The 72,089-nt window shown below is 32.2% G+C and overlaps 1 protein-coding gene and 1 long non-coding RNA gene across 2 annotated transcripts in view; both read right to left on the bottom strand.

Annotated features, from left to right (window-relative positions):
* Positions 1 to 5,530: 5,530 nt before the first annotated feature.
* Positions 5,531 to 35,559, bottom strand: LOC127710495 (uncharacterized). Its single transcript, XM_052216380.1, has 5 exons — positions 35,122 to 35,559; positions 27,425 to 27,625; positions 23,307 to 23,448; positions 16,527 to 16,883; positions 5,531 to 7,268 (listed from the first exon to the last, which is right to left on the bottom strand). The coding sequence occupies exons 1-5, from the start codon at positions 35,487 to 35,489 to the stop codon at positions 7,065 to 7,067; spliced, it is 1,272 nt and encodes a 423-aa protein (XP_052072340.1). The 5' UTR covers positions 35,490 to 35,559; the 3' UTR covers positions 5,531 to 7,064.
* Positions 35,560 to 62,315: 26,756 nt separating this feature from the next.
* LOC127711605 (uncharacterized) overlaps positions 62,316 to 72,089 on the bottom strand; it is a 13,394-nt gene continuing 3,620 nt past the window's right edge. The window contains exons 3-4 of the long non-coding RNA XR_007986806.1: positions 66,563 to 66,627; positions 62,316 to 63,477 (exon numbers count right to left, since the gene is read on the bottom strand). This is a non-coding gene — a long non-coding RNA (uncharacterized LOC127711605). The remainder of the gene's footprint in view (positions 63,478 to 66,562; positions 66,628 to 72,089) is intronic.

A 72,089-nucleotide genomic window follows, 5' to 3' on the forward strand; every position in this document is an offset into this window, starting at 1 on the left:
CAGTGGCTGTCAGGTGTTAATTAGTTTTATTATTGGTTACATAATAAAATAGATAATAATATAAGAGTGTATAGAATATGGCAAAGTGCTCTCGACCAATGAAATTGTAGGATTTGATGCCTCTTAATTGTGAAGAAAGAATGTAAATCATGTTCTTAGTAAGGGATTGTCCTATTATTTGGGTCTATTTACAGTTCAAAACAAAAAGTTTCTATAAATGAGTTACAACTGCCCCGAAGCACATTTATCAGATTGATTGAAACTGACTAAACGTTGAATTGTGAAACAAATAAAAAACTCAAAATAAGTTGAAGTTTATTGGTGCAGTAAAATTGGTACCGTGAATGTTATTATGAAAATATTAATAACTTCAAATTACTAAAAAAAAATAAACAATATCAAAGCAATGAAAAAAAAGGAAAACAAAGTTTTAAAATAAAAAATAACCAAAATCTTTAGCTTTCCAAAACTTTGATTACTGGATCAGCGGTTGGGAAGAATAGTTATTTCCAATATTCCGATAAAATAAAAAAAACAGGAATTTTATTTAGGTTTTGAACATATTTAAAACTTTTAAAGGCATTTTATTTGAACATTTCCCTGACATAATGAAATAGTATTTGATGTAAAAAGCCTGACCAAAATATTGGCTGTGAAATAAAATAAAGTTGTAACTCAAATGTAATAATTGATTTAAACTGTAAATAAAAAAAGGATAATTCCTCACTAAATTATTACATGATTTACATTCATACTCACAATCAGGAAACATATACAACTCCTACCATTTCTTTGTACTGTTGTGTCACCTAATATCTATAACGCATTTTTTTTTAAATATTTCCCAAATGATAAGAAAGTCCTTACTAAAACTAATCCATAAATGACATGCCGAAAAAGGAAGTCATGCATTAATTATAAACATTGTATTGACAATGAAACTAATTCTTGAATACAACCAATCAAGACATCATTTGAGCCTTTATCATTTTAGAATATTCTAAGTTTGTAAGAGAATGATAATCCCTTACTTCATGATAAGTACGAGCGTTAGGATTTGTTGTATCCTTTATCTCAAATTCGATGGGATAGATTCGTTCAACAGTCACCAAATTTTGAATTATTTAGTGAGTGAACATCATCTATATAGCGGAAAGTGAAGTTAGAGGATACTGCTTACTTTTTTCTTTCTTCCCAAGAAGTTCCTGTATGAAGTCAGCCTCATATGAATAAAAGAAAAGTCATCAAGAAGAGGAGCACAGTTGGTTCCCATTGGAATGCCAATTGTTTGTTGAAAATCACGTCCTCCAAACGTAACAAATATGTTGTCATTCAAGAAATCAAGCATCTTGATGATGTCAGTTTCAGATAATTTTTTGTTATAATCAGAGTTATTTTTTTAAAAAGTACGATTTATCCCTCCCTAACATGCCTAGGATAAGATACTTTATCTACGTTGGATATTTTGTTATGAAACAAAGCAGGACCAACTCTTTCACTTTGTCTTTTAGTTTGGAATGTGATATACTAGTGTAAAGTGTAGAAAAGTCAAATGTTTTAATACTATTGCAAGATGAAAGAGTCATGTATTGTATGTACCCTAAAAGATCTTTGGAATTTTTAAGTATCCACATCTGATTCACCCCACCTCTACAATAGGTAGTTTCACAATAACTTTGGTTGTAAGGAACCTTATGTAGTTTAGGTATCCAATACAGTGAAGGAAGATCCAGTTCATCTTTGGTTGAAATTCCAAAGGAACATAGAACGAACAGACCTGTGATCATTAAGGATTTCCTCCTTGGTAAGTGTCGTGGGGGTATATGTTGAGTTTCCAAGCGAATTGTCAATACATAATTCATTCATTAAGCAGTTTATGTAATGTGATTTACAAACAAAAACGATGTAGTTTGGGGCTTTATCTGCGAAGACAACAACATATTTGTCATGGAGGTAGGACAGGTGTTTTGCAACATTTTGGTCTTTAAAGATTTTTTTCATTTTCACATTTGCCTGTTTATACATAAACTTATCATATTCTTAGTGACATGGCATGATATCTTCAAAATCACCTCTGTTCCAGCTATTACGAGGATTTATTCGACAAATGACATATACATGATATACGAGATGGAAAGGCCATCGAATTGGGATAAGAATGTCAAGAATATATTGATAATGTGGCGATGTGACAGCTAAAGCGGATATTTACATAATAGTGCCATTAATTCCATGTGGACGTTTGTGGCCATGGCTTGGACAACAATTGACTGCAGAAATGTATGTAAAGCAAATTGAATATGGATTACTATAAATTTCCGGTTTAATTTTTATATCTTCTTTGGAAATATAATAAACTAGCTGACGCATATCATAAATCTCTATTATTCATGCGGTGTATTCAAACGTTCCGAGAGTTTTCCTTATTTTCTTTGGTGCTCTTTTGTATATTACCAAATAAATCCTATACATCGAAAAGTATATTTCTGGACAAACAAAATCATTGCAAAATAAGTTACAATCTATTTCAAATAAGTATTCAAGATATGTCGATTGTCTGGAACCTGCTTTTATCAAAAGTAATTCTTTTGATAAAAGTATTTGGGAAGCTGAAATCATCACTTCGTGAATTTGGTAAACGGACAGAAAGTCACAGGACAAAAAGTCACAGGACATAAAGTCACAAATTTGATAGGACAAAAAGTCACAGGACAAAAAGTCACAAATAATTTGTTGACAATTGTTTGAATATATAAAAGAAAGATCTTGAAATATTTTCTTTTTATTACATATATTCATTTTTAAGTTTAGGAAATTGTTCATAAGCCTTGATAAATGAAAATTTATTAAATTTTAATCATGCAAAGGATATATTTCTTGGCACAATGAAGCCATTTAAGTACCAAGCCACTTTGACATTTAGTTTTCATAACAATTATTTGATCATTATTGATATTTATTGAATAAATTTTAATTATAAAGTTGCTTCATATATAATAGTTCAAGAAAAAACAAAAATTTTATTTTTTAAATTAGTGTTTTCTTGTTTTAAGAAATATAATCTCGAAACTGAATTGTGACTTTCTGTCCTGTGACTTTTTGTCCGTGACTTTTTGTCTGTGACTTTTTGTCCTGTGACTTTCTGTCCTACATTCGTAAATTTTACAGACGCCATCACGAGTTGGTTGACCGTTATGGAATATCTGTTATATAGATGATATTAGCTATAGATATGTTCCTTATGTCGTAACTGCAATCCCGTTCCCTTTTCCCGAATGTGACCTACCGAATTAGACTTCTTACCTTTATTTGTGACATTTTTACCTATTGTGTCTGTTTGTTTTGTTCACGCATCATTTTCAATATTATTAAATTTGATGCGACTGTCGCACAGGCACTTGTTTCTATCCATGGGAAGCCCCACTACAAGCTACAAGTGCCTGTGGACTGTCGTACAAGTGAGAGGTTTAGCGCTATAAAACAAGTTCAATCCACCATTTTCTACATTTGAAAATGCCTGTACCAAGTCAGGAATATGACAGTTGTTGTCCATTCGTTTGATGTGTTTTGTCATTTGATTTTGCCATGTGATTAGGGACTTTCCGATTGAATTTTCCTCGGAGTTCAGTATTTTTGTGATTTTACTTTTTGATCAAAGTACAGATGCAGTATGATTATAGTTATTTCGACGAGATTTTGATAAGCGCTGTTAAAACCTTTTCGGAAGAGGCTATAATTATAAAGATAAGAAGATGTGGTATATGGTTGTCGTATAATAATAATAAATATGTCAACATGTAATAGACAAACAAACGATATGGGGTATCCTTTCATGACACAAAATCAGTACATGCACAGCGAAAAACACACAAAAGACAAAGGAACAGCGCTTTTATGTCTTTATCTCAAAGTCAAGGGAGGCCTTCAACACGGAGTAAAAAAACCTCTCACCTCAAGTTTAAGACGGCCCCTAGCACTGGTTTGAGCGGAAGGTTATATGTTTGATGAGCTCGCGCCTCGATAGAAATAGTGTAAAAGTATCATTAGTACTAATTGACATTTTGTTTATGAAAATTTATTCAGAAGTTTATTGTCTGATTTGTATAATATTATGCATCCAGAAAATGAAAATAGCACTCTATAAATTTCTCGCGTCCGTGGAGCGTTTCTAGATTAACCTTCATCAGGAGAGTTTAATAAATCTAAAGAGGACGCAACAGAATATATCAAAATTCATCCAAATTGAACTTTGCCCAACGGAGTTGGTTGCTGAATAATTTCTTAATTTATCAACGTACAATTTAAAAAATGTGTGCTTTATATTAGAAAGCATCATAAATTAATTATATGATTTTGGAATAATGTATTTTAACATGTTTAATGCTTTTAGAGTCATCAAATTAGATATGCATTCCTGGTTTTAGATGTTTTTAAACTAAATTTGTCATTATTTTATTATGGGGCCGGATCGACTTGGGGTCGGATCGACGTGGGCCGGATCGACTTGGGACGGATCGACTTTGGGCCGGATCGACTTGGGGCCGGATCGGTTTGGGGCCGGAACGACCTGATACCGATTATAACATACACTGTCGACGTACGCGCCCATACGTCCTCCAGAAATAGTTGAATGATTTAGATCACTGATTTTCTTTATTTTGCGTTCAACGGTTCATTGATTTACCGTAACGTTTATAATAAATTATTCTGCTATTGAAAAGAAAAATGGACTTCCCTTGTGTATATTGTAATTATTATTCTTAGTGAAATATATTATTGATTGTTATCAAGATAATATAGTTTAATTGGGAATTTTCGTATTACATGAGTATGTTTGCAATGTTATCAATTATCATTAAAATCTATTAAAATTATGCATCAAAATTGAGCTACTCTTTTTGTTTCTAGCATAGTTTTGGGGCATATTCAAAATTTGACATTACTTACGAAGGATATAAGAAGTTGAAAGTCCGTGTGAATGCTGCTTTCTCAAAAAAAATAAATAGATGAAAAGAAAGCACTGAGTATCTATTCTAAATGCATGAATGGAGGAGCTAGCTGTTTTTAGTTCAGTACTGATATGAAGACCTTAAGATTGTTTTTACTCATTATGTGACAAAAAAGAATGCAAAGAAATTATAATTTGAATTAAACAATAAATACTTAAAGGTAAAATATACCTTGTTTGTGACTGTACACTTGTTTGCCCATGTTGGGTGGTCAATGCTAAAATGTGTTAACATATGCATATAATCAGTGCTAAGAAATAACTATAATGTCATCGAGAAAAGTACAATGACTGACAAGGAAAATAGTAACTTTTTTCACAGTCCTGTGTTTTTAACTATGTAATTGTCTGTCTTTTGGTACACATCCTTATTATGGCCATTTCACTATTTCACTTTTTATATGCTTTGGTTTTAAAATCAGAAAATATCTTTTATTGTATACAAATATTATGACGAGACATTAAAACCCTGTTTTGTAAACTGCACACTTTGAAGGTGTTAGAAGTAACAATTCAATAGAATGACAATTAGGTAGTGTGTTTATTATTCTGACTGTCATTTAATATTTGTTTAATAAGAGCAAAATTGCATGAAATATCATTGACATGATAATTTTCTGTTTATGAGTATTTTCATAAAGTGTTAAAACTGTTGTAAACACTTAGGTTCGTAAACAATCAGGCATAGATTGGAACTTTTGTTTTTCACTGCTCTTCCAACTCATCATTCATTTGGCCTTCCAACCATTTCGAGCACCGCTAATGCGTATCATGTTTTAAATATTTTTAGTTCAGGAAACAAAGATAACCCATAAAGATTGGAATTCCATAATGTTCAGTTGATTGCTTAATTGGCCAAACGCAAAATATGAATTGCCATCACTTTAAATCCGAAGACAAAGTTTATTTACACAAAATGGAAATTGCATTTAACTATTCTTCCCAAAAATCGATGCAATTAAATGAAAACAAACCTTGTATCAATGTTCTTTGAAAGGCACTTACCAAGTGGTTTTACCTTTGTTCTGATGAAAAATCTGATATAGGTTCAAGGAACCAAAAAGGGATCTAATTGGTCTGAATTTGAAAAATCTTCTCTACAACAATAGAACCACAACACCCATTGAAACAAAACTATCTTAACCTGGAATCCTTGTGGATTTCACAAGCTTCACTTCAAATATAACACCAGGTCACCAGACCAATTTTGATTCATATTTCAAAAATTGATATTTATAGTTGATATAGAAAGACTATAAGCATTAAGGTATACCAAAACTAATTGATATTTGGTGCAATTAGAAACAAATACAATATTGATATCCTGTACAAATATTCTGGTGTTTTACAGTTGAGTCTAAGGCAGATAGGGATAATGTTGTCCTAAATATATTGTTCCATCGGTATAGATTTAGGTTTTGACGCCTATAAAACATATATTCAAACAAAATTTTAACAGAAATTGACCAAAGAAATGGAGGGGATATAAAATCCTAATTAATTTTGATATAAAAATTAAATTCATAAATGTACAAAATTTTCAGTTCACCATTTGTATATTTGTAAATTTTGCACACCAATAATTTGATACTCAAAATTTGTGAATTTCATAAAAAAAAAAAATTTTTGGAAAAGTAATTATTTATTTTAACCAAAACTTATAATGCATATCTTTACATGGTAATTACTGAATGTACAAAATTTCAGTTCACTCTTTATATAGTTTCGGAGATTGTATGCTCACAAAAACTGTCGACAGATGGATAAGTGACAAAAGTGAAAACAATCAGGCTACAACATCCAAGATGTGGGCTCTAATAAGTATGATATTTTAAAAAATCCATAAATCCATCTCTCTGTTGATATAATATGCTTATACCCTGAAGGCCCATTAAAGATTTCAAAATCATCAGCAGGAACATATATGCTGTTGAGGCATAAAAATAGCTGTTGACATGAAATTTCAATATTTTTTAAGGGAAGGACCATTTTTTTTTCTAGAGAAATAGGAAAGGTGAAAAGAAATTCTGGCCTACTGCCACCATCAACAGCAACATTATGTTGATTTGTCCCATTTCATAATTGACTGTATGTTATTCAGGTATACCATAGTATTGAATAAAATGAAACTATCCTCCTTGTCAAAAATACTATGAGGTGCTGAATAATATATGATAGCTCTGTCTTCACTTGTCAGCTGTTCAGCCCCAGCAAGTTTCTCATAATGCTGATAGGACATTTCTAGAAGAGTCATGTACACCTGTAAAGACATAAATAAGAAATGTGAATGTTTGCAATAAATTGTTGTCCTTTTGTGAAACTCAATAAATCAAAGCTTGACAGATATGTTGTAGATTTGACTCATATTGATACTGTCTGAATTTGGATTGTGATCAAATTTTTGACATAATATACGTTTCTGACACAAAATAAATGTGGTGAAAGATCTTAAAAATTTAAAATGGGTTAAAATATTTGTATTAATTTTCAATTGAAGATTTCTTGCTTTTGCACAATACTGTTATATTGTGCAATACTGTGCTATTGCGCAATACTGTGATATTGTGCAATAAAGTGCTACTCTCCAATACTGTGCTATTGAGCAATACTGTGCAAAAGAAGATTTCTTGCTACAGGGCAATACTGTGCTATTAAAGATTTCTTGCTATTGCGCAATACTGTGCAATAAGATATTTCTTGCTATTGCGCAATATTGTGCGATTGAAGATTTCTTGCAATTGTGCAATACTATGCAATTGAAGATTTCTTGCTATATTATGCAATATTGAGCAAATGGATATTTCTTACTATTGCATAATACTGTGCAGTTGAAGATTTCTTGCTATTGCGCAATACTGTGCAATTGAAGATTTCTTGCAATTGCGCAATACATTGCAATTGGTTATTTCTTGCTATTGCGCAATACTGTGCAATTGAATATTCCTTGCTATTGCGCAATACTGTGCTATAGCACAATTCTATGGAATTGGAACATTTCTTGCTATTGCGCAATACTGTGCTATTGCACAATACTTCATATGATAACTTACACATCCTGTTTGGTGTGCTTCTCCTGTCACATCAGTATTTTTTGCTTTAATATATATCTTATATAATTAATTGAAAAATGGAAAAAAAGTAGGCCTGGTAAGACCCCTTTTTGGCCCAAAAATAAAGCATATTTACAAATATGTTAAAATGTCAACTTTTAGCTATTTATTGGAAAGTAGAATATATCTGTTCCATAAATATAGGCTGTTTTTGACAATAAAATGCACATGCAGCAGGTAATAGCATCATAAATTCGTGCAATATTACTGAAATCTTCACAGTTTTAGCGTTAGTGCTAATTTTAAGACGGTTTTTGTCTAAAATAGAAGTGGCCGCATTTGTGTTCATTCTTAATATTTAAATATATGTTGTATTTGATAATAATACATAACATACATAAAGGTTGAGACTGAACACGAATGTGGCCACTTCCATTTAAGACAAAAAAACATCTGAAAAATGACGTTTTAAGGCATTTTTGGTAGATTTTGCATATTTAAGCGTGAATTTGAGCTTCTCTAATGACCAAATCAGTTCAAATCTTTTACACAAACTAATTGAATCGAATGAAGTAGACACTAAAGTGATTAAAAAATGTCAAAAATCTTTCATTAGATGTACTTCGAATATTAGGCCAAAACTAGCACTTACCAGACCTTCTGCTTTTAAGAAAAAAAAAATTAAAAATTATGAAAAGAAAAATCCCCCCCAAATACTTCATATGATAACTTACACATCCTGTTAGGTGTGTTTTTCCTGTCATATCAGTATTTTTTGCTTTAATATGTATCTTATATAACTAATTGAATTATAGAAAAGGAGTAGGCCTGGTAAGACCCCTTTTTGGTCCCAAAATAAAGCATATTTACAAATATGTTAAAATGTCAACTTTTAGCTATTTATTGGAAAGTAGAATATATCTGTTCCATAAATATAGGCTGTTTTTGACAATAAAATGCATATGCAGCAGGTAATAGCATCATAAATTCGTGCAATCTTACTGAAACCTTCACAGTTTTAGCGTTAGTGCTAATTTTAAGACGGTTTTTGTCTAAAATAGAAGTGGCCGCATTTGTGTTCATTCTTAATATTTAAATATATGTTGTATTTGATAATAATACATAACATACATAAAGGTTGAGACTGAACACGAATATGGCCACTTCCATTTTAGACAAAAAAAACATCTGAAAAATGACGTTTTAAGGCATTTTTGGTAGATTTTGCATATTTAAGCGTGAATTTGAGCTTCTCTAATGACCAAATCAGTTCAAATCTTTTACATAAACTAATTGAATCGAATGAAGTAGACACTAAAGTGATTAAAAAATGTCAAAAATCTTTCATTAGATGTACTTCGAATATTAGGCCAAAACTAGCAATTACCGGACCTTCTGCTTTTAAGAAAAAAAAACCAAAAAATTATGAAAAAAAAAATCCCCCCAAAATTTTTTTGACTCCCCCCTTGAAGTTATTACCCCGAAACTCAAAATGATACGCCCATCACATTTCCAAAGAATAAAGATAAATAAAATTCAATTAATTCTCAATGTCACATGAGAAATTTATGAAAATCAAATGGGAGCTTACATCAATAGATATTCTCCAAAGTTTCATGAGAATTGCTGACAGCATTTTTGAGTTATTGTCCGAAAAACTGGAAAATCCCCCCTTTTTTAATGAATAAAACCCCATAACTAAGAAATGTAAAATGTAAAATTTATAAAATTCTAAAGGGAGCTTACATCAATAGATATAAACAATTCACCAAAGTTTCATAAGAAATGCTGAAAGCATTTTTGAGTTTTTGTACGAAAACTGGAAAATCCCCCTTTTTTTAATGAATAAAACCCCATAACTCTGAAACGTAAAATCTGGTTAAAGCGTTTTTGAGTTAATGTCCGACATGTTGACGACGGACGGACAGACGGACAACGGTATACCATAATACGTCCTGTAAACGGGCGTATAAAAATGCTAGTTTTTGGCCCCCAATTCCTGAACGTTTGAGGCAATTACCTCCAACCTCATACCCAGTCTTCACATTGAGGTATGGAACCTTGTGGTACAATTTCAGAGAGATCCATACAATTACGGAAACTACAAAATTGCTTGTTTTTGGCCCCTTTTTTGGTCCTTATTCCTGAACATTTGGGGCAATTACCCCCAACCTCATACCCAGTTTTCACATTGAGATATGGAAACTTGTGGTACAATTTCAGAGAGATCCATACACTTACACTTGTTTTTGGCCCTTATTCCTGACCACTTGGGGCAATTACCCCCAAACTCATACCCAGTCTTCCCATTGTGATATGGAACCTTGTGGTACAATTTCAGAGAGATCCATACACTTACACACAAGTTATGGTCTGGAAACTACAAAATTGCTTGTTTTTGGCTTCTTTTTTTTCCCCTAATTTCTAAACCCCAAAAATCAATCCAAACCTTCCCTTTGTGGTATTGAACCTTCTGGTAAAATTTCATAGAGATCCATTCATTTTAACTAAAGTTATTGTCCGGAAACCAAAGTGTCTTCGGACGACGCAGACAACGATGACGACAACATCATACCAATATACAATTCAAAAATTTTTTTTGTGGTCGTATAAAAATTGCTTCCACGTTCAACTCAAAATGATCAAGTTCTGGACCAAATATAAAATCATTTCCTTTCAGAAGCCAAGACATCTTTGAAATGTTTGATAAAAGTTTTATATGCAAGGTCTTACTCTTTCGCTTTCAGCCAATAATGCATAGTTAGACTTGACTGAAAATTTCTTGATATAAGCCAAAAATGCATTTTACCCCTATGTTCTATTTTTAGCTATGGCCGCCATGTTTTTTGACAAAACAATTAATAAAACACAAACTTTATCATGTTTATTCTAAAAACCGTAAAGATCAGTAAGCATAAGTTTGGCTGCAATTGGTTCATGGTTTCAGAGGAGAAGATTTTTTTTTAAATTAACAAACATGATGAACAAATTGTGTAAAATTGTCTTTAAAGGCCAATAACTCCTTATGTGGTCAATTAACAATTTTAGTCATATTGACTTATTTGTAGATCTTTCTTTGCTGAACCCTTTTTTTTTTTCTTTTTAGTTTATCTTTATCTATAATAATATTCAAGATAATAACCAAAAACTGAAAAATATCTAAAAAATAATCAATTCAGTTGCATGTCAGATTTGCTCTAAATGCTTTATTTTTTGAGATATAAGCCAACAAGAGTGACACACTGAAATGTCTCGCTTTTTTTAGTGTTCAAAATTGAATTCATGTTGAAAGTAAAAAAAAAGAAGTGTATACCAGAAGCATTACATTAAATTAACATTTAAATGATCAATGTAGATGAGGTAAAGGTGTGATCAACCTTTTCTGACAGACATGTAGACTGTACAATCATTCCATTCACTAAATTTAGTTAACCTATTGCTAAAGAATCTCAGAAACAAACCTCATAAAAAAAACTATATGTCCCTCTACAATAGTAGGTGGGGCATAAATATTGAACTTTGAACAAGGAACCATGAAAATTAAGTCAAGGTCAACTGACACCTACCAGACAGACATACACCTTACAAGCATTCCATACACCAAATATAGTTCTACTATCCATAAAGTATCTAAAATAAACAGCTGCACCATGAGCGCATGATACGCCCGTCGTCTTGTGTGTGAATTTTTATGCAATAATCATAAATAGTTTCTGACATACGGCGCGACATGCGAAAACCCCCCTTTTTTTTACAAAAAACTCAATATCTCTAAAATAAAATTTTGAATCAAAACCAAAAAGTATACAGATCTTTAGATTAATATAACTAAGAAGTGTGTAAAATTTTAAGCAATAATCATAAATCGTTTTTGAGATACGTCGTGACATGTGAAAACCTCCTTTCTTAAAAAAAAAATCAATATCTCTAAAATAAAATTTTGAATCAAAACCAAAAAGTATACAGATCTTAAGATTAATATGACTAAGAAGTGTGTAAAGTTTTAAGCAATAATCATAAACTGTTTTTGAGATATTAGGCGCGACATGTGAAAAAAAAACACACACCTGTTTAAGTTACTAAGTCCCGTAACTCAAAAAGTTTTAATCTTATTTTCACCAAAAAGTATACAGATCGTTTGACCATCATAAGAAACAACCATTTTAAGTTTCATGAAATTTGAATAAGTCGTTCTCAAGTTACGGTGTGACATGTTTACGCCGGACAGACAGACGACATTTGTATACCATAATACGTCCCGTCAAAATTTTAACAGGCGTATAAAAACCCAAACAAATCATAGAAATTCAACATCGACTAATGAACCATGAAAATGAGGTCAAGGTCATATGAAACCTGCCAGATAAATATATAAACCTTACAATCTTTCTATAAACCAAATATAGTTCACCTATACCTTACCTAATAGTATCTGGAAAACAGACCAAAGAAGAATAACAAACATTGATCCATGAAAATGAGGTAAAGGTCAGATGATTATAGCCAAACAAACATGTTAAATATAATTGACTGAATGCTTATAGTATTTGAGAAATAGACCAAAATATTAAAACTTAACTTTGACCACAGAATGAGGTCAAGGTCAGATGACACCTGCCAGTTGGACATGTATGTAAGCGTAATTTCATTCTGCCGTGTATTTATTCCAGGTAACTGTTTTTCAGTAGAGAATATTGGATGTAAATAGTGTGAAAGCGTTGAACTTGATATCGCTGTTTTGTTTATATTAGACCGTTTTATTGTTTACATAAATAAATGGGTTAAAATTAAAATGATTTTCAAAGAACCAGTTTAATTAATCTGAGTCAATCTAGTAAATAATATTGATGATAAAGAGGAGGATGTTTTTATAACTCAAAATACTTTATCAATGACCAGGACTTTGAACTTGATATAAACCAAATTTAAAGAGCAGATTTGTTCTTACATAAAGTTTCAATTATAGAAGCATCCTTTGAAATTGACATAGAAGATATGATTTTATATCCAGGTCGACCGAAAAGCAAATACACAGAAAAACTTCGGCAATCCAATAAATATAAATATTACAATTACCGGTAGCGACAATTTAAAAGCATATGATTTTATAGATTTGCATAGAAAATTGTTTACATCTTATTTGTTAATAAGCATTATTGTGTTATCGTGTGTTCAAAATGAGTACTTATCACTTCATCAATGTATGGATCTAAAGCACTAGTGTAATTAATCCCTGTATAAAATAACTAGTGCAATCATTTCTGTACAAAATCACTAGTGTAATCATTCCTTGTTTAAAAACACTAGTGTGAACATTCCTTGGATGAAAACTCTCAACTTTTTTACATAAATCAACTATGCAAGTTTCAACTACACTAAAAAATATAAAGCCACATTTTATACATGTTTCCCCTTCAAAAAATCCTTTTTAGAACCTTATAATGACTGGTGGATGTTTTACACTGGACCCGGATAAAAAAAACCTAGTGAATTTTTGTTGGTGGATAAAAATCACTGGGGATTTTCTTCCTCCGGATAAAGTACACTGGCGGAATCAAACCACTGTTACATGTAAAATTGAGAATGGAAATGGGGAATATGTCAAAGAGACAAAAACCCGACCAGACAACAGCCGAAGGCCACCAATGGGTCTTCAATGCAGCGACAAAATCCCGCACCCAGAGGTGGTCCTCAGCTGGCCCGTAAATAAAATTGTGTGCTAGTTCAGTGAAAATGGACGTCACACTAAACTCGTTGAAATCAAATACGTTGTTACATACACGAGCGAATCGAACAAGTTGAGATATATAAACACCATAAGATGGCGACAAGGGAACGTCACCATCTAAAAATGGATAATTAACAATAGGAAATGAAAAATCATCTCTTTTATCATAAATTTTGGTATTACGTTTCCTGTTAAAGATAAAGATATCAAGATCCAGGAAAGGGCAGTGTTCATTGTTAGTATTAGCTTTATTTAAATTCAGCTCGGCTGGATAAATCTCTTTAGTGTACATACTAAAGTCCATATTATTGAGAGCCAATATATCATCTAAATATCTTAAAGTGTTATTAAATTTTTGAATCAGATGTTGTTTCGATGGGCCTTTGCTGATTTTAGTCATAAATTTTAACTCATAACAATACAGAAACAGGTGGTGCACAGTTAGTCCCCATGGGAATTCCGATAACCTGACGATATACGGAATCTCCATAGCGAACAAAAATGTTATCTAGTAAAAATTCAAGGGCAGTTATAGTATCAAAGCAGGTCCAATTGACATACTGTGGATTCATTATTATTCATTGGATACCAATTTTCGTGGATTTCATGGGTACAGGTGAACCACGAATTTAAATGTTCAAGGAATTGCAAATTTTCTATAGGTTTGTATGCAGACTTTGACAAAACCACGAAATCAAATATCCACGAAATTACAGGCATTCCTCAATCCACGAAAAATGGTAGCCATGAAATTAAATGAATCCACAGTAGTTCGTTTGTTTGTTGTTACTAAAAAATTACCTAAAAGAGTTTGAACACATATATATTCGCATTCCGTCTTTTTAAATGCCCATTTAATCAGGTGTGTGAATTTTTTCTTAATAAGATTTTGAGGCAATGTGGTATAAAGGGTATAAAAATCAAAACTTTGAACAGATTCGAAATCACCAATATAAGCATGTAATTTATCAAGTATTTCCAACGAATTTTTGACACTCCAAAAGTAATTAATTCCACTATTTTCAAAGGCCTTATTTGAACAATTTATTACCAGGTTTTTGATTGTACCAAGTGTACTTGTAAGTAGAATAGATAGTTTAGTAGTGGAACAATGGCTTGAAGACGAAATAAATCTATATTTGTAAGGAGTTTTATGCAGCTTCGGAAGCCAGTACATAGTTGGAACTTTCATTGTATTTGGTTCTGCTTGTAAAGAGGTAGCTAAAAGTTAATGTTTGTTACAGATGTCATTTCCCTAAAATGGAGTCAGTTGGAATGTTGGTGAATTCGTGATTTCCTTTTGTAGAACATCAATGTAAAATTTAGGTCAAACAATAATAAATAAATTTGGTGTATTTACTGTCTTCTGATTGGTTAAAAGTATTACCTTTATTTTCAATGTTGTCAATTTTTATGGCGACACGCCCACTCTGACGTTGTGTATTCATACGTCAACATGTGTGTACGTACGTTGTTATCGTTAATATAAATAAAATAAAAAGCTCTTTGAGCCTTATTTGTGATAGAAATTTATTTATAAATAATGAATTGCTATTATTTATTTTGAATTTATTGAACCATAAAATTAATTTTTGACTATTCACATTTTACATAATCCGCTTCGCGGATTATTCAATGTGAAGAGTCAAAAATTAATTTTATGGTTCAATAAATTCAAAATAAATAATAGCCATTCATTAAATGACGCATACAAACATTTCATACACCAAATATAAAAGACTTATTGCTTAGAGTATCTGAGATATGGACTTGACCATGAAAACTTAACCTTGTTCACTGATCCATGAAATGAAGTTGAGGTCAAGTGAAAACTGACCGACAGGCATGAGGACCTTGCAAGGTACGCACATACCAAATATAGTTACCCTATTGCTTATTATAAGAGAGAAATTAACATTGCCAAAAATTTGAACTTTTAGTAGTCACTGAACCATGAAAATGAGGTCAAGGTCAATAGTCATATGACTGACGGAAGGTTCGTATCATGGGGCATCTATATACAAAGTATGAATCATCCAGGTCTTCTACCATCTGATATATAAATCTTTTAATTTAAGAGCTAACGCTGCTGCTAGGCTGGATCCCTTTTCCAAAGTCCCATTTTCAAAAACTGCATTTTATCCATATGTTCTATTTCTAGCCACTGCGGCCATGAATTTTTAACAAAACTGTAAATAAAACAAAAACGTTATACTAGATACACTAAGGATCATTCAGCTTAAGATTAATTGAAATTGGTTAAGTAATTTTAGAACGAACGAACGGATGGACAGAAGACGCAAAGTGATTGCAAAACCTCAGACTTGACTGATTAAAGAAAAATTTGAGACACCCAAATGGATAAACAGATGTGTATACCATATATTAATTCCTGTGTCATTTATGACTTTTTTATGCATATATATGCATATTGGTTAAAGCATTTTTGAGTTAATGTCCAACATGTTGACAACAGACGGACAGACAGACGGTCAACGGTATACCATAATACCTCCCGTAAACCGGCTTAAAAAATGAAATAGCACTTGCAAAACAGCATTTCTTGAAAGTGTCATAAGAATCCATCAAGCGCTTCAGAAGTAGTTGAGGATAAAAAATTGTGACCGACGAACAGATGGAAAGACAAACATCTTGATCACTGTAAACCCGGCTATAAAGTGGGGATTAATAAGGCTTAATATTGGTTTTTATCAAAACAAATTATTCATTAAGGTTTTACCATTGTTTTATCAATAATCATTCCAGGCATAGTTAATGTTGATGGTTTTTCATTTTTTACATCTGAATGTTGTTCCATGTAGTTGTGCAGATCTAGTAAGAGTTCTCCAGCATGCTGTCCTAAGGTATGCTTCCCAACATCTAACTCTATCAAAGGTCTAATATTGTTTTCAGTTTGGAGTGGGTTTTGTTTCAGTGCCTCAGAATAGCACCTATGTTCAACAGACTCAGTTGGTGTAGAGGAAGAAGAAGATGAATTTGAGACATTATAACGTCTCCTTTTTGCTCTCTTTTCTGAATCCTCCTGTTGTTTCCTTTTCCGGTTTTCTTCTTCTGTATACTGGCCTTTGTACTTTACCTGAAAAATATCTAATTCAAGTGACCCATGCTTATGATCATGATAACATTTAAGTATAACTGTTACATCTCCTGAAACCTGTAATGTTCCTAATCCCATGCACATGAATTGCACAAAGAAAGCAAAGAATATGCATGTAACACCCACGAGATCCACGAAACAAGATCAACAACATAACTCTGAAGTTCAGAAATATATCTATAGTTTTCCTTTGCTTTAACAGTATAAATCAGAAAATTTTTACATTTACGGATGTATTCTTCTGACGTTTCAGTCTCGTTGAAATCTCGTTCTGGAATTATTTCCAAAACATGTGATACAAGTGGAAATAGCAATGAATTTAATGAATATCATAATCAAACTGAACTCTGTGAAAAAATTGTGTATTTACAATAAGTAGTTTTTGAGTAATATATTTTTCAAATTTTATTACCAATCAAGTCAGTATTTTTAGCCAAATTTTTGAGAAAATGGGTGAGGGGTACAAGAAATGATTTTACCAGAAACATGTAAATCCCATATCACTTTTTTCTTTTCAAATTTCTGAGATATGTATTTTTTTCAATCATTTATAACAAAGAAGTTGAAATAATATGCATTTGATTCTTAAAACAGAGAAAAATCATAAATTTACAAAATTATCAGCATGGTAAATTTGACACGAAAAAGCATCAAAATATGATAAAACTTTCTTATATTAACACCTACCTATAGTTTTTTTAAGTTAAATTTATTCAGATTGGTCCACTTCATCTTTATTGAAAGTATGAAAAAAAGTTTAATTGTAGAACTGTGATTTTTTTCACGATAATAGCCCAAAAATGGACAAAAACTGATGAAAAATGGGAAAAACATCAAAATTGGGTACTTTCAAAGGGCCGTAGCAAAAAAAGAAGTGCACCACCATATGATGTTTTCTTCACCAATTATTTTTTTACAGTCATATAAACCCAAAAATCAGGTTAAGAAAAAAAGTTTAATTCTAGAAATGTTTGGCTCCTCAGAGGTGTACATCCTTAAAATTATGAATTAATATAAATAACTAAGCAGAGTCCAGCTTGATACGAACAACGATGTTGAACCCTGAACAGTTGGGGCAAGTATATATATGGAGTTTAAGACACTGTATAAATATATATATATTCTTTTTTAAGTTATCTCATCCAAAATTTTATGCATTTTTAATGCATTTTTTATTTTTATATTATTTTTTATCTTCTCTGTAACCTTTGTACTTGCATGGTTTTATGAGAATAAAGTATCTATCTATCTATCAACTCAGAGACAAGTGTACATGAAGACACATTAGACAAATACTAATAGAAAAAGCCTTTCTCAATAATTCTCCTAATAGTCTATTAAATCACCCTCCCATCTAGATTGGTCAAACTGTTAACATAAAGCTTAAGAATTCATGTTTTCAAATGTATATAAGTAACATTAAAGGGAAAATTTGCAAAAAAAAATAATTTGATATTATGTTCATCCTAAATAAATAAGCATATTCCCAAAATATTAAAGGTTTATTCATCTAGATAAGTGAGTTAATTGATTTTTAAAACCAACTATCAATTCTCTGCAAGTCACCATCTTGAAAACTAAAAACCACGGATATTTAATTACCACAAAGTCCTAGTACCTAGCATGACATGTCATAATCATAATTCAGCTTTAAAATGACTTGTCAAGCTTATTGATGTTCTACCCGACCAAGTAATGGAAGAAGCCTACACAGTTTCCAGTAATGCTTTAGGTGTCAGACCACCATTTACTCCCTGTAATTTAGAACGTATGTAAAAGTATCCCTACTCTGACACAAAATAGTGCTTTTGATGTCACTGTTTACTTAGACTAACCAACAAATTTGCAGAAATGAAACTTTTGGTGAAAGAGAAATATATTTAGACCATTTTGAGCCAAAATTAACTTGTCTTTGAGTTTGCATTAAAAATTCAGGATAAATGCACTACATAGTATACTAATTTAAGATTTCCACAAAACCAGGGGTTATTTTTGGAGTAGTTATTTTCCCAAAGGCAATTCTTTCTTAGAAGATTTTAAACATGGGTTGAAAATTGGCATGTAGAAAGGTGATACATGTACAATTTAACATATACCTGGTTTCTATGAAGTTAAACTTAAGGTAAAATATTTAGAAAGCTGTTTAAACTGCAAAATTTGGTTGAACAGATAGGGATTTTTAATTGGTGGTCTGACACCTTTAAAGCAAATTGTGGCAAAACCCCCAAATCAGAAAACAATTGATTTTTTTGTCTTAACTGATGATTTGAAATGATAGTAGCCACATTTCAATCTTTTTTTATGCAAATAGTCACATATTGCAAATTTAGAGCCTTACATCAGAATTTATGCTATTTTTAGCTTTTCCCACCCTGACACTATGCTTTCATATAAAAAAATGTCCTAAACTGTTATAAATGCACAGTAAGTTGTTTCTGTGGTGTTAAACATTAAAATATAGGATGTTTACTACCCCAAAAAAATTGTCGTCAAAAAGTCATGAAGATTTAATGAAATTATTTGATTTTTACACCTTATATCATTGCGTTATACCATGTATTTGGCAGATAACATAGCCTGATGTAAACAATGCATAAACTCACAAAAATCCCATTTATAATCTCAAATGAAAGTTGTATACCTTAAATTCTATTAACTGATGGTAAATAAAAACAGTAAAATGACCATGACTGTACTTTTGATCAATTAATAGTCCCATTACTGACACCAGGTGAAAAAAGGGGGGTCAGTATTCCTTGACTCTTCAATACCTTGGATGTTTTACTAAACTCATTGTAAAAATTGTGGAAAGTCTTTAAAGCAGTAGAACAAACAAGGAAAAATCAACAAAAACTGATCTTGATATTGAAAGTTTATGTTCCTGTAGTCCAAAATGAAATTTTCAAGTATTTTCTATCAAAGTCATACATTACGGTCAGTTTAAATTGAGCTGTGAAATTTGTAATATAAGTCACATTACCTTGAGGTACAATTTCAGACAGATCTATAAACTTACACACAAGTAATTGTCCGGAAACTACAAAAATGCTTGTTTTTAGCCCTTAATTCTAAACATGTTGGTACCAGAACCCCTAAAATCAATCCCAACCTTCCTTTAGTGGTATTGACCCATCTGGTAAAATTTATATGAGATCGATTTACTTAAACTTAAGTTATTGTCCGGAAACCAAATGTGTCTTCGGACGACAACGACATCATACCAATATATGACGCAAAAAAAAATATTTTGCGGTCATATCAAAATGCAAAGTTTTACAAAATTTATCAATTCAGGGGCAATAAACCAAATAAAGGTAGTCCTACTTGTCTTAATATTTTGTGGCAGATAGATCTTGACCTAATGAAGGCATCTATGTTGACTTATTTGTGTATATAACTTAGCAGAATATTTTGGCTGTAACAGTTTATCTTTATCTATAATAATATTCAAGATAATATCCCAAAACGACTGCAAAATTTTACAAAAAATTATCAATTCAGGGGCATTAACCCAAAAATAGGTAGTCTTACTTGCCTGAATTTTTTGTGGCAGATAGATCTTGACCTAATGAACGCATCTATACCCCCCTTCTGAAAAACCAAAGAGTTAATGTAAATGTATGAAAGGTTAAAAGTTAAATACAGAAAAACTAAGAAAAAAAATCCTAAACTTTCCTGTGCCGACGACAACGGAATGTAGGATCGCTATGTCTCCCTTTTGCAACAAAAGTCACAGGCTAGACAAAAACCATAGCAGTTTCATATAGAAATTTTCAAATTTTGCTCATTTTGATTTTTGATACATACCTTTACACAATGCATCTTTATGTAAATGATATTTGCCCAATGATAACACAAATATAAAATTTACAAAATCTTTTATCGAAGAATACTTATGATCCAACTTCATTAGCATGTATTCATTATTACAACTTTTACAAACATTGAAAATTTTACTTTTTTTTTTATGTCACACTAAAAGCCTTATACTCCTGACAATTTTGGCATGTTTTTGCTATTAAAAGATATATTAATGAAATTTGGCAGCAAGCTAGCTGGTATTAAACTGGTTGTTTCGACATTTTTATTATTATTCTAGATCTAAACCAAAAAAAATATACCACAATACGTAAAAAAGCTTATTTTTTTCTGATTCCACCCATGTCAGAAATAAACTTTGAAATCATAATGGTTCTTCAGATATAGAATGGACATGATCTTTCTCATAGGACATTGGGTTCTATACTGAAACCTGAGTTTTTGAACTTGATATTTGACCTACAAAGTTGTAATTACATTATGACAACCCTCTGGTGTTGGTCAATATATATGTCAAGTATAAAATTTGAAATCATAATGGTTCTCTAGATATAGAGTTGATCACTATAGGGTGAACAACCAAGAGTGGTGAGGCCATAATTATCATTTTGAATATATTGGCTTTCAATCATCATTTAATTAAAGCCAAAAAAAAATAATATATCTGTTTCCTGTTTCTCGACAGACCAGGGTTGGAAACTGCTGACGTTAAATCGCAGACAGAAATAACTGGGGAATGTGTCCATAGGGACACAGATGATGCTCCCGCTACCATATAACGTTTTAAGCGACATAACTCAAGAACTGTAAAAGTGACGCTACCAAAATTTGAACTTAAACTGAGTTTTGTGTTAATAATCATTATATATACATTTCATAACATTTAGCTGTCCGTATATATCAAAATTATGAGAAGACCTTAACTCCTGTGTATTTGAGAAGACAGAAATAGAACTAACTTTAATTATGATTTGGTTTTATTTGGTATTCTTACAAAAACAGATAAAAATGACATAAGAAACTTAATAATTCTGTTAACAAAATTCTTCATTCATGGAAACAAATTATCAATGGAACAAACCAATATGATAGCACTAAAAAATTATTTAAAATAAAACTTATTAATAGAAAAAAATATATTTTATTAAAGTAAAATACTCAGTAGGGCAGAGAACTGCTGGAACCCCTGGACTCCTTTATTGTCATAAAAAAAAATGATTTTACAAGTCTTAACTAATTTTGAAACAAGCTATTGGCTTAGGGATATTGGTTTGCAGAAAAAACCTGATTAAACCTCCACTTTAGATTACTAAAAAGAAATTGAATTCTCTCTCTTTGTATATAGCATTTGAAAAAGTGGATGAATCAATACATAGCTAGTACTGTATTAAGTTCTATCAAATTACCTCTTCATGCAGAAGATGCTATATTCACTATAAACAAGTTATCAGTGGAAGGCAAAATTAAACATTGTATTGTATAAAGCCCTGATTGTAGTTGATTCAACTATAATCATGGACAAAGGAAGATAACTCCAATTCTAAAATTTACTTGATTGACATTTTTTGACATAAGAAAAAAAAAATTGCATAGCTCTAGAACAGTAAAAGTGACACAGATGATGCCCCCGCTTGAATATCATATAGTTATAAAGGGACATAACTGAAGAACGGTAAAAGTGACGCTACCAAAAATTCAAACTTGATCTGTATATTGTGGTAATAAGCACTGTGTATAAGTTTTATAACATTTGGTTGAGGCAAACTTAAGTTACAGAATGGAAACGAAAAATTTAGCAATATTTCCATTTGTAAAGGGGCATAACTCTAGAACGGTAAAAGTGACGCCAAATAAATACAAACTTGATCTATATGTAGTGGTAATAAGCATTGTGTATAAGTTTCATAACATTTGGTTGAGGCAAACTAAAGTTAGAGAAAGGAAACCAACTTTTAGACATACGGACGGATGTATGTACGTACAGACGGACAAGGGTAAGGCGGGGGCATAAAAAATTATTGGTAAAATCTGCTATCTGTCATAATCTGATAACTTTTAAAATTTGAATTTTCTTGAGACTTCTGGTGATAAAAACATATATCAGAAGATTCTTATCTTCAGATCTTACTTTGCTGAACATTTTTGCTGTTTACAGTTTATCTTTATCTCCAATAATATTCAAGATAATAACCAAAAACTGCAAAATTTCGTTAAAATTACCAATTTAGTGGCAGCAACCCAACAATGGGTTGTTCGATTCGTCTGAAAATTTCAGGGCTGATAGACCATTACCTAATGAAAATTTTTACCCCCTTTCAGATTTGCTCTACATGCTTTAGTTTTTGAGATATAAGCCAAATCTATATTTGACCCCTATGTTCTATTTTTAGCAACGGCAGCCATGTTTGTTCATAGATCTAAACTTTGGATACAATTTATAAACTAAATACCCTAAGAAACATTCTTTTACAGTTTTAAAGTATTTGGCTCAGTAGTTCAGAGGAGAAGATTTAGGCCAGGTGAGCTAAAAAGCAGTACTTAGATATTAGCATGTTAATGTTTATACTAGTAAATTGAAAATACCTCTATAACAGTTAATGATTTACTATGAAGATCCTTAAAGTTTTCTCCTGTACAATGAAATCTAAAGTCTGGCTTTGAGATAACTAATTTACCAATTCCTCTCAAATTATCCCATACAGCCTGATTATCTGCAGTACCATTTCTAAAATGATAAAAAAGCACAAAACATATACATCAGTATATATACAAAAAAAATAAGTTTAAGATAGCTCCTCAATACTTATTCTCTAAAAGTTTCATGAAGATTTATCAATTGGTTCAGAAGGAGTTGCAAATGCAAAATAGAAATATGCTTAAAAAGAAATGACAAGTGAATCTGTGAGCTACTGCTCACTAATGATACCCCTCTAAAAGTATACAGTAAACAGGAAGTTGTTGAGTGATAAATCTGAAAATACATCACACAGTATAGCTCACTGATATAAACCTTGATACCTAATTTCAGGAAGCCTTATGTAGTTTTTGAGAAAAATCTGACGAAAAATTTTCTTCTTCGCTATTAAGTGTAAAAATGTGTAAGTGTTTGGTAAACAGGAAGTTGTTGAGCGATGAATCTGAAAACACATCACACAGTATAACTCACTGATATTAACCTTGATATCAAATTTCAGGAAGCCTTGTTATGAGAGCCTGAGAAAAAATGCTATGAAAAAAATTTCTACTTGACTATAATGGTAAGTGTAAAAATGTGTAAGTGTTCGATAAACAGGAAGTTATTGAGCGATGAATATGAAAACACATCACACGATAAAGCTCACTGATATAAATAGATATAAGAAGATGTGGTATGAGTGCCAATGAGACAACTCTCCTTCCAAGTCAAAATTTATAAAAGTAAACCATTATAGGTCAAAGTAGGGTCTTCAACACGGAGCCTTGGCTCACACCGAATAGCAAGCTGTAAAGGGCCCTAAAAATTATTACTGTAAAACCATTCAAACCGGAAAACCAACGGTCTAATCTATATAAAAAACGAGAAACGAGAAACACTTATGAACCACATCAACAAACGACAATTACTGAACATTAGATTCCTAACTTAGGACAGGTGCAAACAATTGCAGCGGGCTTAAACGTTTTAATGGTACCAAACCTTCACCCTTATCTGAAACAATAGTGTAACATCACAACATAGAAAGACACACTATAAAATATCAATTAAAATGGCTTAACTCAATCAAAAGACATATTAACACCAGTGAACATACACTGAACAAATAAATTTGATCTATGATACAATGTAAATACAAAATAAATAAACTAAGGGAAGAATAATTAAAGTAACATGTTATACCACTAGGAAATGTTCAACAATTTAAGAAAAACAATATGCTTGAACAAAAAAATTGGCCATTTGCAAACATTGATACCGAATTTCAGGAAGCCTTGTTATGTAGTTCTTGAGAAAAATTCGACAAAAAATTTTCTACTTGGCTATTAAGTGTAAAAATGTGTAAGTGTTCGGTAAAGATGGAAGTTGTTGAGTGATGAATCTGAAAACACATCACACAGTATAGCTCACTGATATTAACCTTGATACCTAATTTCAGGAAGCCATGTTATGTAGTTTCTGAGCAAAAATGAAATGAAAAAATTTTCTTCTTGGCTATTATGGAAAGTGTAATAAAATGCTCCACTGGGCGCAGCTTGATACGACCGCAGATGTCAAACCCTGAACAGTTGGGGCAAGTATGGACACAACATTCAAGCTTGATACAGCACTGAATTTGGATTGTGATTAAATATTTGACACAGCATAGGTTTCTGACACAGAATGAATGTGGTCTAAGAACTTAAAAATTTTTGATTTACCTATTCAAACCATATCATTATTATTTGCTTTTATATATAAATCAGAAATAACCAATTTAAAATGGAAAATTTTAAAGAAAAAAATCCCCCCCAAATTTTTTGAACCCCCTTAAGATTCATCACCCCCAAACTCAATCCCAGCCTTCCCTTTGTGGTATGGTACCTTGCAGTACAATTTCAAAGAGATCCATACACTTGAACACAAGTTATTGTCTGGAAACTAGAAAAATGCTTGTTTTTTGGCCCCTTTTTGGCCCCAAATTCCTAAACGTTTAGGGCAATTACCCCCAAACTCAAACCCAGCTTTCCCTTTGTGATATGGAACCTTGTAGTACAATTTCAGAAAGATCCATACACTTACACACAAGTTATTGTCCGGAAACTAAAAAAATGCTTGTTTTTTGCCCCTTTTTTGCCCCTAATTCCTAAAATTTTGAGGCAAATACCCCCAAAATCAATCCCAGCCTTCCATTTGTGGTATGGTACCTTGCAGTACAATTTCAGAGAGATCCATACACTTGAACACAAGTTATTCTCTGGAAACTAGAAAAATGCTTATTTTTGGCCCCTTATTCATAAACGTTTCGGGCAATTACCCCCAAACTCAATTCCAGCTTTTCCTTTGTGATATGGAACCTTGAAGTACAATTTCAGAAGGATCCATACACTCACACACAAGTTATTGTCATGAAACTAGAAAAATGCTTGTTTTTTGCCCCTTTTTTGGCCCCTAATTCCTTAAATATTGAGGCAATTACCCCCAAAATCAATCCCAGCATTTCCTTTGTGATATGGAACCTTGTGGTACAATGTCAGAGAGATCCATACACTAACACACAAGTTATGTCTGGAAGTTACAAAAATGCTTATTTTTGGCCCCTTTTTGGCCCCTAATTCCTTAACTGTTGGTACCATAACCCCCAAAAACAATCCCAATCTTCCTTTTGTGGTATTGAACCTTATGGTAAAATTTCAGATCCATTCACTTTAACTAAAAGTTAAGAGTGCGAAAATCAATGTGTCTTCGGACCACGACGACGAAGCCAGACGACGACGACGCCAACGTCATACCAATATACGACCACAAAATTTTTTTTCGGTCGTATAAAAATGTGTAAGTGTTCGGTAAACAGGAAGTTGTTGAGTGATGAATCTGAAGACGCATCACACAGTATAGTTTACTGATATAAACCTTGATATCAAATTTCAGGAAGCCTTGCTATGTAGTTCCTGGGAAAAATGGGAAGACAAATATTCATGGGACAGATGGACAAACAGACAGAGGTAAAACAGTATACCCCTACTGAATCTGAATTTCACCATGCATTTCAATAAATACGCCAATATGAACCATTTTGCAAGTTGCAATTTGACCACCATGATCATGAATTATTAAATTCTGACATACTGACAGAAGATCCATCACAAAGTTCCATTCATTTCAACATTCCTTGTAATTGTTTACTACTGTGGATTCATTAATTTTCGTTGGATACCAATTTTCGTGGATTTCGTGGATACAGGTTAACCACGAATTTAAATGTTCAAGGAATTGCAAATTTTCTATTTGCTTGTATACAGACTTTGGCAAAACCACGAAATTAAATATCAACGAACATGAAAGTTTTCCTCAATCCACAAAAATTGGTACCCACGAAAATAAATGAATCCACAGTATGCCACCATTTATAATCAGCTGTTGAAAGCATGTACTAAGGAAATCCTGATTTTGATTGGTTAATCACCTGTGATGAGGATTGATCACTAAGTACAAAACCGAGATCGGGAAGAGAATTGAAAGCAGAAAATGTTCACACCATCCAGTCCCATAGGTCTATAAATATCCAGACAGTATTTGTCTGTAACTTAAAGGTGTTCCCCAGTATTTTCCCACCAAAAGAGATCATGTGATAATTGTTTACAAGTTAAAGAAATCAAAACTTTTTCCATGTGGTCAGAAAATTCATTTCTTTTCTGGATTACTACTTTCATTACCGTACATTTTTGGGATAAATCACATTCCATTTAAGTTACAATCAAGCATTTGTACTTGTAGAATAGTTTGCAAATAATGTGTTTACACTAACTGGGTCATCATAATAATGACATGGATGGACATCAGTTGTCAAAGAACATTCCTTGAGGCAGTGTTCATACCATTTAACACTACTTATATTATAGATTCTTTATTGCCACTGGCCACAAATCTATTGTATTTTCAAGCTTGGCGGACACGAAAATAAATCTGGCGCTAGGAATTTTAAGCGTGTCACTTAAATAGGTCATGGTAATCCATGACAACTTACTCAACTCGTAATCCACACATGGCTGCAAATGCTGATACAACTCCGGAGTATGTTTCTTCAGAAATAAAAGGAGTCATTTCTTTTTCAGCATGTTCAGCACAAGTCTTTGATATCTGGTAAATTGTATTTACAAACCCTACAAGTGCAGTAATATACTCCCTCATTCGGACATATATAAGTGATCCATTTGCAGAAGTCAAACTGAAATACAGTAAAATTTATTATTATCAATGGTAATCACTAAAATGAACAGTTTGATAAAAACTCATAGATCATTGTAGATGTAAAATACTAGACAGTTGGGCAAGTATTAGACACTATTATACAATGATATACAAGCTTGATATATCTGTAAATTTGGATTGCGGTTAAATGATTAATTAATACCTAAGTTATTGCACAAAAAACCAAATGTCATTTCAAATGTCTATGGACTACGATAAAGCCATATTATCACAAATATTTTTGTCATTTTTTGGAATGTTTACAATTTGTTGGACAAAGGTTCCCCAGCATACATAAATTCCGTGCTGGACCTTCTGAACTATGCCAGACCTAAATTTTTACCAAACTTTAACCAAATAAATGTGGATAGTTTCCACATGTGAACACAGATGATGCCCCGGCTTGCATATCATATAGTTATAAAGGGACATAACTGAAGAACGGTAAAAGTGACGCTACCCAAATTTGAACTTGATCTGAGTTTTGTGGTAATAAGCATTGTGTGTAAGTCTCATAACATTTGGTTGAGGCTAACTTAAGTAGAGAACAGAAACTAAAAATTCAGCAATTTTTCTATTTGTAAACACAACTCTAGAACGGTTGTGTATAAGTTTTATAACATTTGGTTGAGACAAACTAAAGTTAGAGAACGGAAACGAAAAATTCAGCAATTTTTATGTTTATAAAGGGACACAACTCAAGAATGGTAAAAGTGTTGCCACCAAATTTCGTACTTAATCTGTATTATGTAGTAATAAGCATTGTGTATAAGTTTCATAACATTTGGTTGAGGCAAACTAATTTAAAGTTAGAAAACAGAAACAAAAAGTTTGTACTTGATCTTAGTTTTGTGGGAATGAATATTGTGTATAGGTTTCATAACGTTTGGTTGGGGCAAACTTAAGTTACAGAATGGAAACTAAAAATTTTGCAATATTTCAATTTATAAAGGGGCATAACTCAATAATGGTTAAAGTGACACTACCCAAATTCAACTTGATCTGTGTTTTATCAGTGGAAGTCAATATTAAACATTGCATTCTATAAAGCATTGATTGTAGTTGATTCAACTATAATCATGGACAAAGGAAGATAACTCCAATTTTAAAAATTACTTGATATTTAGAAGAAAATAAAAATTTTGCAATTTTTCCATTTATAAAGGGGCATAACTCTAGAACAGTTAAGGTGACGCCACCAAAATTCAAACTTGATCTGTGTTTTGTGGTAATAAGCATTGTGTATAAGTTTCATAACATTTGGTTGAGGCAAACTTAAGTTAGAGAAAGGAAACTAAAAATTTTGCAATTTTTCCATTTATAAAGGGGCATAACTCTAGAACGGTTAAAGTGAAGCCACCAAAATTCAAACTTGATCTGTGTTTTGTGGTAATAAGCATTGTGTATAAGTTTCATAACATTTGGTTGTTTGGTTGAGGCAAACTCAAGTTAGAGAACAGAAACCAATTTTGGGACGGACGGACGGGCGGACGGACGGACAAGGTTAAAACTTAATGCCCCCTCCGCTACGGCGGGGGCATAAAAATATATAAATATCAAGGGCATTAAAGTTTAATAAACTTATTCAGATATTTATATGGTATATATTCTAGAAGTTTATGAAAACACATCCATCATGGGAATATTTAGAGGTTGATAGCTTGTTTTGAAGCATTAATTGTTCAATGACATAATGATTCTCACTGATTGTTTTAATACTTTGTCTTTGATGGATTAATAATCAAACAAATGTTTTGTTTTGATAAACGAGTCATCTTGGAACCACCCAAGTAATACAAACAATGATGTACCGTACGAATTGTAAATCATGAAAAGGATTTACAAGTTCATTTATTATTATACTCTGATGGGTGCAGGTCGTTTCGTAACCTGGTCGTTTCGTACCTAGTCGATTCGTAACTAACTAGTTTGTTTTGTAACTGAGACATTTCGTAACCTTATAACAATATATCATGATATGAGTTATAGGTCATGTAGGTTATGGATAAAAAATTTCGATTAAAAATAATAAAAAGACTTATTGGCACTCATACCACATCTTCTTAAATCTATTTATTGATGTATATATATATATATATATCTATATTTATTTATTAAATAATTGATTGCACATAATTTTACACTTTACAAGTACATATGCAGTCTTGCACACATACGAATAGAACAGAAGAATTTAAAATGTCTATCATCATTTAAGTGTACCCCATCTTTACGTTTATTTTTTCATAACATTTTATCAAGTTGTATTGAACATTATTATCCTACTTGTCTTTTTACACTAATGTATGCAATGTATATGCTTGCATTTTGTTTGATTTTTATGATGAGGGCCTCAGGGAAGATTAGTTATATAGCTTACTGTGTAACCCTCTTAAAATAAAGTATTAAAATTGAGAATGGAAATGGGGAACATGTCAAAGAGACAACAACCCGACCAAAGAGCAGACAACAGCCGAAGGCCACCAATGGGTCTTCAATGCAGCGAGAAAATCCCGCACCCGGAGGTGGTCCTCAGCTGGCCCCTAAATAAAATTGTGTGCTAGTTCAGCGAAAATGGACGTCACACTAAACTCCAAAACATATAAATGAACTAAAATTAAAAAACATACTAGACTAACAAAGGCCAGAGGCTCCTGACTTGGGACAGGCGCAAAAATACGGCGGGGTTAAACATGTTTTGTGAGATCTCAACCCTCCCCCTATACCTCTAGCCAATGTAGAATAAAGAAACACATAGCAATACGCACAGTAAAACTCAGTTTAAAAGAATGTTATTGTTGTTGTTGTTGTTGTTGTTGTTATCAAAGTATCTTTAAGTCTTTTGCCACATGCATTGGTGTCTCCAATACTTGACACCACTCATCTTTATGTTGCTTAGTTCTTTACTAATCTTCTTTTTTTTCTATCATAAGTTGTTTCTTTCATGTTTCTAAAATCAGCAAAGACCCATCGAAACAAAATCTGATTCAAAAATTTAATAACACTTTTAGATATTTAGATGATATATTGGCTCTTAATAATGACGACTTCAGTATGTACACTAAAGAGATGTATCCTGCCGAACTGACTATAAATAAAGCTAATACTAACAATGAACACTGCCCTTTCCTGGATCTTGATATCTTTATCTTTAACGGGAAACTTAATACCAAAATTTATGATAAAAGAGATGATTTTTCATTTCCTATTGTTAATTATCCATTCTTAGATGGTGACGTTCCCTTGTCGCCATCTTACATGTCTTATGGTGTTTATATATCTCAACTTGTTCGATTCGCTCGTGTATGTAACAACGTATTTGATTTCAACGAAAGAAATCTCTGTATTACTGAAAAATTATTACACCAGGGTTTTCGATATCACAAACTAGTCAAAACATTTCCTAATTTTTATCATCGGTACAAGGACATCATTGGTAAATATAAATCAACATGTAGACATCTTATACGTTCAGGTATTTCACTTCCAATATTTTATGGTAATATTCTTTACAAAGCACAAAAATGTCGGCATTCACCTCAAAAGCTAACCAAACCTTTAAACAGACTTATTCGGAAAGGATATAGTTACGATACTGTTGTCAAGTCATTAAGGATTGCATATTTTGGTATTAGTATTGATTCACTCATATATATAGTGTCTTTGCATCGGAAATAAACACATTTATTCTAAAACCAGTTGTTGGCATGATACGGGTTATGTTCTTCTCATATATTTTATGATGGTATGATACTAAACCCCTAACGGGAGGGATTGTACTGGATTTTCATATGATGTAGAGATAATCTTTCAATCTGTTTAATTGAGGTTTGGAGCTGGCATGTCAGTAACTGCTAGTAGTCCTTTGTTCATTTATGTATCATAGTCATTTTGCTTAGTTTCTTTTGTTACCTATTCTGACATCGGACTAAGACTTCTTTTAAATTGAGTTTTACTGTGCGTATTGCTATGTTTCTTTTTTCTACATTGACTAGAGGTATAGGGGGAGGGTTGAGATCTCACAAAACATGTTTAACCCCGCCACATTTTTGCGCCTGTCCCAAGTCAGGAGCCTCGGCCCTTTGTTAGCCTTGTATGTTTTTTAATTTTAGTTCATTTATATGTTTTGGAGTTTAGTGTGACGTCCATTTTCGCTGAACTAGCACACAATTTTATTTAGGGGCCAGCTGAGGACCACCTCCGGCTGCAGGATTTTCTCGCTGCATTGAAGACCCATTGGTGGCCTTCGGCTGTTGTCTGCTCTTTGGTCGGGTTGTTGTCTCTTTGACATATTCCCCATTTCCATTCTCAATTTCATTCTTGTTTTAGTTTGTCGATGTTAGAGGTTGCACTTTGTAAATACAGCTGTTTCTCAAACCACGCCTCTTTTGGGGAGATATTTAATATTCATAGGTATGTTAATTTGTTAACGTACTGGTTCCCATTGATGATCTCTGTGTTTCATCTCATAGAGACATCACTTGGGAATGTAACCAGTATAGAAAAACATGGTAGCGGCTAAATTTTAATTCTTAGGAGGTCCAAAAATGGAGGTAAGGGTAGTATAGAATTTTAGTATAAGTTTAAACTCTTAGAAGTTCAGGGCATATAAATGTTGAAAATATGCCGCACAGCCCTATATATTTTGACCTTTGAATAAAATAGTAGTGCATATAAACTTTCCGTTCTGGGATATTATTTTTCACGAAACTTCATAGTAAAAGTGTCACAGTTTTAGCCGCAAAGGGAGTTCCTATGGGAAATTGCATTGTCTGTATTTACAGAATTGCAACCTATATAGGGTTAAAAAATAGAACATACAGAATTTCACAAAATCTGGTTTATCTCAGAGATTTTAAAGAATTTAACTCAAATATGAAGTTTTATAAATATTTCATGAAGATTGAGAAAATCCTGGGCCTTAACTATGATGACTCAGCATAAATTCACAGTTTACAGTATGCATGGTTTACTTAAAGCCCTGAATTCAAAATAAATTCATAATATATGCCTATTTGTAATTTAAATTGTTTAGAAGTGCTTATATTTACTCTTCGCAGTAATTGCAACTCATTGATCCTTCCTAAATATTTCTGGTGGGGTGTTTTCGTCCTGTCGATAACCCAAAAGTAAGCCGTAACGCCTAAATGTGCTTTTTGTGACTGCGGCATAAAAAAATACAAGCTAGAATTACAAAAAGACCTCAGTAAAACTTACAATAGTGTGTTCTATCCTAAATATGGAGCAAATATTCCACATTGCTAGAAACAGGGAAAAAAATTAGGAAATGTGAGGCCCCAGGGGCAAAAAACAGAGAAAAATGCCTACCCCTGAGTCATAAAACAGGTAATTTAACTTGTAAATGCTATGATTTTTTTATTTTAAAGGTCTTTTATAAAGTAAACAATAACTGTGCTAGGAAGTTATGCAAAAATCAGATGTAAGCAGTCATTTCAATCAAACTTTTAGTGAATTTATGCACCAGGCTGATATCTTCATAAATACAACTTTTGCAAATATGGCTTTGTTTAAACACTTCTAGGACATATATTAACTAACTTATGTTAGATATATGGTTAGGGATGATACTGTTGTGACAAGAATTCTAAACTGACCATTTGAGGCAGAAATTGTGAACTTTCATTGACAAATAGGCATACAGTAAGATGTGGACTGGAGACACAGGCAGGATTGGATACTTTGTATAATCTTGAATGTTGGAATGCTTAACTACTAAACAATACATTTATTGTATTCTAAAATGCTTTCAATTTGTTATCAGAATAGTTTCAAACAGGTTTAAGACAGTTCATGTCAGAAAACATGCAGATAGGGTAAGCTGGCAATAATTAGAGTCTTGTTTTCAAAATCTTTAAAAAATTGAAACAGGGGTAGGGGTATAAAATGTACTGTAAAAGGAGACTTAGAGTATATGCAGTGATTTCTTTAAGGCTATAATTCTGATAAATAAGTATTGTTGTGAGAAAAAGTGTTTTTAGAGAGTTTTCTATTTGAATAAATATTTGTATAGGTTGCACTTTGTAAATACAGCTGTTTCTCAAACCACGCCTCTTTTGGGGAGATATTTAATATTCATAGGTATGTTAATTTGTTAACGTACTGGTTCCCATTGATGATCTCTGTGTTTCATCTCATAGAGACATCACTTGGGAATGTAACCAGTATAGAAAAACATGGTAGCGGCTAAATTTTAATTCTTAGGAGGTCCAAAAATGGAGGTAAGGGTAGTATAGAATTTTAGTATAAGTTTAAACTCTTAGAAGTTCAGGGCATATAAATGTTGAAAATATGCCGCACAGCCCTATATTTTGACCTTTGAATAAAATAGTAGTGCATATAAACTTTCCGTTCTGGGATATTATTTTTCACGAAACTTCATAGTAAAAGTGTCACAGTTTTAGCCGCAAAGGGAGTTCCTATGGGAAATTGCATTGTCTGTATTTACAGAATTGCAACCTAGAGCCTTTATCACTACAGAAAGAACACCAAAGCACAAATTCGCCAAGAATTAAATAATTTTACATAGTTTTAAATTATTACAATATTGTTATTATTAGATACACACTTTGATCTATTTTAAATAATAACAAGAACAAAAGATAAGCAATTTATTTTGGCTTCAATAATCGTATATCATGAATATAGACAATTCGAAGAGATATATATATACACTTCTAGAGACAAAACTAGTTAAATTAATTTATATATATATATTTTCTTTAACTGTTTGATCTAAAACTAAAAGAGACGCACTTTATTACCATATATAATCACACCAGGTACGAAATGTCTCAGTTACTAATCAACGTAGTTACGAATCCACCTGGTACGAAACCACCAGATTATGAAACGACTTTGCATTATCACTCTGAGACTACTATAACACACGACTCTGAGACTTCTATAATACATGTTATAGTAGTCTCAAATATACTGCATAAATTAACTGAATAGATTTTTTTTGTTAACAAATACATGTACATGTATCAATAAATATATTCTACTATGCAAATCAGAGGGAAACTAATAAGTCATGTTGGTTGCGATTCAGCGAAATTTTCAACAATCTTTGCGTTTTATAAAGTAATTTTAATGTTCTGTGGTATATTTCAGTAGTTTTGTTGTAATTTGTGGTGTTCTGCGGTACATTTTGAGTGTTCTGTGGTATTCTGTGGTACATTTTGAGTATACTGTGGTACATTTTGAGTGTTCTGTGGTATTCTGTGGTGTTCTGTGGTATTCTGTGGTATTCTGTGGTGTTCTGTGATAAAAAGACGCTCCGATCTTTAACATATTCTTTTCAGATAATAAACATTATGCAATTGACAGCAATAAGAAAAAAAATAAAATCAGGGCGAATGGACCCTGGGCGATCAGGTATCACGGCGAAGGTGAATCAGGGCGAACGGGCCCGGATTCTTTAATAATAATATATAAATTAATTATAAATACCTTGATTTGATTATAGGAATGCTGGCCTCTAGCTCCTCCAATGCTTCATCAAGAAGTTTTATGGTCTGTGAGTTAGCGTAAGCTGTTCTTTTAAGTCCGATATTAGGACCGAAATTTGTGTTTTTCAAAATCTCAATGTACTTCTTCTGCTGACTGCTTAAATTGTTTATTTTGGGGATTTTCTCGAGAACATCCGACAGTTCGCTACTATTCTTTTCATAGTTAATGTGAAGAACGTTTTCTACGTGATATCGTTGCCAGCGGGATACCCAGTTTGGCAAATAACTATACAACCCTGGACAATTCTTGGAAGCTTCGCTTCTGGCCATTTCTGTTTCCGAGTCTGGTTCCTTCAGACATGACGCCATGCCGCTGACGCTACAGACGAAAAACGAAATAGCACGGAAACCTCGGAGGATTCCGCTACCTATCTATCTATCTGTAAATAACTTCTGCCAATCAAGGCACACCTCCTGGAACCCGGAGTACGGTATGATTAAAATATTAAGTATATATATATATACACTGAATATCCTCCACCAGTATTTACACTAGATCCATAACAGATCCACTGCATGATAAAAGTTCTTTATCCACACATAAAATAATTATGTCCGATCTTAAAATCTAAAAGTTATATTGTAAAATTGCATTTTAAATCATGATTTGTATATTGGCATTTTTGCCAATAGGTGATCTGACTACACTATAGCATTTACTTATGTTTCTATTCTTTTTTTAGGCATAATTTTCAATAATTCTTACCGCTTATGGTGCAATGTATATAGAGGATGGTAAAGGGTTATTTTCGTGCAACGTGTTTTGCAATTTTTATTTCACGTGACTGTAGCCGTGAAAAAGGTTCGCTATTCAACGTGTTTCGTGAAATGGGTAAAAAGATCAACGTGCAAGAAATTTTGTAATTGTTCGTTCATCGTGAAATGGTAATTTTATTTCACGTTCTTCCGTGCAGATACCCCCCTTTTTTACGCCCCTCTATATACAAGATGTCTGCACAGAGGTTCTAAATGAATATTAACTTGATGTCATTAGTAAGCTCTTTATGTGCTGAGGTAATACAGTAGGCATAAGGATTAACTACAACAGTTAGAAGATCTATTTCTACAGATAGGCTATATTTAGCAAATAGCAAGCTACAATTAAGTATTGGTGATCTTTTCAAGAATATCTTTACGCCGTGTTCAGAGGCGGATTTAGAGGGTTTTTCAGGGGGCCCGGGCCCCCCTTTTCTGGGAAAAAAATTGGTTGATTATATAGGGAATCACTGAAGCATGACTGGAGCGGGCCCCCTCTTAGGCAGTCAGTGGGCCCCTACTTATGAAAATTTCTGGATCCGCCACTGGTGTTGGTGATCTTTTCAAGAATATCTTTACGTATGTATATTCTAGCCGGGTACAGCTAGCCTAGCAGAAAATGAGCAAGCGTCTCGATCTTCACTACAATTGCAGAGCATACAGACTACATCTATTTTGTTTTGATTAAAGGCGGCTCTATTTGTTTGGAGAATATATGTACCAGTAGCAATTTTTAGTCGTACTGGTATCCTCGAAATATCTCAGATGTTTGCATCTACAGTTCTTGCTATAGGATGACATTGTCCTACCTTATAACTCATTTCCAAATATGATAATGTAGGATACATTTTAGATTCCTTGTTAATACGTTTTTTCCAATAGTCATTAACCTTTGTTGATATTATTTTTTTCCATAAAATTTTGGATAACGGAAAGCCAAGAAAACTATAACGGATCATCAATGTCATATTTCAGGCATAGCTTTTTTATTTCAATGAACCAACTATTACTTCTCATGATTTTAATCATAGGCGGATCCAGGGGGCCCTGGGGGCCCAGGCCCCGATTTCGTGGGGAACATTTGATCGATTATATAGGGAATTACTGAAGCATGACTGGAGCCCCCCCCCCCCTTTTTAGGTCAGTCAGCGCCCCTCCCCCCTTTCATGAAAAGTTCTGGATCCGCCACTGTTAATACTGAGCTGTCTCTTCAATTCTCCATTCCATTGAACTCTTCCTTGATCTACATATATTGCCAAATAAAATTAATGCCCTTTTATGAATTTCTATGGCATGGTATTGGTTGCAAAAATTTGATATTTTTCAATTAAATGCAATATTTTTTATTTGATTGGTTTATTTCTTCATTTATAAATGCAATATTTTTTTATTTGAATGGTATATTTTTTCATTTAAATGCAATATTTTTTATTCGGATGGTATAATTTTTCATTCAAATGGTATAATTTTTCATTCAAATGGTATAATTTTCATTCAAATGGTATAATTTTCGTTCAAATGCAACATTTTTTATTCAATTGGTATAAAATGTCATTTGAATGCAATTTTTTTTTTTATTCAATTGGTATTTATATGCAATAATTGCATTATGGGAAATTCTTTGACGTCATAAGGTCAAATTTGCAACAACGTTTGTGATTGGTCGTTAATTGTTTAAATTTCTCCCCTTTCTTTCTAAACTTGAGTGACCAAGAATTAAAAAAACGAGTCAGAATATCGCCCCTCTAACTAAATTTGGCGTTCGTGCGAGTTCGTGCACTGGCTGTTAATGCCAATAATGGCCAGGACGAGCAAAAAATGCGAGTGACAAGTAATAATAATTAATTTGACACACAACTTGTTCATGGATAGAAACAGATGCCTGCGTGCATGGCAAAAACACCTCCAATGAAAACCTTTTCTGAAGAAACTCTCCTACAGTCTACACATTGAAATAAAAAAAAATACATAGCTAGCCCCCCTCCTCCTTCTAAGTCCAGATACTTGTAATCATGACGTTCTTTAGTGCTATATCATTTTTTACTTTTCTCAGTGATCCTCAGAGACGTTGCAGGAAGGCACACATGAAAAAAGAATAAAAAGCATCCAGGACGTTACAATTATTTGGACTAAGCCCCCTCTTTTTTACTACATGTAGAAAAAAAATCACCTAATTACGACATCAGAACCAGAAACCCACAAGTAGAGACATAAGCTGTTATACTCCGGAACTAATTTTTTAATAAAGACAATTCAGGATAAATGATTGGAACCAGTTACTAACCCATGTTACAACAATAGTCCTATGACATAGGACTTCACTATATGAGGCGTGAACTTCATATTTAATACTACCTTTAATATGTGCTCTCATGTCTTATGCTGCAAATCATTTTACATTTAGGATTCGTTGCTGAGCTTTTTTTTACTAAACGTTCTCGTAAACGAATCCCTTAAATAGATTTTTTTCAAGCCCCACAGTAGTTCAATAATTACTATATGTCTTTGCATAAATAAGTATGCAGGGCATATTTCAAAACATATTTTATCTTCAGGACTTTTAAATGATTTACTTTTCAATACTGCATTGAGAAGGGGGGTTCACAAGTTTATTTTGTGACACATTATATAATATAATTAGGTATCCAACAAATTATATGATTGTACGTTTAGCTATTATCTAGATCCGTACAAAATGTATATAATTAGAGACACATTTAACAGGGGCGGATCCAAAACCTCGGTGTCTAGAAGGGGGGGGGGGGGACGGGGGGAGTAGGTTCAAATTTAGATATTTGTATAGAGATGTATATATGCGAGTATTGGCAGTAATGGTTATGGTGTGTGTGTGTGAGGGTAGGGGTTTCAGATCAAAGATCGTTTCTATAATTCTATATCTTTTAGTTTTTACCATTTCACTCTATTCTTTATCCTTTGATCTCTATTATATTTGTCCTAAACATACGTGACATATTTGCCACTGGACATAAGGCAACCAAATGTCAATCAACGTATTCTGTATATTTCATCATTTCTTTATTATGTTATCTATACATGCTATAGGTTTGGTCCCGCCCCTTATCTATTTTTTTGCACATTAGGGACGACATCAAAAGTTCAATGTAGGATAAAAAAAACTTAATTCATATAGTTTTTTTTCACTGACCCCCTACCCCACCCCCCCCCCCACCCACCCCCCCCCCACCCCCTCTTAACTTAATTTGGGAAAAATTGATTGACCAATAAGGATATATACCCCCCCCCCCCCCCCAAAAAAAAAAAAAAAAAAAAAACCTATTTGAATTAAGTTTTTTATCCTTCATTGATTTTCTCTCTATGTAAACCCAATTCATGTCCTGATAAATGGTGACTCATGCAGAGCATCATATGTGGTTATTAAAACAAGAAACATATTCATATTATAATAATTAATGTATGCTAGGACTTATAGATAGATGTCATTAGTCCCAGGTCATGTAAGAAAGTAGGTCTTATAAAAATACAATAGCATTTTAATTTTGATGATTATATATATGTTTATATATTTAATAATGTCATTTTTTTTGGAAAAAAGGGTAGGGGCAAGGCGTTTTTAAAACATATCAATGGGGCGCGTTTTTTTTTTTTTTTTGTTCTTCGGAAATGAGCCAGAAGAAGTCCATTTCTGTTTTTTTTTTTTTGCATTGGGAAGATCTTCTGGCTCTCTTCCACCTCTTCTTTTTTGATAGGTTGACGGCAGAGGCACATAACAAACATGGCGTCGTTTAGTCTAAATGAAATTACCAGCTCTTACCAGGCAACCATATTCATATATGAAATCCTTCTGTCCCCCACCCCAACAAATAAATAAATATCATATGGTTTTCCTCTTATTTAACACAAGTTTAAATTGATTGATTATTTGTTGCTAATTTTAACGCCCAGTGAAAATTATTTCATGCTTGTTCAGGAAAACACGGTCGAGTTTAGAAGTCACGTATATAATATAAAAATGAAGAGATGCAATATGATTGCTAATAAGGCAACTATCCACCGGAGTTCAAATATGAAGTGGATGTTAGCAATTATAGATAAGATAAGAAAAATTTATTTTAAGTCGGATTACATGAAATACTACAAACATAAGCTCTATAGAGCTTTTTGCCGTCATGTAGACAATGCTTTTTGTAGACAATCGTAAGGCCTTCAACAATGACAAAAACCTGATACTGTAAAGTCGTCTATAAAAGGCCCGACATGAAAAGTGTGAACAATTCAAACGAAAAAACTAACAGCATAATAATTATACATAACAAAACAATTTACAAAATATCAAATATGAGTCGAGACAGGAACCAACGACAACCACTAAACTACAGGCTCCATCCCTGGGACAGGCAAATAAAGAATATGGCAGGGTGGATAGAAAAAAAAGATGTGGTATGATTGCAAATGAGACAACTCTCCACAAGAGATCAAATGACACAGAAATCAACAGCTATAAGTCACCGTACGGCCTTCGACAATAAGCAAAGCAAACACCGCATAGTCAGCTATAATAGGCCCCGAAATAAAAAATGTAAAACAATTCAATCGAGAAAACTAACGGCCGAATTAATGTACAAAAAAATGAACGAAACACAAATATGTATAACAAAGCAACAAACGGAAACCACTGAATTACAGGCTCCTGACTTGGGACAAGCACATACATACAGAATGTGGCGGGGTTAAACATGTTAGCGGGATCCCAATCCTCCCCCTAATCTGGGACAGCGGTGTAACAGTACAACAACATGTTTGTGAGCAACCCATCCCGAAGCTGGGACAGTGGTGTAACAGTACAATAAAATAACAACCTGCACAAATCAGCAAATTAACTCAAAAGATCGGTACGAGACACACAAAAAAACTAACATTAAGATAATAGACACAAAGCACCGACATAAGAGTATTTGCAATTACTGGAAGTTTGCTCAAACATAGTTACAACTGGTACTGAAATCAATCTTGGTCTCCCAGACTGAGTTATCAATCAGTACACAACGCGCGGCAAAGGATTTATTAAAAAAAAGAAAACAGTCTGAGAAACGTCTGGTTTACGTTGTATATAGATATAAGAAGATGTGGTATGAGTGCCGATGAGACAACTCTCCATCCAAGTCATCATTTGTAAATGTAAACCGTTTAAGGGCAACGTACGGTCTTCAACACGGAGCCTTGGCTCAAACCGAACAGCAAGCTATAAAGGGCCCCAAATAAATTAGTAGTGTAAAACCATTCAAACGGCAAAACCAACGGTGTCTAATCTATTTAAAAAAACCGATATACTTGCATATAAATCCATATACGATGAAACGGTTTTTGAAAAGTGGACCGAACGTTTTGACCATCGAAATTTTGCAATAGAAATACTAGTTATGACCACAAGATTTTAACAGCCAGTGCAGGACTCGCACGAACGTTAGATTTAGTTAGAGGGGCGATATTCTGACGCGTTTTTTAATTCTTGGTCACCCATGTTTAGAAAGAAAGGGGAGAAATCCAATCAATTTCCGACCAATCACAAACGTTGTTGCAAATTTGACCTTATGACGTCAAAGAATTTCCCATAATGCAATTATTGCATATAAATAAAAAAAACTACTATACCAATTGAATAAAAAATATTGCATTCAAATGACATTTTATACCAATTGAATAAAAACTATTGCATTTGAATGAAAATTATACCATTTGAATGAAAAATTATATCATTTGAATGAAAAATTATATCTGATTCATTTGAATGAAATATTATACCATTGGAATAAAAACTATTGCATTTGAATGAAAATTATACCATTTGAATGAAAAATTATACCATTTGAATGAAAAATTATAACATTTGAATAAAAAATATTGCATTTAAATGAAAAAATATACCATTCAAATAAAAAAAATATTGCATTTAAATGAAGAAATAAACCAATTAAATAAGAAATATTGCAGTTAAATAAAAATATCAAATTTTTGCAACCAATACCATGCCATAAATTTCAGCCTCTACTGGTAGTTGACCTTAGATAATATATACAGCAGCATCTGCTACATTTGTAGTCAAAGATAGTATTTTCTTCAGCATCTTTTTGTATTGCTTGTTGATTAGATTTAGATTTTTCCCATTATGGATTAATGTCTCCAATCCGTATAGCATAACTGGAATTATATAAGTTTTAACTAATCTGATTGCAGTAACCGAATCTAATCCATTTTCGCCATGTAGGCCAGCTGCCATTAGGCTATATAGAGATCTCCTTGCTTGTTTAAGGTTCTCATCAATTGTGGCAGATGCAGAATCTTTATATGCTCTCTGAATGCCAATATGTGGAGTTTTGTCAACAATAGGCATCAGTTCACCATTCCAATCTAGATCCATGTTATCAAATGCTCTATTTGACGTTTTTACAGGGAGGATGACACTCTTTGTTGGTTGTAAATGATACCCTTCACGTTTGCTGTAATCTGATGCTGTATTGACCATTGCTTGTAGGTTGTACGGATTATCGCTTACTAAGGCTATATCGTCCGCACAGGTGGGGGCACAGCAAGAAGTAAATCCAATCTTTCCGCCGAGGTTAGATTCTTCTAGAAGGTTTAGTAATTATTTTATATATACCGGTATTTTATATAGGTCGGCGCTTAAGGTTCCGTCTTGCTATACTCCTTGTTCAATATCAGAAGATTCTGATAGCTGTCCATTCCATTTTATTTTGGTAGTTTCATTTGTATATAGACTGTCTATTAGGAGCACTGACTGTTCTGAGAGTCCAAGATGGTATAATTTCCGTATCATGTTGGAATGACGGACCACATCAAAAGTTGATTTTGCGTCAAGCATTCCTAAGATTGTTGTTTTCTTTAGGTCCTTGTTCTCTCTTTCGAATTCGTCTATCATAAGCGTAGCAATAAGTGGAGCAGAGTTTTCTGAAAATCCTCTTTGCAGTGGGTTCTGTCTATCTAATATTTGAGGATTAATACGAAATTTTAATATGGTTTCAACAATTTTAGATATGATTGGAGTAATGGTTATTCCTCTATAATCATGAAAAATTCTTAGCGTCTACTAGGTTTCCTTTATTTTTGAATATCGGGGATAATGTTCCAACTTTAAGGATGTCTGGTATAATACAAGTTTCAAATGCTGCATTAATAATTTCAAGTAAGGAGCTATTTAATTTTATTCCACCATATAAAATACTTTCCACTGTAACACCAAACATATCTGCCGCTTTATTTATATTCAGCTTATGTATAGCTTCATCTAGCTCTTTGATTGCAACCGGAATGTGCTCTCTCTCATTTCTACAGATCTTATATTAATAATATGTTCATATTCGCTATCTACGTTTATATCTAGATATTGTATATCCAATTTTGACGTATTCGATTTTTTTGCTAGATTTGAAAAGTGATTTCGCCAGCCTTCTAAAATGTTTGTCTCGCTGTAAATGGATTGATCGACATGTAGTTCATCAATAAGTTTGCCTAGTTTGCCTCGTTGTCTACTGATTAGCTTATGGAATAACTTATTACCCTTCATTTAACAATCGGTAAACCTCGGAAGATTCCAATCACAAATCAGCGGCTATTTAGCAGGGTATTTTTATGGTGAGTTCCACATCCAGCTGATTCTGGTGAGTCCACACATTCAGAGCAGCAATATAAACGTTTATACTTAAAAAAATTTTACTGGATAATTGTCAATTAACAAAGTGCATCGATAAATAGTGCTTCTACCAGGGTGAAATCTAAATTGTGCATCTGATCCAGTGATAATTTCATCACGGGTTTTTTGGGCATGGACCCCCCTTTTTTAGGCATGGACCTCCTTTTTTAGGGTCCCATTTTTTTTCTGGTATTTTTGTTCATATTTTCAATTTTCTACCATGTGTAGACACACCCACATATACCTAGTCTCATAAATCCATAACTTGCGATTTCAAAGCTGTCCACAATTTACAAGGCACAATTATAGGTATATAACCTTATTAAGAACAAATTAACTTTTCAGAAGAATTTAAAATGTTTAACATGTTAAAGCAGATTTTGTAATATAACTAAAAAATGCTTTTGATTTATAAAGGTTTCCTGTAACGTATGAAAAATAACTTAATTTAACAATGAAAATAGTTTGTAAACATAAACATGAAGCAAGTTACACCAATAATGGTCTTCAATTATATGTCTTTTGAAATAAATTGTGCAAAATAACAAAAACTTTTTAAACATGAACTTCTTCCTTGAGAAACCTGCAATACGCAATAAATGTCCTCCTTTTTTTTATTTCATTCATAACTTTTTTTTTAGATTATCAGTCAAAAGGTGTTCTACAAGGATCAACAGTCCTTCGCCTTTCAATTGATACTTTAAATTACCAATATATATGATTTTAAACATATTTATTTATAATGGATTAGGAAACAAGTTATTACAACTTACATTAATCCCGTTCCACTTTGCTGGTGCGAGTACGGATGTCAAGTTAGTTCATTATTCAACATTCAACATTCATTTTTTTTTCAGCATTCATTTTCAACATTCAACATTCAAAATTTTTTTTTTTTTGTAAAACTCTTTTTTTTCCAACATTTGTTTTCAACATTTAACATTCGTTTTCAACATTAGATTTTCAACATTCAACATTCAATTTCAACATTCAACATTCGTTTTCAATATTCGATTTTCAACATTCAGCATTCGTTTTCAACATTGGTTTTCAACATTTTTTTTTTGGAAAACTTTTTGTTTTCAATTTTTATTTTCAACATTCGTTTTCAACATTCAACAACGCGTCATTCAACATTGGTTTTCAACATTCAACATTCAACAGTCTTCAACATTCAACATTCGTTTTCTTAATTCAACATTCGTTTTCAACATTCGATTTTCAACATTCAATATTCGTTTTCAACATTCAACATTCGTTTTCAACATTCGATTTTTAACATTCAACATTCGTTTTCAACATTCAACATTCGTTTTCAACATTCGATTTCAACATTCAACATTCGTTTTTCAACGTTCAACATTTGTTTTCAACATTCGATTTTCAACATTCAACACTCGTTTTCAATATTCAACATTCGAATTCAATATTCAACATTCGTTTTTCAACATTCAACATTGGTTTACAACATTCAACATTGGTTTTCAACATTCAACATTCGATTTTCAACATTCAACATTCGTTTTCAACATTCGATTTTCAACATTCAACATTCGATTTTCAACATTTAACATAAGTTTTTCAAAATTCGACATTCGTTTTTCAACATTCAACATACGTTTTCAACATTCGATTTTCAACATTCAATATTCGTTTTCAACATTCAACATTCGTTTTCAACATTCGATTTTTAACATTCAACATTCGTTTTCAACATTCAACATTCGTTTTCAACATTCGATTTCAACATTCAACATTCGTTTTTCAACGTTCAACATTTGTTTTCAACATTCGATTTTCAACATTCAACACTCGTTTTCAATATTCAACATTCGAATTCAATATTCAACATTCGTTTTTCAACATTCAACATTGGTTTACAACATTCAACATTGGTTTTCAACATTCAACATTCGATTTTCAACATTCAACATTCGTTTTCAACATTCGATTTTCAACATTCAACATTCGATTTTCAACATTTAACATAAGTTTTTCAAAATTCGACATTCGTTTTTCAACATTCAACATACGTTTTCAATATTCGATTTTCAACACTCAGCATTGGTTTTCAACATTCAACATTCGTTTTCAACATTCGATTTTCAACATTCAACATTCGTATTCAACATTCAATGTTCGATTTTCAACTTTCAACATTGGTTTTCAACATTCAGCATTCGTTTTCAACATTCAACATTCGTTTTCAACATTCGATTTCAACATTCAGCATTCGTTTTCAACATTTGACACTCGTTTTCAACATTCGATTTTCAACATTCAACATTCGTTTTCAAAATTCAACATTCGATTTTCAACATTAAACGTTCGTTTTCAACATTCGATTTTCAACATTCAACATTCGATTTTAATATTCGATTCTCAACGTTTTTCAACATTCAACATATGTTTTCAACATTCGATTCTCAACATTCAACATTCGATTTTCAACATTCAACATTTAATTTTTTTTTTTGTTAAACTTTCTTTTCAATCTTTTTTTTCTTTTTTTTCAACACTCGTTTTCAAAATTCGATTTTCAACATTCAACAACGCGTCATTCAACATTCGTTTTCAACATTTAACATTCGTTTTCAACATTCGATTCTCAACATTCAACATTCGATTTTCAACATTCAACATTCGATTTTCAACATTCAACATTCAATTTCAACGTTCAACATTCGTTTTCAACATTCGATTTTCAACATTCAACATTCGTTTTCAACATTCGATTTTCAACATTCAACATTCAACATTTTTTTTGTAGAACTTTTTGTTTTCAATTTTGTTTTCTTTTTCAACATTCATTTTTAACATACAACGACGCGTCATTCAACATTCGTTTTCAACATTCAACATTCAACATTCGTTTTCTTAATTCAACATTCGTTTTCTTAAATCAACATTCGTTTTCAACATTCGATTTTCAACATTCAATATTCGTTTTCAATATTCAACATTCGATTCAATATTCAACATTCGTTTTTCAACAATCAACATGCGTTTTAAACATTCAACATTGGTTTTCAACATTCAACATTCATTTTCAACATTCAACATTCGTTTTCAACATTCAACATTCGATTTTCAACATCCAACATTCGTTTTCAACATTCGATTTTCAACATTCAACATTTGATTTTCTACATTCAGCATTAGTTTTTTTCAAAATTCGACATTCGTTTTTCAACATTCAACATTCGTTTTCAACATTCAACATTCGATTTTCAACATCCAACATTCGTATTCAATATTTTTTTTTTCAACATTCAACATTCGTTTCCAACATTCGATTTTCAACATTCAGCATTCGTTTTCAACATTCAACATTCGTTTTCAACATTCGATTTTCAACATTCAACATTCGTTTTTCAACATTCAACATTCGATTTTCAACTTTCAACATTCGTTTTCAACATTCAGCATTCGTTTTCAACATTCAACATTCGTTTTCAACATTCGATTTTCAACATTCAACATTCGATTTTCAACATTCAACATTCGTTTTCAACATTCGATTTTCAACATTCAACATTCGATTTCAATATTCAACGTTTTTCAACATTTGACATTCGATTTACAGCATTCAACATTCGTTTTCAACATTCGATTCTCAGCATTCAGCATTCGATTTTCAACATTCAACATTCAATTTTCAATATTCAACATTGGTTTTCTACATTCAGCATTCGTTTTCAACATTCAACATTCGTTTTCAACATTCGATTTTCAACATTCAACATTTGATTTCCTACATTCAGCATTAGTTTTTTTCAAAATTCGACATTCGTTTTTCAACATTCAACATTCGTTTTCAACATTCAACATTCGATTTTCAACATCCAACATTCGTATTCAATATTTTTTTTTTCAACATTCAACATTCGTTTCCAACATTCGATTTTCAACATTCAGCATTCGTTTTCAACATTCAACATTCGTTTTCAACATTCGATTTTCAACATTCAACATTCGTTTTTCAACATTCAACATTCGATTTTCAACTTTCAACATCCGTTTTCAACATTCAGCATTCGTTTTCAACATTCAACATTCGTTTTCAACATTCGATTTTCAACATTCAACATTCGATTTTCAACATTCAACATTCGTTTTCAACATTCGATTTTCAACATTCAACATTCGATTTCAATATTCAACGTTTTTCAACATTTGACATTCGATTTACAGCATTCAACATTCGTTTTCAACATTCGATTCTCAGCATTCAGCATTCGATTTTCAACATTCAACATTCAATTTTCAATATTCAACATTGGTTTTTTACATTCAGCATTCGTTTACAACATTCAAAATTCGTTTTCAACATTCGATTTTCAACATTCAGCATTCGTTTTCAACATTTAACATTCGTTTTCAACATTCAACATTCGATTTTTAACATTCAACATTCGTTTTCAACATTCGATTTTCAACATTCAACATTCGATTTCAATATTCAACGTTTTTCAACATTAGACATTCGATTTTCAACATTCAACTTTCGTTTTCAACATTCAACATTCGTTTTCAGCATTCAACATTCGTTTTCAGCATTCAACATTCGTTTTCAACATTCGATTCTCAACAGTCAACATTCGATTTTCAACATTCAACATTCAATTTTCAACATTCGACATTGGTTTTCTACATTTAACATTCGTTTTCAATATTCAACTTTCGATTTCAACATTCAACATTCAATATTTTTTTGTTTGTTAAACTTTCTTTTCAATTGTTTTTTTCAACACTCGTTTTCAAAATTCGATTTTCAACATTCAACAACGCGTCATTCAACATTCTTTTTCAACATTCAACATTCGTTTTCAACATTCGATTCTCAACATTCAACATTTTCAACATTCAACATTGTTTTTCAATATTCGACATTCGTTTTCAACATTCAACATTCATTATAAACATTCAACATTCGTTTTGCATTATTCGTCTTTCAATATTCGATTTTCGACATCGAACATTCGTTCTTAGCAAAAGTTTTGACCATTTTTTTAAAAATATCTTTATCCCAATTTTATTGTTCGATCTTTATTTAAAAGTGTTCCTGATAACATATGTTTTGGAAGTGAAATTGTTTAGATTACGACAAATTGTAATAAATAGATATACGATAATTGATTACATTTTAGAATCAACGATTAACTTCTGTGTCATTTGGTCTTTTGTGAAGAGTTGTCTCATTGGCAATCATACCACATCTTCTTTTTTCATATTTATGTAAAGCTTATGTAGACAGACAATTTTGAAACACTTAATGCTCTTTTCATATAAATGTAGAAGTTTTGAATGAATTAATATATTGATACCACAGTAAAGTATATCAAAAGTTTCCGATATACTTATAAAGCAAAACTGAAGGAAAAAAGTTATTGAAAAAAAAGCAAAAGTTGTGGACAAAAAGCAAAATATTTTGACTAAAAGCAATTAGACTAAACCAGACTAACAAAAAGCAAAAGTAACTGACAAAAACAAAATGTTTCTGACAATAAACAACGTCAAACAAAAAAGAAAATTACGGACAAAAAGGCACTGTATTAATTGCTTTTTGTTTTTTGCCATGTCGTTGTCTTATTAGACGCCCTTAGTATCTTCCGCCTCACGTTTCAGGTATACATGTTGCCTTTCATGTGTCTGTTTTGTTTTCTTGGTCTTCTGTGGTTGAAATCTCACGTATTCCAAATATTACCCTTCGTGTAATATTTAGACTTAAATAATACATTCCCTCTTATTCTAAAATTGCCCCGATGATACCTTTTGAAGTCAAAGTCTGAATAGATTCATGCACAGACAAGTACCACAAAATCCATAAGGTTCCTTATCAGTTCTTCTTTATAAGTATTTCAACGATATAACTTTCATTTAGTTTCGCACTTTTAATTTCAACAACTGCTTTATGTCATGCGCATTTAAATCTTGGAGTAAAATTATTGCATATGATCCATGATCCCTGGGACCAGCATCTAAACACATTATTTGCCTTTTCATCCATTGTGCACCTCTACATTTTTACATGCATTACCCTCCATTAAAAAAGGCATAGCATGACAGTTTGCGACATCATGAGTACCCCAAACGAATGTCGTCAGAACCGAAAAAAAACCATTCCATTCGTGCTCCAAGGGGTTATCTTTCAAGTCATATGAAACGAGTTTCTTGAAATTATGATATTGAAATTATTGAATCAATGCATGCATATATACTAAAGTAAGTCTTTTTTATATACATTACGAAACCATAACGTATTATCAACAAACAAGAATGTGTCCATAGTACACTGATGGCCCACTCGCACTATCATTTTCTATGTTCAGTGGACCGTTAAATTGTGGTCAAAACTTTAATTTGGATTTAAAATTAGAAAGAACATATCATAGGTAACATGTGTACTAAGTTTCAAGTTGCTTAGACCTCAACTTTATTAAAAACTACCTTGACCAAAAACTTTAACCTGAAGCAGGACAGACAGACGAACGAACGAACGGACGCAAAGACCGGAACACATAATGCCCCTAGGTGGGGCATCACAAAAATGTTTCCATAGTACACTGATGCCCCAGTCTCACTATCATTTTCTATGTTCAGGGGACCGTGAAATTGGGGTCAAACTCTAATTTGGCTTTAAAATTAGAAAGATCATATTATATGGAACATGTGTACAAAGTTTCAAATTGATTAGACTTCAACTTCATAAAAAACTACCTTGACCAAAATCTTTAACCTGAAGCGGGCACTATCATTTTCTATGTTCAGTGGACCGTGAAATTGGCGTCAAAACTCTAATTTGGCATTAAAATTAGAAAGATCATATCACAGGGAACATGTGTAATATGTTTCAAGTTGATTGGACTTCAACTTCATCAAAAACTACCTTGACCAAAAACTTTAACCTGAAGCGGGACAGACGGACGAACGGACGGACCAAAAAACATAATGCCCCGAAGTGGGCCATACAAATATTCCATTCAGTGATTGTTTCTGTCAAGCTTATTACCTTTCGAGTTTCTTGCAGAAGTTAACCGGATCGTGACATGGATAAGAAATAAAAAAAGAACACGTAGAAAAAGTGACAAATAAGTTAATTGATAGAGCCATGACATTTGTTTTTATATTTTCCATGCTTTCCCATTTGTTAATTAAACTTTGTCTTGACAGTTGTTAAATGATTTGTTCTATTAACTTTTTTCTGTTATCACTATTTACCTTTCAGAGCACGTTTGTTTACATTCTTTCATCACGGTTTATCCCTCGCATTTGCGCTGTGCGATGGCCGAAGTAACAACGAGAGGGGTCGTGGTTAAGGTCAATGCACACAGAAAAATATCAGGGAATTAGTGTCTGGGAAGGCCATAATTCAATATCGGTACATTTATGAAGATTTTGATAATATAAGGATTTTTATTTAAAAGAAAGTTCACGTTCACTTTAGTAAAACTTAGCCATTGAAGTATATAAAACATATTCAACTTTCCTCTTTAAATTGGAAGTTTCATATGACATTTAATAAAAAAGTTTAGCAAAAATACTGAATCAGAAAAGAGGAAGTCCTCAAAACTTAAAAAAATAAACGCTACATGTATCAATCACGGAACAATTGGAAAACAACTGCCAAATTTTCTCGCTACAGCAAAATAAAAGAAAATACAAAAACAAGAGTAAAAAACAAAATAGAAACGATACTGAACCCTTTGTGACCGAATAGCACCTTAGGACCAATTTGCACTAGGAATGTCCAAAGTTAAATAGTAAAACACCTGATAACGGGATGCATAAAAGCCGAGGCACCTGAAAAGGCATATGACCAAAAGAAACATAATAACACAATGGCAAATAACGAGGAAACTAAAGTAAAATAGAACAAAACATAACTTCAGCACCGAGAATCTACAACTCAAGACCATCTTGTAGTTTTTGTGAAGTAGACACGTACAATTTATCTATTAGGTCGTGGTACTATCAAATGATCTTTTTGAGAAAAAGGACAATACGCTCTTTGACAAAGCTTGGCTCATTAATTTCTTCCTCAGACTTTGATGACGTTTTACAAAATCTAAGTAGCAGCTGCAAGCTATTGAACATCGTATGAGTTGAAAAATTTATACTCCATTAGGTGGGTGAGTTATGGATATTGCTGCTAAGGTGAGGAAAAAACATAACAATAAAACGACATTTATTTGTTCTTGGAGGAAAATCAACAATGAAACGAATGATACATAATAATTGTCTATATGACAAGGAAACTATACGATTTGGAGACCGAACCTTGCCACCATAGGTCTTTGTCAATGATTTTGATGTGCTCTTTTTGAAAACGAATGTTGAATGTTAAAAACGAATGTTGAATGTTGAAAACGAATTTTAAATGTTGAAAATCGAATATTGAAAACGAATGTTGAATGTATAAAACGAATGTTGAATGTTGAAAACGAATGCTGAATGTTAAAAACGAATGTTGAATGTTGAAAACGAATTTTGAATGTTGTAAATCAAATGTTGAAAACGAATATTGAATGTTGAAAACGAATGTTGAATGTTGAAAACGAATGTTGAATGTTGAAAATCGAATGTTGAAAACGAATGTTGAATGTTGAAAACGAATGTTGAATGTTGAAAATCGAATGTTGAAAAGTTGAATGTTGAAAATCGAATATTGAAAACGAATGTTGAATGTTGAATATAAAATATTGAAAACGAATATTGAATGTTAAAAACGAATATTGAAAAAAAAAAAATTGAAAAAAAAAAGTTTTACAAAAAAATTTTGAATGTTGAATGTTGAAAACAAATGTTGAATGTTCAAAACAAATGTTGAATGTTGGAAATCGAATGTAGTAAACGAATGTTAAATGTTGAAAACGAATGTTGAATGTTGAAAATCGAATGTTGAAAACAAATGTTGAATGTTGAAAACGAATGTTGAATGTTGAAAACGAATGATAAATATTGAAAATCGAATGTTGAAAACGAATGTTGAATGTTGAAAACGAATGTTGAATGTTGAAAATCGAATGTTGAAAACAAATGTTGAATGTTGAAAACGAATTTTGAATGTTGAAAACAAATGTTGAATGTTGAAAATTGAATGTTGAAAACGAATGTTGAATGTTGAAATCGAATGTTGAATGTTGAAAACGAATGTTGAATGTTGAAAATCGAATGTTGAAAACAAATGTTGAATGTTGAAAATCGAATGTTGAAAACAAATGTTGAATGTTGAAAACGAATGTTGAATGTTGAAAACGAATGTTGAATGTTGAAAATCGAATGGTGAAAACAATTGTTAAATGTTGAAAACGAATGTTGAATTTTGAAAACGAATGTTGAATGTTGAAAACGAATGTTGAATGTTGAAAATCAAATGTTGAAAACGAATGTTGAATGTTGAAAACGATTGTTGAATGTTGAAAATCGAATGTTGAAAACAATTGTTAAATGTTGAAAACGAATGTTGAATGTTGAAAACGAATGTTGAATGTTGAAAACGAATGTTGAATGTTGAAAATCGAATGTTGAAAACGAATGTTGAATGTTGAAAATCGAATGTTGAAAACGAATGTTGAATGTTGAAAACGAATGTTGAATGTTGAAAACGAATGTTGAATGTTGAAAATCGAATGTTGAAAACTTGAATGTTGAAAATCGAATATTGAAAACGAATGTTGAATGTTGAATATAAAATATTGAAAAGGAATATTGAATGTTGAAAACGAATGTTGAAAAAAAAAAAATTGAAAATGTTGAAAACAAATGTTGAATGTTGAAAACGAATGTTGAATGTTGGAAATCGAATGTTGAAAACAAATGTTGAATGTTGAAAACGAATGTTGAATGTTGAAAACAAATGTTGTATGTTAAAAACGAATGTTGAATGTTGAAAACGAATGATATATGTTGAAAATCGAATGTTGAAAACGAATGCTGAATGTTGAAAACGAATGTTGAATGTTGAAAACGAATGTTGAATGTTGAAAATCGAATGTTGAAAACAAATGTTGAATGTTGAAAACGAATTTTGAATGTTGAAAACAAATGTTGAATGTTGAAAATTGAATGTTGAAAACGAATGTTGAATGTTGAAATCGAATGTTGAATGTTGAAAACGAATGTTGAATGTTGAAAACGAATGTTGAATGTTGAAAATCGAATGTTGAAAATCGAATGTTGAAAACGAATGTTGAATGTTGAAAATCGAATGTTGAAAACAAATGTTGAATGTTGAAAACGAATGTTGAATGTTGAAAACGAATGTTGAATGTTGAAATTCGAATGTTGAAAACAATTGTTAAATGTTGAAAACGAATGTTGAATGTTGAAAACGAATGTTGAATGTTGAAAATCGAATGTTGAAAACGAATGTTAAATGTTGAAAACGATTGTTGAATGTTGAAAATCGAATGTTGAAAACAATTGTTAAATATTGAAAACGAATGTTGAATGTTGAAAACGAATGTTGAATGTTGAAAACGAATGTTGAATGTTGAAAATCGAATGTTGAAAACGAATGTTGAATGTTGAAAACGAATGTTGAATGTTAAAAACGAATGTTGAATGTTGAAAACGAATTTTGAATGTTGAAAATCGAATGTTGAAAACGAATATTGAATGTTGAAAACTAATGTTGAATGTTGAAAACGAATATTGAATGTTGAAAATCGCATGTTGAAAACGAATGTTGAATGTTGAAAGCGAATGTTGAATGTTGAAAAGTTGAATGTTGAAAATCGAATATTGAAAACAAATGTTGAATGTTGAATATAAAATATTGAAAACGAATATTGAATGTTGAAAACGAATGTTGAAAAAAAAAATTGAAAAAAAAAATTTTACAAAAAAATTTTGAATGTTGAATGTTGAAAACAAAGGTTGAATGTTGAAAACGAATGTTGAATGTTGGAAATCGAATGTTGAAAACGAATGTTGAATGTTGAAAACGAATGTTGAATGTTGAAAATCGAATGTTGAAAACAAATGTTGAATGTTAAAAACGAATGTTGAATGTTGAAAACGAATGATAAATGTTGAAAATCGAATGTTGAAAACGAATGATAAATGTTGAAAATCGAATGTTGAAAACGAATGCTGAATGTTGAAAACGAATGTTGAATGTTGAAAACGAATGTTGAATGTTGAAAATCGAATGTTGAAAACAAATGTTGAATGTTGAATACGAATTTTGAATGTTGAAATTGAATGTTTAATGTTGAAAATCGAATGTTGAAAACGAATGTTCAATGTTGAAAACGAATGTTCAATGTTGAAAATCGAATGTTGAAAACGAATTTTGAATGTTGAAATTGAATGTTCAATGTTGAAAATCGAATGTTGAAAACAAATGTTGAATGTTAAAAACGAATGTTGGAAAAAAAATAAAATGTAAACAAAAGTTATGAATGTTGAACATTAAAACTCTGTTTTGTAAACTGCACACTTTGAAGGTGTTAGAAGTAACAATTTTAAATAGAATAACAATTAGGTAGTGTATTATTACCCTGACTGTCTTTTAATATTTGTTTAATAAGAGCAAAATTGCATGAACTATCATTGACATGATAATTTTTTGTTGATGAGCATTTTCATAAAGTGTTAAAACTGTTGTCAACACTTAGGTTCGTAAACCATCAGGCATAGATTGGAACTTTTGTTTTTCAATGCTCTTCCAACTCGTCATTCATTTGGCCTTCCAACCATTTCGAGCACCGCTAATGAGTCTCATGTTCTAAATATTTTTAGTTCACGTTACAAAGATAACCCATAAAGATTGGAATTCCATAATGTTCAGTTGATTGCTTAATTGGCCAAACGCAAAATATGAATTGCCATCACCTCAAATCCGTCGTCAGGTGTCGGTCCGTTAGTTAAGTCTTCTAAGAACCACTTAACTAACTGAAACCAAACTTACCAGATATGTTCCTTACACGATCTTTTCCGATGGATATTACTTTGTTACCGATTCGTAAATAGACATGGTCGTGTTGGCCTTTCCTTTTTTTTTTTTGGATAGGTTGAACTAATTAAAGCCAACCTTAATAAATATGTTCCCGTGAAATTGCTTAACATTATTGGGGTAGGTCGGAAATTCCAAGTGGTCACCAGCGGAAGACAAAGTTTATTCATACAAAATGGAAATTGCATTTAACTATTCTTCCCAAAAATCGATGCAAATAAATGAAAACAAACCTTGTATCAATGTTCCTTAAAAGGCACTTACCAAGTGGTTTTACCTTTGTTGTGATGAAAAATCTGATATAGGTTCAAGGAACCAAAAAAGGATCTAATTGGTCTGAATTTGACAAATCTTCTCTACAACAATAGAACCACAACACCAATTGAAACAAAACTAGCTGAACCTTGAATCCTTGTGGATTTCACAAGATTTACTTCAAATATAACACCAGGTCAGCAGACCAATTCCGATTCATATTTCAAAAATTGATATTTATAGTTGATATAGAAAGAGTATAAGGTTGAGCAAAACAAATTGATATTTGGTGCAATTAGAAACAAATACAATATTGATATCCTGTACAAATATTCTGGTGTTTTACAGTTGAGGCTAAGGCAGATAGGGATAATGTTGTCCTATATATGTTGTCCGTTCGGTATAGATTCAGGTTTTGACGCCTATAAAACGTATATTCAAACAAAATTTTAACAGATATTGACCAAAGAAATGGAGGGGGTATAAAATCCTAATTAATTTTGATTTATCAAATAACGTCCATTAATTTTTTCCAAAACTGGTGGGGACATTTCTATTTAAACAAATTGCCTTTGCCATTTTTGATATTTCTTACTCCCATGTTTTACATTTTTCAGATCCAAGTTAACATTCCTCAATTTCAAATTGCATTTCTCAGTTCTCATTTGTCATTCATGACTTCCAATGTGACATCTCTGAGTTCCAACTTGGAACTGAGAAATGGCAAGCTGGAACTTAGACATGTCAACTTGACACTGAGATAAGTCACATTTAGAAATTTCATAAATGAGGAGAGAGAAACGGATTATGGACAGGACAAATAGAAAATAACTGTTATACATTGACGGCTTTTATTGATTTTTAATTTTTCCAACATCTATATGCAAAATACATTACTACAAGTGATAAAAGCGAAATATTTTTGTACAAAAGTATATACAATATATAATATTATCCTATTTATTTATTAATGAATAAAATATACAATTTTGATTGGTGCGACGTTTTATCCATTGTTTAGACAAATTCAGGGGCCCAATTATTACCCTCCTCCTACCGGACCACCTCTTTTCATAGCCAGATTAATAATTTCGTGCCAGCAAAAATTCAGAACTACAGATATGTAAACAGATATAAGACTTTAAAAACATGGTTCATCATTTAGAGCAAATAAAAGAAAATAAGCCAAATATAATTCTTTATTTGGGCAATGTACATCTATTCGCTAAGAGGTTGGCCACTGTCCCCAAAACATATTTTCATAGTGGGGTTATTTTCAAAACTATGTAAATTTACTGTGTCATACATGTGTTGTAGATTCATATGACTCTGTACATTATGGTTTGAACCATTCTTTCCAAATATTCCGTTGATGTAGTTAAGTAATGAATGTCTATAAATGGCTAAAGCTGGTATTTCGGTAGATTTGGGCAATTTTAGAATCACACAAAAATTGAATGAAATGGACATTCTTATCCAAACCAAAAGTATGTCTGAAGAAAGGCTATCGTTTGACCTACACATACAAATTATTTTCCTTCGGTTCTGGTGCTAAAAAAAGTTTAAAGCAAATTTTGCAACAGTTTATCCACATCTTCTTAAACAGCAATTTTTAACATTGAAACAATTTTAGTTTTTATGATTAAAGGGACAATGGTTGCAAAATACATCGCGTATATTATTCAGTCTCTTCATTATTGAAATTCTAAAGGTTTTTTCAACTTTCTGATTTTTACCCCATGATTTAAATTTCATGGGAAACAGTTTTATTTTTAAAAAGACTGAAATAATACTTTTTATGTTTTAGTCATTGACATTCAGTGCAAATTATTTCCAGGAATTGTACTAGATCGTGTCTACTATTAATGACGTTGTTGTATAACATGTACAGCCAAAGATAAACTCATCAGAGATACTAGGATGAAAATGTTACACGCCAGACGCACCTATCGTCTGCAAAAGTCTCATCAGTGACGCTCGAGTCAAAAAAGTAAAAAGGCAAAATATAGTACGAAATTGAAGAGTGTTCAGGACCAAAATTCTGAAAGGTTTTACCAAAAACAGTTAAGGTAGTCTATTCCTGGGGTAGAAAATTCTTAGTATTTCGTAAAATTCAAAGTTTTAAAAAACAGTTACTTTATTTGTTTACCGTTGTTTTGCTTGTACTTTTCTCTTGTTGGCTGTTATAACATGTTATAGAGGTAACGTCAAGGAAGAGTAAAATTTTATGTCGATGATTCTAGTAAAAATTTTGCATACAACAGCATTATGTTCAAATTAACCTAATAAATACTTCATTTAACTCATATACTTTCTAAACTATCATGTAATGAATATCCTTAAAACAGTTCAAAATTGGTAGAACGTACGTAAAATCTATCAAGAACTTTGTCTAGATTATCTATCTCTACACCCAGGCCAGTCCATAGATTTGTTTTTAAATGAATAGATATGTTGTTGCCAGATGAATTTCCGTTTTACTGATTTTGAAATAAAAATAGGGTCATCGACCTCGTCGTTGGGTGTACATCAGTCAAAGTGGTGTTTTTGTTGAAAAAAGTACCAAAAACTTCGACATAAGCTAACGACGTCGCTTTGTTAAGTCATAAAATATCGTTCATATACCAAAAACTAAGTTGGTCACCCTATGATATTTTATATCACTTAAGGTAGATGGGGTGTCTTAATTATAATCCATAGAATTTTTTAATAATTTGCCAAAATGTAGTTTATATCATGCTTTTTAAAAAATAATAATAAAAAGAATGGGTCACGGGGCTTATTTTCACGCTACAAGTTGTGAAAAATTGACAGATTTTGTATAGATCATGCATGGAAAACCCAATTTTCTGCCATAAAACGAAAACTACACCATAGAATTTTGAGATAAAATATGAGAAGATAGCTCTAATAGTATGCTTTCAGATAAGAAAAAGAAAAAATGGGGTCACGGGACCCGTTTTCTTGCTACATAATAAAATAGGTAAATTCCTAACACATTCTATTGTAAAAGTAACTGTATCTGAATTATCTGCCCTTACATTTGAGTTGCCTCCCCTTATGTGGCAAAGTTGAAAAAAGTAGAATCAAACAAAAGTATTTTTTGTAAAATACAACCATAGATATGATAAAATATGTCAATTTTTATATTGAAATGAAAATTCTTACACATGAATTACCTACTAATTGCACCTTTTATTAAAGATTTATAACGATTGTTTTCTGGTATTTCAAAATCCAAGATGGAGGAAGACACCCTATCTACCTTAAACGGAATGTTCTGTATTTCAAACAGATCAGTTTTACGAAAAATCTATGGATTGGTTTTAGAGGTTTATCTATCATCACAGATCGTATGTGCTTTCTTTACAAATGTACATCTGTTGAGAAATTTAATTAAACAAATTATAGAGATAAATGCATTATTGTTTCAATTTTTAGTTCAAGTTAATCACAACGTAGTTGTATACCATATCATATAAAAATGTGACACGACCAATGCACTGTAGCTTGATCCTTAAAGTGTCATTCCTGCTATTTCTATTTTCGGATTTTGTACTCTCTTTTAAGTACCTTTTGTTATTTCGTGCGACTGATGATATTTAAAAATAATAGTTTACATATAACTCCGGCACATATGAATGTGCTTGTTCCATGTTAGAAACCTCATTAGTTTGTTTCAAAGTTTGAATAAATGTTTTGTTATTTTTTTATCATTTGTCATTTGGTAATGATGACAGATCAGTGGTATGTTTCTGCTTAATTCATTCACTACCATTTGCCGATTAAGATTTTTGGAAAACTGTTTATTAGAGTGAGTGACCCATATTCGCCGCATAATTCGTACATTCCCACTTACATCCGACCTACATTCGAATATTTGGAACTTTTTATGTAGGTTTCAGAATGTTAACTATATGAAAAAAATGTTTGATAAAGGAATCATCTTCAAAACATTGGTTAAATGTTCTAAAAACAAACGCAATTCAAGAGGAAATCACGTTGCTCATGTACCATGGGGGACACATTTTCGCCGCAATGTATGATATGACCATCCTCATTATCCTGGTATATCATAAAAACGAATGTTTGCAATAACATGAATTAGCTTGAGAGATCATTCTTATACGATTTTTCTCACAAATATTTACGTTAAGACTGCGTATGAATGCCATATAAATCTTACATAATTGCCAAAATCGTTTTAAAACACCTGCGTATTTCTTTATATGTGCGAACAACCTTGGAAATGGGGTAAAGAGGAAGATCAACAGTTCGAACATAACAAACAGCCTTTACCATCTTTTTAGGCAAGTATTGGGTAAAGGCACACAAATTTTACAGAAGAAATAGCAAAACGGAGAAAATGTGTCCCAGGCGAATATGCGCCACCCACTCTAACCTTTAGAGTTCTTTTTACTTTTAAGTGTAGTTGACTTGCTTTCTCATTGAAGCATACGAATCCTCTCCTTTTATTCACATGTTTGAACGTGACCAAAACTCATAGAAAATTAATAGGCAAATGATCACGAGAGTTTCTTTTCCTATGGAGAAAAATATGTGTAAAAGTTTAAATTAACAGCTTATTTGAACTCAAATGAACAAACGTATTATTAATCATTAGAATTTAAAACATTGAGTTCTAATTATTCCATATCATATTTGAACTAGATTTAAGTAAACAAGAGTCAAATGAGCACTGTACCATCATAGCTCATAAATATGTGATACCAATTTCCGCGCATACGACACGTGTTTCTCGATGATAAACCTTTGTCTACATATGCCTTTGTATAAGAATTTTACAAGTTTTTCTTTTTCTTTTTCCAAAGGGGGTTCAGGTTTTGAAAGTAGTGAGCTTTGCAATATGAAACTCGATTTGATCTTTTTTATTGGAAAACTATCAACTAGAAGATATTTTTAATAAAATTATCTTATTATATTTCAATAGTCTGAAACAGCTTCCATTTTCATTTGATTATTTCCAAATGATCAAATTCTGGATCTGGCAAGTTAAGAAAGACACAAATTCTAACTAGCAACTATAAGAACGTTGATTTTTAAAAAAGAAATGCCACATGATAGTTATCATGCTGTGTACTGTACTCCTTAGATCTATTTCACTACTTGCATATCAGTTTTACACATTTTAACACTTGTTATAAGCTGTAAACTGTTTCCAAATGTTGCTAAGATCCCTTGATTTCTTAACCAAATTAAACTTAAGAGGCTTTAACAGAATTCTGATAAAGTCAAACTATGTGTTTCAGAAACAATCATCTTATCAGGATTATGTTTAGAACAATATCCCCAAAGAGACCAGCTTAGATGCTACAGACATATAGCAATTTTGTTTAGAAGGCCATTGATACAAGATGCTACTAACTTATCAGAATTCTGTTAAGAAGGCTATTGTTATGAGATGCGACAGTCTTATCAGAATTCTGCTAAGAAGACTATTGCTTTGAGATGCGACAGTCTTATCAGAATTCTGTTAAGTAGGTTATTGCTATCAGATGTGAGTCTTATCAGAATTCCGTTAAGGGTTTCATTGGTACTATATTCGATTCTTACCAGAATTCTGTTAAGAGGGCTATTGTTATGAGATGCGACTGTCTTATCAGAATTCTGTTAAGAAGGCTATTGTTATCAGATGTAAGTTTTATCAGAATTCCGTTAAGGGTTTCATTGGTACTATATTCGATTCTTACCAGAATTCTGTTAAGAGGGCTATTGTTATGAGATGCGACTGTCTTATCAGAATTCTGTTAAGAAGGCTATTGTTATCAGATGTAAGTTTTATCAGAATTCCGTTAAGGGTTTCATTGGTACTATATTCGATTCTTATCAGAATTCTGTTAAGAAGGCTATTGTTATCAGATGCGACTTTCTTATCAGAATTCTGTTAAGAAGGTTAATGTTATGAGATGCGAATGTCTTATCAGAATTCTGTTAAGAAGGCTATTGTTATCAGATGTGAGACTTATCAGAATTCCGTTAAGGGTTTCACTGGTACTATATTCGAAGTGTTATCAGAATTCTGTTAAGAATTATATTGTTATCAGACGCGACAATCTTATCACTGAGAATTCTGTTAAGGACAAAATGTATATTGAAATGTTGGCATATCATTATTAAGAAATACTGTAAAGGACATGAAGAATATTGACATTTATCATATACTTAGAGTAAATAACTTATAATTTTTACAGTATGATAATAGCATTAAATTTACGTGAATTCCATATTTTCCGAAATGGTGTTTAGCGGGCTGATATGAAAAATTTATCACATGCTTCCGATTATTATCACATGCCTTTCCGTAACGTTACCGTATGGCATTCCGGCGTTACTCGGCAAATTCCGGAAAATACACCTCAATGCTACGTTTTCAGTGAAAAACTTTACAAAGTAGGGTACAAAACAATTATAAGGAAACAGGAACATTATTTTACTTTTTATATTATGTAAAATGCAAAAAACAAATCAAGTGATACAATAAATGCATTTTTTAAAGTTTCCAGCATAATTTAGAAAGTCACTTTATAAATGTTGACTTTTCCTAATAGTGTCCATTATGTTTTGTTGATTTTTTTTTATCGTCAATATAATAATGTATAATTATACTGTTGTTTTTCTCCTCTGTTGAGGCATATGATAGAAAGATTTCATAAAGAATTTTCACTTTTTGAACTTCTACTTGAGAACCACTTAAACGGAGCAATATATTAAACTGTTATTTTTCTCCATTATTGAAGCATATGATAAAAATATCATAACATGTCATTTTTCATATCAGATGTATTATCAGCCCAAGGTTCAATATCAGCCCAAGAGCCGAAGTCCATGTAATAATCTGATAGTATGTCTATCAGAATTATGGTAAGGACATTATTGTTAACAAGGTAAAACGAAACATAGACATATGTATCGTATGAAAAGAAAATACCGCATTTAATTTGAAAGTAATATTATAATAATAAATGAACTCAGTTAATCGTACTTGGTGGCCTTGCAGTGAGGTGAGAGTTGTTCCTTTGTTATAAAGTCTTCGTAGAAAAACAAATTGACAAATGATTGGTAAACATTTTCCTTACCTTTTCATTACAATAACATCAAATTTTGATAAAACATTAATAAACTCCCTTAAGCACATCAAATACATTTTAATTTGTAGCTACTGTCTGCTTTAAATACACACATACAACAGCAATACTTTTTTCATGTGTTCAATTAGAATTAGGAATGCTTACTGAAAGATACAAATGGAATTTAATTTGACTTAAAACGTCTGGAAAAATCATAAGTGGAAACTTTGTTACACTTCTTTAAATATTATAGTAAGTAAGATATTATGCATATTGTAATTGACAATTTTGTACAATATTCACACTTTTAGGATTTGTTAATCTTATCCTCAAATATATATATTGTTGATCATATCCTCCTAATACATGATGTAATAGCTGATACTCGTTGGAGTCATTTAGGGTCCCACACATACATGTAGAAGCACTATATATAACAGTTTTTTAAATGTTGTAGAGCATTAAGTTTCCTTTCCAACGTCAACTTGTATTTCCCAACCAACAAGAGAACAAATGTGTGGTGTTCTTCTCTAAACCAGGAAATGTTTCCTGAAAAAGAAAGAAAATGAAACTTTAAAACCCTATTTTAGAGTTTCTTTGATACATTAAGTATGAATAAAAGGAGGAGTGAGGTACATGTCAATGAACCAGCAACCTAACCACATCCTGAATGTCAAAATACCTGTTCAACAAAAGAATGTATAGTTAATATCGTTCGAATTAATTTCTAATCAAATGAGTTTAGATTATTCAAACTTCCACATATATATTTGCACTTAACACCAAAATCTACAAACAATAAAAATCAATAAGAAATTACAGGAAACACGGACGAGGTTACCGGTTTTAAGCAGAAATATAAACTTGGGTCGGTAAAAAACAAAATTTCACATCACCCACCCTTTATATCAAAATGAAGGACTCTTTAGTTCATAGCAAGAAACACAATGCAAGCGATCTTAAAGTCAACCGTCTTGAGATTATGTAATGCATCACATGCACCGATAATTTGACAGCCACTGATTTGAAGATACATTAGTTCATCATAAACACCGAGATCTTGACAGTCAAACATTTTAAGATACATAAAAGTAACTGAACACAAGCACCGAGATATTGACTGACACTCATCTTGAGGTATATTGATACACCACAAGCAACAAAATCCTGATAGACACTGATATTGAGATACAGTAATGCACCAGAAGCACCAAGAGATCTTAACAGTCACTCATCTTGAGATACAGGATAGCATCACAAGCAACGAGATCTTGACAGTCACTCATCTTGAGATACATTATAATATCACAAGCACCGAGATCTTGACAGTCACTCATCTTGAGATACAGTAAAGCAACACAAGCACCGAGATATTGTTAGTCGCTCATCTTGAGATACAATAATGAATCACAAGCACCGAGATCTTGACAGTCACTCATCTTGAGAAACAATAAAGCATCACAAGCACCGAGATCTTGACAGTCACTCATCTTGAGATACAGTAAAGCAACACAAGCACCGAGATCTTGTTAGTCACTCATCTTGATATACAATAATGAATCACAAGCACCGAGATCTTGACAGTCACTCATCTTGAGAAACAATAAAGCATCACAAGCACCGAGATCTTGACAGTCACTCATCTTGAGATACAGTAAAGCAACACAAGCACCGAGATCTTGTTAGTCACTCATCTTGAGATACAATAATGAATCACAAGCACCGAGATCTTGACAGTCACTCATCTTGAGAAACAATAAAGCATCACAAGCACCGAGATCTTGACAGTCACTCATCTTGAGATACAGTAAAGCAACACAAGCACCGAGATCTTGTTAGTCACTCATCTTGAGATACAATAATGAATCACAAAGCACCGAGATCTTGTTAGTCACTCATTTTGAGATACAATAATGAATCACAAGCACCGAGATATTACAGTCAATCATCATGAAAACAATAAAGCAAGACAAGCGCTGAGATCTTGAAAGTCACTCATTATGAGATACAATAAAGCAACACAAGCATCGAGATCTCACAGTCACTCATCTTAAGATACAGTAATGCACCACAAGCAACCACAAATATTGACAATCACTAATCTTGAGATACAATAATAAATCACAAGTACCAAAATTTCACAGTCAATGATCATGAGAAACAATAAAGCAATACAAGCACTAAGATCTTGACAGTCACTCATCTTAAGATACAGTAAAGCAACACTAGCACTGAGATCTTGACAGTTACTCAGCTTGAGATACAATAATGAATCTATGCACCGAGATCTCACAGTCACTCATCAAGAGATACAGTAAAGTAAAACAACACCGAGATCTTGACAGTCACTCATCTTCAGATACAGAAATGAATTACAAGCACCGAGATCTCGCAGTCACTGATCTTGAGAAACAGTAAAGCAACACAAACACCGAGATCTTTTAATAGTCACTCATCATGATATGCAGTACAAAAGAACAAGCACTGAGATCTCACAGTCACTCATCTTGATAAACAACAAAGCAGCACAAACACTGCGATCTTTACAGTCACTCATATTGAGAAACATTAACTTCAAAGCAGATTCTGATAATCATTTATTTTGGAGTATATCCATACACCACAAGCATCGAGATCTAGAGAGTCACTCATCTTGAGAAACAGTAAAACAACACAAGCACCAAGATCTTGACAGTCACTCGTCTGGAGAAACAGTAAAACAACAGAAGCACCGAGAACTTAACAGTCACTTATATTGAGACGTGTTCGTACACCACATGCACCGATAACTTGACAGTCACTCAACATAAAGATGTTCATACACCACAAGCATCGAGAACTTGACGGTAACTCACTTGAGATATATGCATACACCACAAGCATCGCGATCTTGACAGACACATCCTGAGATATTGGCAAACACCCTCCACAAGCAATGAGATCATGACGGTCATTCACTTTAAGATACAGTAATGAACCACAAGCACCTTTGTCTGTATGGAAATATATTCTTTGATTAAAACACATTACTAGTGCCTCTGCAAAGATACTAGGTAAGTTATTTTAAAGTTTGTATATAATATAGATGGGTAAAGCAGAAAGTTTGTGCACACGCAAAACTAGTTTACAAAATGTCCTGCCGGTAGCAAATTCGTCTATATATATATATCTAGACTATGAGTGTTGTGTTCTGCTTTTTGTCTATGTACATGTATTTTCTCGTAGGGGTCGGGTCTTCTTGTTGTGGTCTGATGTACGAAGAAAAGCGATATTCAAGTATAATAATACGATTTATCAAAATTTCTTTTCCAGCTGCTTTGTTACCTAGTAATATTTTCAACCACAGACGACAAATATGCTTCCATAAATTGCCCTGTTAATGAATTTTGATGATGATCAGTTTTGTAAACACATTTAGTATCTGACTGTTATTTTTAAGAAAACAGAAGATAAGAACAAAAGAGTTACTATTTAAAGAAATTAATATTTAAGAGCTGCCAGGTAAAAAACAAACAAGAAATTATTTGGAGCTTTAAAGGAATCAAAATATAAATATACAAATATTCAACAAATATAGTTGTACAATTATGCTTTCTGTTTTGATTTCCATTTGAAAGTGATTTATAAGGATTACCTATCTTTTGAGTTAGTATAGATTGTTCACCTGGCCAGCCTTCTCATCGAAATCATCTTGGTAACCTGAAATACAATAACTAAATCAATTTAAAAAAAGTACATGTAATGTATGGAACATATACACATTTGTATACGAGTCACAGAGACAAATAACTAATATAGGATCCAAACAAATTACCATGCACATCTCCTTATTTTCATATTAATTCATGCTTCAGGATACACGAAGGACACATTTTGCGTAAAAAACTTATTAAATGCAAGCGCCATGTATTCTTTGTGCATTTTCAGGAGCCGTATAAAGATTGCAATTTTTCATCAAAAGCAAGCTCTTATCGCTAATTTGACACTGTGAATCAATTTTTTGTAGCATACGTTACTGTCAAACCAATTTTCTGAAATCCTAGTTAAAAAAATTGATTCTCAAAATTAGTGATTCTTAAATTGACCTTAGTTGCAATCTTTAATACAAAAAGATGTTTATCAGAAGAAAAAAATGATTTAAATTTTTACACCAAATCCCCAAACTTTTATTAACAATTGGTTTTTGTTTTGTTTCCTGGAATCAATCGGCATATACATTGGTGTTAATAATCATTAAATTAATGTTTAAAATTCTACTCCAAAAAGATGTATCTCGAAGTCTGTGATAAAACGAAAATACGCCACATTAATTATGCAATACCTGTGGTAGATGTTATCAATGCAAAAGGACAATGCTGACTGCCAAACAGTTTCTTTTTCAGTAAAATACGTAAAAGTAAAATAATAAACTATGTAAATAAAAGCACATGGTAAAAAACTTGTATATATATACCAGCATTTGGGGGAAGCTAATCCTTTAATCACCTGTTGATACCAATTGCCCAGCTGTTAATCTCTGACCACTTGGTCATATCTTATTAAATCGCAATGAAAATTAATTTATACAACTATGCAGGGCAGAAGCGGATTAAGGGGGGGGGGGGGGGGGGGGGGGGGGGCAGGGTGCCCGGATCTCCCCTTTGTGGGAAAATTTTTGTTGCTATAGGGAATCACTGAGGCATGACTGGAGCGGGCCTCCTCTGCGACAGTCAGTGCCCCCCCCCCTCTTTTATGTACATTTCTGGATCCGCTACTGCAGGTAACCAAAGAAAACATAAGCGAACAAAACTGTAGAGGGAAAAATCTTAAGTGAAAACATATATTTATAGATAAATATTAAGTGTAAGATTAGTTTTAAAAAAACTCTGACAAATGTTCTTTCTAAGGCAAGAAGAATTTGTATCTGAATCTGACAGCGACATTCACAACACTTATTATTCTAGACAAATAACCTTGATAATAGTGATTTTTTTTAACTAAATTTTCGTTTTATTTTTGGAGAGGACAGTATGTTGTATGAAAATATCTCTTCTCTTATACATGTACATTTTTCGAGACATTTCAAAGTGTCTGTGTCCTTGTTTATTTCACAGTACAACCTGTTTCTTTTTAAATATGAATGATAATTATTATTTCATAGTGAGAATGCTGTTAAATATTAATTACATGCGTTGGTCACTTAAACTGGGCCCCTGTTGTGTTCACGTATTGTGTGGTTCTATTGATAAGATAAATGATTAAAGACGCTTCTGGGGTGTTCCCAGAGGAATGTTTATAAATATTTTGAATTTATATTCAGTTTTCCAGTGATTTAACAAATCAAACATGGGAATTGTGATCAAAAAATGAAAAAAAAAAAGAAACTTTATGGGTGACCCCTATGGTTTGGCTTTGATGTATGTTGTAAAAGCGAGTATTTTCTACAACAGCGTGTTCCAGTTATTGGATAATATGTTTCTGAATGAATTTATTGGTCTCGAAAAAAATGAAAGGTGAACATTATGAGTTTTGGTACCCAGCAGTTAAATCAATATTTCAAAAATCTGAGACACGTGGTTTTATTGCTAGTGTTTGGTCAATATTAAAGAGATGAAAACAAATGTGTCCTTCCATTTGACGCATATTTCATCTAAGTTTGGGAGCAACTTTTTGGCAGATATATATAATGAGCTGTATATTTTCTTAATCAATCATACCAAAAATTAGATTTGCTGTAGATTAAGAACACGAGTAATATTTCAGCTTGTAAAAACAGTGAATAACCGGTAAATGAAAAAATGATATTTTCAAAATTTGCTTCAGATTTTGACTCTTGATTATACAATAGCTTCTGTCCAAGCTTCATAATATTCTAAGAAGGTTTGAAAAAAATATTGATGTGAAAAAATAAACTTCATCCAAAATATGTATCTAAATGTTAACTTCCAAATTATTTTAGTCCATTAATGAAAGGGAAAAATGTCTCAAAATTTTGCTCTGGATACTGTCTTTTGAATCATGAGCAAACTTCTGTCAAAGTTCTGTCATAAATTTCCATGAAGGTTTGACAAAGTTATATATGTGCGAAAACCTTTTAATCATTAAATAAATCGTTTCAATTTAATAAAAAACGAATAAAACCAAGATGAAGAATACAATTTTCTGACTGAAACCCTGTTGTGACTATCGAAGTCTTCCATCAAAAACTTGGCCAAAGAAAACTATGAACAAGAAAACTTCGAAAAAGAAAATTTGAACAAGAAAACTTGGTCAAAGTCATCTGTTCAATGTCATCATCAAAGTTTTTCATAATTTTCTTTTTAAAAGGCGGGATTTCCATGTTTACTTGAAGAAATATGGCTCTAATAAACTTTTCACTGTGTATTATCATTTAGAGAAGGTGAAGGATTAATCGTAAAATAGTAACGAAAACGGGAAGAAGTAACTGGCTTCTAAGAAGAAGTCAGAGTAGTACCGAACAGAATCCTTCAAGAACTTCACACTGAAGATCTCCGAGGTCGAATTAAGGAATTATTTTGAAATTGAAAAAGCGACATTCAATCTGCTATTGGCCAGATCGAACCATTGGTCAAAATACATTCTACAAATTCACATTCATATATCGATTTATTTCTCCACATTGTTTTCTTTTTACTTGAACTCATTCTACCATTTCCGATAAATTTGCCATGTACTTTTGTTTTGTGAACAAAATATTGATAATTTCTAAACAACACTATGATGGGCTGATTCCCGTCAAAATACAACAAAGTTTCAAGAAAATTCGAATGAGATTCTATTCCATTAAAGTCCGTGAAAGTTTTTGTCATCAGTATTTTTCACAGTCAACTGTTGTCATTAGAACAAATTTAATCTTTCAAAAAGTTGGACCAAGTATTCTTAGACAAAGAAAATTTTAATAGTGACTACGGGTCTTTAGTGCAATGTCGAAAAATTTCATGTCGGTTCGAAGACGCCCTTTTTTAAACGATAGACTGAACCTATGTTTACGACACCGAAGATATCGAGGACGAGAACGTCCCACAACTGATGGATTGTAGTGTCTCGCTTCCGCAACACTTGTTGCCAGCTCGACCGCAAATTCGTCATCGCGAAACAGTTTATACAAACCTATCGAGTTCAATAATGATAATGATGTGCAATAAAACGTTGAAGTAACTACTCCGTAGAGAAATTGACCAAGACGTTCTAAGTCAGGAACCTGTTGTTCAGTGGTTGTCGTTTGTTGATAAGTGTTTCTTGTTTCTCGATTTTTATATAGATAAGACCGTTGGTTTTCCTGTTTCATTTATTTTTTTTGGTCCTTTATAGCTTGCTGTTCGGTGTGGGCCAAGGCTCCGTCTTGAAGGCCGTACTTTGACCTCTAATGGTTTACTTTTTACAAGTTGTGACTTGGATGGAGAGCTGTCTCATTGGCACTCATACCACATCTTCTTATATCTATATAAGTTCCTAACACACGGCTATGTCGGGTTTATGAATTTATTGAAATTGGTTATGTGATTTGAATTTATATTCAAATAAAGATTTCTTGCTATTGTGCAATACACAGTGCTGTTGCGCAATACTTAGTAAATCTGTTTTCAGACTATATACCAAGAATTAGCAAAAGAAATTGTGACCCCCAATTTTTTTTTTGGGGGGGAATGATAATTTCTTAAATCTTCGGAGGGAAAAAAATTGACCCCCCCCCCCCCCCCCCCCCCAAAAAAAAACTTTTGTACCCTTCCCCTCAAAAAATTAATATTTAAAGAAATTTTGTTTTTTTGTAAAATGTGGTACAATTCAAGAGACAACCATACACTTCAACACAAATAATTGTCTGAAAACTAGAATCATGCTTGTTTTGGCCCCTAATTCCTGAACGGTTTGGGCAATTAGTCCCAAAATGAATCTCAACCTTCTACTTATGGTATTGAACCTTGTAGTATAATTTTAGAGCAATCAAAATACTGAAACACAAGTTATTGTCCTGAAACTAGAAAAATGCTTGTTTTGGGCCCCCTTTTGGCCCCTTTTTCCTATACGGATGTGACCATCACCCCCATAAACAAACCCAACCTTCCTTTTGTGGTATTGAACCTTTAAGTAAAATTTCATAGAGATGCGTACACTTATACTAAAGTTATTTTCCGGAAACTAAATGTCTTCGGAAGACGACGACGTGATAGCAATATACGAACGTACTTTTTTTGCGGTCGTATAAAAACGATTAAGAAACGTCGCACGATACTGGTGTTATTTTGATGAAATCGTGGACAAGACACACTCATGTCATTAATTTATAAACAATAAAATTGATATTCTGAAGTATTATGTATCATTTTAAAGCTTTTAAATTCTACTTTCAGAATATTGCAATTTTGTATATGTAACAGACTATTTTCATTAAGTAAAAATCAATAAAACCTTCATTTTTGAATATTATTTCCTTGTCCCGCGTTACACTTTAAGTTTTGTGAAATTCTGAATATCGTAAAAAATATATAAAAAATTCCACCAACCTATATAAAAGTTTTGTCTAGAAAAAACACGTCATAATTGGTCGATGATGTATATATATATGTCGGTTTCGTTCTTTGAAAAGACTGATTTTTTTTAAAAGGGATGAAGATGATACAAATTATGTGTCCCATGCACGAAAAAAAATTGCCGTCATTTTTCTAAATTGTCCCCAAAAATGGGAATAACAGAGCAACCACCATGTCGAAGGTAACTAATTCTTATACTTGTATTTTGTACAAAGCTCACACTTTCGCCTCACGCAATTATCAGGTTTTTTTAAAATAATTTCTTTTAATTCGAGTTGAATAACAATGTCCGACATTTTGTCCCCTTCAAAAACAATTGACATAGTGTTACGTTTTTCTGTTTTATGATATTTATTTCATTGATACAGTGCTATTCACTACATAAAAAAAGTATAGGTGATAAAAGTACAAACAATTCTCTCTATTTTGATATTTATTTCTCATAAATCTAATCTAAAATACGAAATATCAGATACATCTACAATGTCCCGACATACGATTTTGACGTTATGTAACAAAATATACAAATGTTACGACTCATTGTCATTATTGCGGTATTCACAGACGATTCGGAATACGGCTATTTTTCGGTTGCTTGTGAAGAAAACTTTTAATGTTTTAGGTAAAAGC

Source organism: Mytilus californianus, unplaced genomic scaffold (genome assembly GCF_021869535.1).
Source record: "Mytilus californianus isolate M0D057914Y unplaced genomic scaffold, xbMytCali1.0.p SCAF_8, whole genome shotgun sequence".
NCBI classification, from domain to species: domain Eukaryota; kingdom Metazoa; phylum Mollusca; class Bivalvia; order Mytilida; family Mytilidae; genus Mytilus; species Mytilus californianus.

Excerpts from the sequence above, each read along its gene's own strand:
- LOC127710495 (XM_052216380.1), bottom strand. The coding sequence starts at position 35,489 with ATGGCGTCATGTCTGAAGGAACCAGACTCGGAAACAGAAATGGCCAGA. Across the intron at positions 23,449-27,424 it reads ATGTGTGGATTACGAGTTGA|AAATGGTACTGCAGATAATC; the intron begins GTAAGTTGTCAT and ends TTATCATTTTAG. Across the intron at positions 16,884-23,306 it reads AATCATTAACTGTTATAGAG|GTAAAGTACAAAGGCCAGTA; the intron begins GTATTTTCAATT and ends GATATTTTTCAG.